Source organism: Netta rufina, assembly GCF_964035555.1.
Source record: "Netta rufina genome assembly, chromosome: 3".
Classification (NCBI taxonomy): Eukaryota; Metazoa; Chordata; class Aves; order Anseriformes; family Anatidae; genus Netta; species Netta rufina.
This window is the reverse complement of record NC_140125.1, coordinates 45,877,943-45,950,031: the sequence shown is the minus strand read 5'-3', so window position 1 is coordinate 45,950,031 and position 72,089 is coordinate 45,877,943. Positions and strand designations below refer to the sequence as shown.

The window sequence follows — 72,089 nt, the reverse complement described above, 5'->3', positions numbered from 1 at the left end:
GCCCACTGAGCCATTTTGCTTCTTCCTCTGCTGGAGATTTGTAGACCAGGCCCCAGGGAGGGAAGGGAAGGGTGCAGCCCCTGTTAGTGTCTTGGGGTGTGTGTGGGGGGGAGGAGGTGCAGAGCTTAGCCCCCACGCCTCTGTGTGCTTGGGTGAATTACCAGCCCATCGTTGGACCACTGTACCTTCTTGTCGTTAAAACCATAGTTCACATAGTTCACAGAGTTTTTTGCTGATTTATGTTACCTGTCTTCTTTTAAAAATTCCTAGAAAAAGGATGCCAGAGAGTAATAGCAAAAGGTAGTCACTTTATACATACCTTTCTCCCCTCTCTTTCTCTTTTCTGTAGATTTCTTCCATTTTTTCCAACTCTTCACTCTCTTTTCCGAGTTCACAATCAAACTCTTCCAAGCAACTTTCCTTTACTGAAACAGCTTTCTTTAGCTTTTTCTCTGGATAGAGGTTTGTATAGGATAAAATGCTACTGTGGAGAAAGGTTGATTGGGTTTCTGAAAAAGAAGGCTGGTTAAGGTATGCCTATTTTTCATTCCCTTCTCCTTCAGTCTATAATTGCCTCGTCCCCAATATGTTTGCATTTTCTCCACCTCTCAATAATGCACTTAATCAAGTTTCATCATATTATTCTCTGTATTCCCTATATCACTGGGCAGAATATGTATATGACCCTTTCCGATATATCTTTCTTTAGAGATCTTAAGTAGTTTGAGCCCTGGGTGATCATCCTTGGGAGTTGGCACGTCACATGGGCAGAAAGCCCTTTGCTATTTGAGTGGTATGCCAAGTAACCATGTATTCCTGATCAGTATGTCTACAGTCATTATTAGGCTATAAAAGTCAGCTTTCCCCACGGTGCAGTATGCCTTTGGAAACAGCCAGCCCTGCAAACCCAAGCATAGATTAGGTGCACACTTCGAGACATATGGGTGGAAAACTTGACCCTGCACTGTGTGTGTGATTATTTATGTATGTAGGAAATACATGTACATACATAAGCCAGAAGGAGAAGAAACCTGGCAAAAACACTAGGGGTCCTTCTCAGCAGCAAAGCTTTCAGAGTGTTGCAAAGAATGGAGCCAATTTCTGAGACAATTTTAGCTTTTACTGGAAATGCCTTCTCTTAGAAGGGGGAAGGAATGGAAAAAAAGGGGGGCAAAGGGATAATTTATGGCTTGCTGTTTAAAACCTTCCTGGACCAACTTCACTTTTGCACTTTTTGTCACCTTTCAGCTCTGAAATGGATCCTGGCCTAAGCAGTGTTAGGGCTCATCTATCCTCTCTTGAACTTCCCTGCTGAATTTGCAGGCATCAGCAGAAAAGAACCCAAATACAGCTTGAACCTGGACCTTAGAGGGGGGTGGGCACTTGCCAAGCCTGAACTCAGTGCTCAGGCTTCAAGAGCCCTGCAAGAATGTGGTAAAGAAAAGGGAAGGAAATTCATTCCTAATGAATGTAGCTTGAAATATATACTTCAAAACTTAAATGAATAGGTTTTTAGTTACAGTGCGGTGCAGAGAAAAGTAGATGTGGAACAACTGCTTACACAGACATAAAACAGTCTCTCATTCTCTCACTCTCTGGGTCCCTTAGGATGTGGTTGGGCAGATGGATACACACATGTGCAAAAGAATCCTCAAAAACAAAACAAAACAAAAATATCTAGGAAGACAGAGGGAAAGCTCTTATGTAACATAAATGTAATGAAGTCCTCTGTTAATGAGGCTGAGATTGTAACTGAACTTCTGCTGGGCACATCATTTACAATTACAATTTACAATTACATTTACAATTACAGGTTTGTAGTTTAAAAAAATATATATATTTTTCAGGGACTGAAAAATATATACAGGGAATCTGTATTCTTACAGCAATTAGTAGGTTTATCATTTTATACAAAACTAGCTAGGAGTAAAATGCTAAAGGCTTTTAAATTCATTTTAAATGCAGTAAATCTCATTAAGTTTGCAGCAGATTGTTTTCAAAGAAAGCATTTGGCAGCAACTATTGTGACAACTTTTTTCCAGTACTCTTACCATTACACTCTGTATGTTGTGTTTCCCATAAATGTTTGTGACAAAAGAAACAAACAGCTAAGAAATACTATACTAGATAGCAGTTTATGGTCTTCACAGAATACACAGAATCTATGCAGTGAAATGATACTGTGTTTGCAACTATAAAACATTGTATACAAGGCTATAAAAAGCTAAGATTATTGCATTTTCTCCTTGAGGTAAGTTAAATGCTTGTCATTTTCCCAGTGGTTTTAAATGGGAATCAGGAGTCTAGTTCCTTTCAGTATTTTAGGAAATTTAATCTAAGAGACATTTAGTGAGTTTAGTTATGAACTGTGCCACAGTTATGCTGCATCTGATTAGGTTTCCTAATGAGAACAAGGTACCATATATGAGTAACATATATTTTGCATAAGGTCTCTGAAATCTCAGTAAATTCCCACTAACAGGCCTGGACTACCAACTATCAGGATTGTCTCGAGTCTCCTGGCATATCCATTTTCTCTCATTTCTATGATTCTGAGGTATCAATAGATCAGGAGGGAAGCAAAGACACCTGAACCTCACTCACTGTGTGGTGGCATCAAAAACTTGCATTTATCACAGTTCTGTTTCCACCTAGAGATGCTATTGACTGGGTAAAACAAACATGAAACTCATAAATTTGGCCTTTTGCTGGGGAATAGTAGACATCTGGCTCCTTGAGACACAGCACACATGCAAAGAATCTGTGCTTATAGTACATTTCAAACCAGTCATATAAGTGTTATGTGTGGGTACATCTTACTACACCTATGCAGCTTGTGTAACAAATCTGCAAACTCTGCATCTGCTCAGCAGAAGCACATGGTCCATGTGTATCCTGGATACAACAGATGCATAATCAGTATTCATGCACACTAATTGAATGTATCGAGGCTATGCAAGACTGACTGAGCACTCTGCTCAGATCACTCTGCAGCTCCAGCAGATGTGTGGCATATCTGCTGCACTGGACACTGAGGCTACATCTATGCTAATAAATTAAATATGCTATCCTCTGGCACCACGACAACTGATATGGAGTGGCCCACATCCATATTGCTAAACTATCTTATCATCCCAAATAAAGCAGTGGCATCCAAAGTAATCAGTGGGAACAGTGCATGTCCAACTCATCGCCAGGTCCTGAACTGTGTCTGGGAGTTATTGGAAGATATGGTTAATTCCACTGAATCAAATCCATAACAAGGATTTTTCTTTTCAAACCAATATAGATGAACGAGTTCCCATGTCCTTGGTTCTTCTTAATTTATGGTACAGTCTAAATGTACTAAATGGTGTGCATGCATACATGTGTATGTTTTGGAAATCCCTCAAAATAACATGACAGTTAATAAAGATGAATTAACATAGTAATAACAAATCCCAATAATCTCCAAAATTACATGGTGGGCAGCAGCTAAACTAAGAATTAACAGCTGCAGAAATAAGGTCCAAGTTTCCCTTTTTAACCTGTAGATTACATAACCCTTTAGCTCTCCCCATCTTCTTAGATGAATGTGAAAATCAAGATTCATTTCAATCTCATGTTATTCAGAGTTACAGTAATTAAGAAAGAGGCCAGGTAATCCCCCTTAATATTGTGCCTGAACAAAATGTAGTTTCTTAAATGTTTTTTAAGTAAAAAGCGTACTGAAAATCAACAGCTACTCAGACAAATATTCCCTGTTGTCCTTCCATTTGGCCTCAAAAAATATCGCAATGGGCTACTACAAAGAGACTGACGCACAGCTGAACACCTGATTTTGGTAATCGGCCACTAAATTCACCCTTCCAAAAGTGATCCTTGGAAATGGAACTATAGGTAAATTAATGTTTTCATATTGGACTGTGGATAGATTTCAACTCCATGTGGAAAATGCTGAAATATCCTACAAGTGGATTATGCCAACTCAGACGTATGCATACAGACTGCTACCAACCAGAGCAAACATTGTGAAGTATAGAGGTGTTTACAAAACTGAGGCTTTCTGTGGAATTGTTTACAAAGAGACTTCAAATCAGTAAGATCCATACAGAAAACCTACTTTTTTATTGATTATTATCTATTTATTTAGCCTGATGATTATTCATGTGTCTGACTATGTCCATCTATCTGCAAAATTTTTGAGTTGGTGGGCCATCACTGAATACATTTGAAATACATTTCAGAAGCAATTGAATATTTCAAATATTTGATGCTGGGAAATGAAAAACTGCAAACTGTGGTTTGCATTTGTTTAGCAGCAGTTGACTGGCCAATGGTTATGCAGACTGTGGCCAACATAAGGACTACTGAGCAGCTACAGTATGTTCTGTCTCTCTTCCTTCTCTTCCTTATGATTCTGACCCAAATAATATTTTATATATATATTTATTTATTTATATTATATAACATTATACTGCCCACCCACGCTGGGGACTCATGGAGCACAACAAGGCCATAGGTGTGAAGCAGCCACTGACTTGGTGTATGGATTGTAGTCTGACAGAAATAGCCACAACCTGCCTCACGTAGGCAAGAAGCAGCACTTAGGCAGAGGCGCTCTGACTTCAAAGATGGTACACTGGCTTTTACCTGGAGGGCCAGGCAGGACCAGGCAGGACGCACCTGCGCTGCTGTCGTAGCACCTGTACCAGGAGATATAACCTTGAACAAGATGACATGCTAGAAAACACCCTTTGCCTTGCCTGAGCAGGGCCTTATTAGTTGACTGCTTCTATGCAGCATAGAGCAGGACCTAGAAGGATAGAACATAACTTCAGCTGTCAGTTTCTGGGGCTGCAGTCACCGTCATGAGATACCATTTATCAAATGAGTCAACATCCGGAGTTATCACTTAGGCCCTGAGGAGACTTTAGCATTAAAAAGATTTATGCCAGAGAACATATGATTTGGTTTACAATACACTGTTTTATCTGATAATAATAAGTGCAGAGAAGTTGCCAAGGAAAGAGCAACAAGGAGCAAAAACAATGCAACAACACTGCTTTCATTTAGCTCACCTTTCAGTCTGTTAAATATCTGGAAAGAATTCCCACATACATTTATCCCAAGCATGTAAAATCCTCCTTTGTCAACACTACAGAGCCCTTACAGGATTTACCCTGGGTTTCTTAGAGTGCTTTTCCATCCATGAAATGTCAAGACTTCAAGTTCTTCTAAACAGTTTTGAATTCCAAACAATTAACTGAACAACGAAGCCATCTCTAATCTCATTTGTTCGTGTTGTAACTCAACCAAGGAGAGTAAAATACAGTCATATTTCTAAGCCAAGCCTTCTGTGAGATATCACAGAGCAAAAGCATCAGAAGATTTTTGGGGAAAAAAAAAAAAAAAAGTTGAAAACTCCTTTACATTTAAGATCATATTTTAAGACAAAAGGACTTCCTGAATAAATTTAACATATTAAATAGAGAGAGAGTTTCAACTTCAACTATTGAAAGAATATAACTTTTCTGCTTGCATTTTGGACAAATAACCAAAAGGAGATGCAAATCTCCCTTAGGAGTTGATCAATATGAAGAGAAAAGACACCCTGCTTGCAGCAGGAAATTTCCCAGCTGAGAACAGCTGAAGTGAGCATGCCTATGTGAACCATGAATGTAGCAATTACTGACTAATACAGATTGTCAACAGCTGACAGTGATAATGCTATTCAAAGGTTTTATTTATAATTCCTGCATCTGATATTGACCAGTGTTCTCCCAACAACAATAAGGAGAGGTTTTGTAAACAGCTGCACTATTAATTAATGTTCTACTGTAATGGTTTATTTTCCTTGCTTTTTGTTTCTGATCCATTTTCTGCAGTTTTATTTCATTTCCTCTTTAAGAATACGCCCTTCTCAAAGAAAATCCTATAGAACAAGAGAAATCTCATTAACTTACCATCAGTTGCTGTTTACAGCTCACATGGACTAACATGAAAGTTAGTTTGCCTCTGGCATGTATACTGCCAATAAAAAGTAAGGCATTGGTATAGATGTAATGTGTCCATTATTCTTAAAATGTTTGGCTTAATGTAAAATATTTTTCCAGATTTGCACATCACATGGCACATGAAACTAAAACTTATGACTGCTGCATTCATTATTCTGTAGGGTTAGAACTGAGTAAAATATGAATCATTTCCCCTAACAGATGTTGTTTTGAAGTTAATTTAATAGAATTAATGATTATAAAACCTTATGTTATAATTAATGGTTATATAAGTTCCTGCATCATAAAATAGGAAAGTACAAGGGTCTGGTCCTGGTTTATCACATTGTAAAGAAGCAGTAAAGTTCAGATTTATGTTAAGTATGAATTGCTATAATAGGTTTCCAAATCTAGTTATCTATTTGAGCTTCTCCATTTGGAACACTATAAATCAGGCCTGTTTGCAGAGAACATTTCTGTTATTTTTTTTTTCTAAGGAATCAGAATCCATAAGCAGTCATTAGCATGGATTATTGCAGTGAAGTGAAAATTCATTTAATTAAATCACTGAATTGCCTGTGTTAAAATGCAGGTAATAACAATATCAGAGAGTATCAGAAAAGTATATAGGAAGCTACTGAAATTTGGATGTAAGCAAAGACCTGACATACATGAATGTATGCCTGAAAAATGAAGAGCAAAGAAATAAAGGAGTAGGATCAGAGCAATATAGTCCAGAACATTACAGACGACAAATTTTATGGTGAATATTACATTTTTGGACCATGTCAATAGAAAAATGTATTTAGGCCAGAACAGCACACAGAGATAATTATAAATTTTGGAGTAAGGGACAAATGTTGAAATTGTGCACAATAGAGACTAGTGCAGAAAATTTAACATTTATGCAAACAGTTCACCAAATAAACAAGAAAGTATTTTTATTAGGTTTGCTTTAGCTTTTTAGTCCATCACATGCCATTTAAATAGTAATTTTATCCTACCGGCATGATAATTAGAAAAGGAATAATTAATGCAATTCCATTCCAAGTTATTACATTTGGTTCTAAATGTTAATAAATCTGTCCTCTCAGTTTTTTGCTCCCTTCCCCCAATTACTATTGACCATTTTCTCTGGAGTTATCCGATCCATTCATACATGCAACACGTTGCAAATGAGCACATGGTAGCCTAGAGTGCATTCTCCCTGGCACTGCCGGGGACCATGAAGAACGTGTGCAGCCTCTTTGAAACAGATATTCCCTTTAATGTTAGAAGTATTAGTGTTAATGATAGAAGGTTCATGTCCTTCTATCATGTCCTTCATTCACAAACGTGAGCATTGTGTGAGCAAGCAGCTAAGCATTGCTTAACTGTCTACCGGAACTAACCCATGGCAGATTCTTAAAACACTCACCTCACATAATTTCAGCTATCAGTAGATACAGTTCAGATAGCAAGGCCTAAGCTTTTCTTCTCATCTCATCTCCCTCAAGGATCAGCTGAAAGGTGCAGGTAAGGATTTAGCTCACCTATTTCAGTCAGCTGCCCCAAGGGCTTGATTGGTGCCTGTGTCAGTCCTTCTCCTCTCACTGACTGCAGAGGGAACCTAGAAAATAACTCAGGCGCTAATGGTAGTTAAGCGAAGGGACCAGTGTGGAATTGGCATGGGAAAATCATTCACTACTCTTCTCACTACTTGGGCAGGCTTTGGAGTCCTAGCTTTGGATTGCCACAACAGAAATACATATGCACTTACACACAAGTATGTTGATAAAAGTGGACTGTTTCTCAGACAGCAGTATGAGTCCAGAACTTCAAGGACAATTGTCCCACCTTCCCTGTAAGCTTAGCATACCAAAGCCACCAAAAGTGTTTGCAGTCTCTAGAATGAAAAAAAGAAATCTTTTCAAAAATAAAGCACTTAAATCTACTGAGTGAAACAGATTAAAATCAAATGTTTGAAAACAAAGCCCTCCTCTAACCCAGCATATTTTCGCAGCATGATTCCTTTCCATCAGCTTTGCTATCCAGTCCAGCAACTTTCCATAGCTTCTTCCATTGCCACAACTTTTGCAGAAGCTCCCTGGGAGTTCTGGGTGGGCTCCCTCATGCAAGCTGGCATGCAGCTGCCCCAAGGAATACTGTGGGCTTTGGCGGTGCTGCAGACTTGCTGCCTGCTGTGCCCCCGCTTTGGCAGCTTGGACTCTGGATGTCTCCCTCAGCTCTCTGTTCATTGTCAGAAAAGAGGCAATTGCCCCGTTTCTCATGCCCGGTGAATTATGCATGAACCCCTCTGCATCATAAGCAGATAGACTTATATGGCAGTCCAAAGTCATGTTACTTTATCAAAATACAGTAAACTGTGAGCAGACAAATGAAGCAACCCATCCATGAGAATCAGATTTACAACACAGTTGTTTTTTTTTTCTTTGTTTTTTTTTTTTTTTTTTTTTTCTGTGCACAAGTAGTAAATCTGATGTGCACAGGAGGCATATAACTTCAGATGCATGCGCAGGCCACATGAGCATAGGATGGTCAAGGCGTTTAGCCAATGTTTCCTGGTACCTGGACAGTCGCACAGTGCTGGGCTGGCTGTGTAGGGCCACCATAGTGCATGCAGTTGCCTGAAGTCTTGGACATATGACTAATAGTACATCTAGTGTCTCCACATGAACTGATAAATGTCTCCACATGTCTGATAAAATCATCTGCCCTACATAAGCTACCAGTCAGCCTAGACATGTATTACCTTTCCTCAAACCGCACTTTTAGAAAAATCCAAGGTGAAAAATAAATGTACCTGGGAAAACCTAGAGACGTGGTAGGCATGCCCAAGCTGAGTTCTGTGGTATCACAGCTCTGTTGTGAGCAGTACCCAGGTTAGCTCACTGAAATCTTAGAGCCATGTCTACGTGAGGTTCAAACACAGGAATGACTGCAGTGTAGAGAGACATTTGATAAATGCTATGCAAGGAACAATAGAAATTGGTGTGTTCCCAAACACAGTTTTCAGTTGTAAAGGGAAATTATGGAAACATGAGGTAAAATATTGTTTTTGGATATTGGCAATGCAGAGTATGGATTTTTGGGGGTATTCATTTGTATTTTTTTGGCAGCTTGTTTAATTAGGACAGATAGCATTTGGCTTTTGCTTGTATTTTTTCTTTTCACATTTTTTGGCTTTCAAACATAAAGCAGCAAGAAAATACAATTAGCAGGGAAAAATATTTCTGTATTCTAAGTATTCTTTGCTTCTTACTTCTCTACTTTTCATCCTAAAATATTGCAGCATACCTGGATTAAAAGCTCAGCTCTATTTGTGAAAGAAAAATCTCTTTCATGTCTCTTCTGTCTGCACAGGACAGAATATCATTTGGGTATAATTTCTGTCTCTTTTTGGATAGAAATTGCATACATAGGAAGAAGATGAATGACATGATGAACTTCAAAAGAAAATCTTTGACAAAAATGACTGAACAGAAGAAAAAAAGAAATAAAGAAGAAAAAAAAAAAAAAAGAAAAACAACAACAAACAGTTTATCTGGGGCTTGCTGCTGTGCCTCTGGTGCCTGGATAACTTTCCAGGGTGATAATCATCCCATCCCTCCAGGGGACCCAAACAGGCCAGTAAAATGAGTGCTACAAATCTGTAGTACTAGCTGTATATCAGATGCTTAACTTCAAATCCAGGCTCTGAAATGGGTCATCATGGTGCATATGAACAAGGATCTCTTTCCCTGAAAAACAAAAGTCAAGCTGTATGAGTAGTTAACGTGCTCTGAAAATAAATAAATAAATAAATAAATAAATAAATAAATAAATAAATAAATAAATACTATGCTTTTCACAACACTTTTCTGCTCATTTCTCCAAGAAAGTGATGCCTGGTCTCTGCTTTGTAAAGCAGGGTAAAATTTGTACCCTCACAATTACTGTATCTGGTACTGGAGAAGAAAATAACTTGTTTTTCTCTTAGAGTATAGATTGTGACCATATGTAGTGCAGCTCTTTCTGTTGTTCCTGCTTTGATTTCTGTCCTCTAGAAAGTTCCCATACTGGAGAGCTCCTGGAAATCATTTTGGAGTCAGAAATTCTTTCTGTGTAAAAAATTTGAGACTTCCTGCAGCTGTGGGATATGAGCCAGCAGACAGGAGATTTGACCTTTCTTGCCAACTCCTGCACAGTGCATGGCAGCAGAAAGACCCATAATACCATCAAGGTTTGATGTGGAGCTTTTCCACTTGAGAAACAAGTCAGCAATGAGTGTTAACCACAAGAACAGAAAGGAATAAAAATATCATCTGGCTATTCAGAACAGCTACGTACATAGATTTTTCACACTAATTTCCATGAAGAGGAAACAGTATCAGACATGGCACCAAGCCCACTTACTCCTCAGTCTGGCACATCTCTTCTCCTTAAGCACCCCGTAGCTTGGATCTGGACCACACATAAGGGCTTCATCATACTGGTGGTACCAGATGAGCATCCCAAGCCTTTGTTCCAGACACAAGGGAGAGGTGGTCCTAGAATGGCTCCTCCCAGAACAACTTCACATAAACGTTCTCTGTTCTAGAGATGGAAAAATATGCTAACTGGGTCATAATGGGATATCACTTTTGCCAGCAAGACAGGAATAAAACAAAGTTGTTATAATGAGTGAAATTCTGGCCCTGGGAAAAGTCAAGAAGAGGTTGTCATTAGCTTTAGTACTGACAGGATTTGATTTAGTATCTTTATTGTCAATTTTAAAATCTTTTCAGGTAAATACACTTATGCATTACAGAGAGAATATGGGCCATTTGAATCCAAATAATCTCTCATACAAGTTATGAGCATTTACTCTCCAGTTTCTGAAATACTAATTTAAAGGTTGGGAAACCTGCATTTCTGTTGCTAGAACTCCCCTTAGCAGACAACCATGAACTGAAAAATTGGCACCATGCTATTCTGCTTCATCTGGAAATCTTATCTGGTCATTGTTAGTTCAGGTGTCTCTTCACTATACATTGCTTTACAGTAGGAGACACATTCTAGTTTTCCCTAAGATGTAGATTTTAAATACCATTTAAAATACAGATCCAAATTGGACAAAGCCAAGGTCAAGAGTAGTAGTATCCAAGCTGGGCATATGTGGCAAGCAAGTGTATGAGGAGAAGAGCATTTATGATTTACAAGTACAAAAAGATCCATGTACAAGGAAAACAAATCATTAGTTACTGGTTTGATCGTGGACTTCTGACTATGGACCTCAATGCAGGGCTATAGTAAGGTAAGGGAAGGTAAGGGACGACTAAACTTCAGTGTCAGGCTGGATTGGACAAGCAGCTGGACCTTTTCGTTCCTTTAATGGGACCTGCTCCAGCCACACTGCACCACAGCTTTTCCATGCTGTTGCTGTGCCACGTCCCACTCAGCCTACCAAATTCCGTGACAGCAACAAGCAGAAGCAAACATAAATATTTGTTCTTTGCCTCCTAACAAATTTACAGTGTTTAGCTAAGGTTAAAATGCTTAGCCATATGTTTGTCTTTTTTTTTTTTTTTTTTTTTTTTTTTAACTGTGGCTTTGTTTTGTCATAAATAATGTCTTTGCCCAGCTAGAAATTTAGAAGTTGATTAAGGGAAGGAAGGAGGGAAAAAAAGGCAGCTCATAAGGGACAAACTTCACATTTCTTCAAGGAAGGAGAAAATGCACTGAAATAATGAAATTCCTTGCTTTATAGTACAGAAGCTACCACAGGATGGGCCTGCTGGGTATCAGAAGTACCAGTGAGTCTTAGCTCTTAATATTTAGCCCTTACTTAAGCACTTTCCTAATATATGCTGTTCAGCGCACTGCTTTCTGAAGTGAGGTGGGTGCTAACCAAACTAGCATCCAAAGACAGCACAAGAATGTTTTAGTTAATAGCTGTCTACTGTTTGCTACATCTACTCAACATGTTCTACTTGCTGTGTTTAGATATAGTGAACAGTGGTCTAGTCAATACAATCAATAAGGTTTTCTTCTGCTGCCCACAGAAAGGCTTTTTCATTCGATATGTCCTGTGGCATCCAAGGGATCTACATGGGGTTGGCAAATACATCACAGGACCTGCAAGGACCTTACTGGAGCAGCCACTGGAAGCCAGACAGCATACCTGGGAGCATTAAATGCCCATGCATACGCAGCTGTATGGATATTGATGGAGTCTACAGATAATCAGCTGACCATTGCGAAGTACCTGCAGTAGTGCCAAATCAATGGAGCAATATTGGCCCCCTTGACTTTATTATTCAGTGTGACAGTGAGTCCTCAGACACCAGTTCATGTACAAACACCTGAACAAAGCTGGAGCTGAAGCCCACCCTCATACAGCATAGTACAGAATGATTTACTTAGATCTTTCTTGATTTTAGCCATGCTGAAGTGCCAGGAGGAAAGTGTATCCTCTCTTCTAAAAATAGAAAGAAAAGAAAAAAAAAAAAAAAAAAAAAAGCAATATTTCAGTTTTGCAGTCCTGCACTTTTGGACACTTCAATATTGAGTATATAAGTATTTGTTTGCACTTTAGAATGACTAAAAGCAGAGCTAGCCTTAATGCCAAATGCCAGATCCAACCTCTTTCATTTGGCACATGTCAGGTCTCTAAATAGCCACAACTGCTCTGCGCACGTGCCCACAGACTCCATGCCCACATGCCACAGGCTGGATTCCTCCAGCCAGGACATTTGCCCAGGCTGTGCATGCAAGCTCAGCACATCCTTGCCGAGGGAATGCTGACTGCCATGTCCAAACCTCTGCTCTAGTCCCGCTTGCTGTCTGAGCTATATCCTGACATCTTCTTGTATGTAATTAACTTTCTCAGCTACAGTGTTAGCCAGCTGCAGGATTCTTACCCAATGACACATTTACTCTCTCTCCTGCCAGAAAGGCTTTTTTTTTTCCTTTTTTTTTTTTTTTTTTTTTTTTTTTTTGTTGCTGTTGTTATTGTTGTTTTGTTTTGTTTCTGTGTAACAAAGACAGCCTTTCTTTAGCCTTTCTTTTCTTTTCTTTCGTTAGCCTTTCTTTAGGGATCCCTGTACTCCGGGTAACTGTACCATCTGCAGATCTTTCTCAGAAGGAATTCTCAAGACCCAGCTATCTCAATTACACACGTTTTTGCTTCATAGATGGGCAAGGCAAATTTTGCAGCTTTTGATGTTACTGGACCATGGCCATGGTCCACATATTTCTAAAAGTGCTCTCCTAAGCCGTGGGTCATACAGCTAGTTTAAATGGGCTCACACTTCCCCTGCCACAGGCAATTTCCCCAGCATTGTTTAAAAAGCTCCCTAGCATAGACATTAATAATGCAAACAGCTGGGAATCAAATGCATAGTTTTACAGAGAAGCATCAAGGCATATGATCCTATTGGCAGAGCTGTGCAGCACTCTTTTTATTTAGATTTCAGGCTTCAGTTGCCTCAGATGAACTAACTGCTAGTCAGTTCATCCCCCAAAGTGACATGTATGTATGAACAAAGCAGTCTAAGGTACTTCAGTGTATTGTTCTTTGAGAGATGCTGATACACACACAGGTAGGCAGAGAGGCAAGGACCTATAAGCCTGGGACCTGTGATGAAACCAGGTCTGATGAACAAGGAAGCTGTGCTCACTGTCCTCCATGGCATCTTTCATGTGGAACACACCCACAGGTAAAATTTGTCAAAAGGCTCTGACTTCAAACCTGCAAAATACTCAGTTACAAATATTTGATACAAACACCATTTTCCAAAGAACATTTTAAAATTAAATATAATATCTCATTAGAGAAGATACATGTTTACTCTTCTGTTCTTTGCCAGCTACTTGCAAGATAAACCTACACAACATGTGCAGCATTTAAAATTACCAGTTGTACTTTAGCGATTTCTGGTAGCTTGCATATGTATTGCAAACCATAAAAATAGAAAACTCCGAGAAAAAGGCATAGTGTACATGACAGAATTTTTGCAGTGTCGGGAGGATAGAACTTCTATGACCAAAGGCAATTTGTTTAGCCTGTAACAACAAGCATTTCAAAGGAAACATAATGTGTCCTAGAATGTTTCTTGCACAGGAATTAGAACCAGAAAAAGGCGCGACATAGCAGAAATGTGGTACAATTTTGAATATGGAAATTCCTGTTGTGAATCAGAAGGGTGGCAGATCCAAATGTAGGCTTCTTCAGTTCTTTCACATGGAGCAGTCTCTGTGGGTGAAATCATCAAAAGTTTTTAGCAGCTCTGAGCATTTCACACCAGGACAGAACATTTTTGAGACAGGGTATTTTTGCTGTCGTCATTGTTGGATGTTTATTTGTTTCATTGTCTTCAAGGGCCAATACAGAGATTCTGAAATGACAGAGACAGCTGCACTTTACAAGATGAAACCTGATTTATTCCTGAAGTCATTTTTTTCCCCCTACAACTCCTACAAGAGGCTATCACTGATTGGCAATTATGCGCTGTTATACAGCGCATAATTGACTGTACTGTTGGGCACTACAACATTCTTTCTGTTTTTGCAGACTTGCCAGGAAAAAGTATTTTAAAAATGTCTATCAATTCATCTTTTACTCTGAAGTTCAACCATGTAAGAAGTTTTCTACTCATTAGATCTACTCTTTCCCTCTAGAATCTGATGTCTCTACTCATTAGATGTACTCTTTCCCTCTTAGAATCTGATGTCCTAAGCTCATTGCTTAAAAAAATAAAATAAAAATACAAAAATAAAAATTAAAAAGTTTCTTTTCTCTATTCCTGCCCACACTATACATTCTCTTCAGTAGGATTTCACCTGAATTGTGATTCCAGAATCTTTACTGCTAAACCTGGAGCCTGAAAGATCCTAGTCAGTCTTTTAGATTTAGTGATGAGTTTTCCAAGGATCTTAGCTAGTTAGGAGACACCCTTCTACCCGTGATCTGAAAAGATTTCATCTGGAACTCATGAAAGACAATCAACACATCTACAATTTAGAGACACTTAAACAGAATATTCAAACAATTCTAAAGTCCTGCTGCTACAAAATTCTTAATCATTCTGGAAGGACATGTCTGGTCATTTAATGGACATGCAGAACCTTTGTCAGGATATAACACTATCTTTTCCCTGATGAATATTAAAAAAAAAAAAAAAAGTATGAAACCCGCAATACACTTAAACTTTCTTTACTTGAAATGACATTTGGTGTTACAATGTCAGAGAATGCTTATTGTATTCATGTAATCACCTCTGTGAAGTTAGCAGCAGTCCAGATCAAAAGGCATAAGATAGCTAAATGTTCCTTCAGAAAATGTATACATCTGAATAAATCTGGTCACCCAGATTATAGTCTAGTAGAGCTAATGCAATTTAATGCAATTTACCCACATATTTCCAAAGTTCCTAGTATGTCTTTATTAAGACCTCCCCAGGCTTGTCTCTCTTCTAGCCTTTCATTTTGAACTTTCAAGCCCCAGCTATTTTTAGAAGACTCTCAGTGGAATGTGGCTTTCTTTTCGTTATTTAGAAGGCCTCATTTACATGGCTTCCCTCTTACAGAATCGATAATTCTTGATCTTAATGCAGTGCAGAGATAATAACTGAGGAGATAATATTCTGTTGATAGATTTATGGTAACTGAAGAAAACCATACATTGTCCACTGCAAAGCCACCCACACAACTCCAGATGTTTAATCCTTTCTTTAGAACAACAAAGGAAAGCCAGGTGACCTGATGTTTTTCTCAAGCAGTTCATCTGCTTCTTAACATCTCTAAGGGGAAAGCCACCCTGGTAGAATGGGTTATATACATCAGGCCTATACACTACTTAGTCCAGTTTAAGTCTCATATGTGGGAACATAAGTAACTCCCTAGTCGTTGCACGTTTCTTGTGTAGTCCATGTGCACACAGAGTATAATTCCTTCCTAGTGACTAAATCAAATCCTTTTAAAGACACTCCTCTTTTTCATAACCATGCTACAGCCTATAAGACTAAGTAGGAAAATTATGACTATTATAGAGATTGCCCAAAGCCAATTAAGTCCCGGGGCCTAACCTATTTACTTATCCCTTTTGGTAATGATGAATAAATACCCTTGCACAGTGGCACAATGACTTACACCAGCTGGGCTTCCCCCAGCTTACTTTAGTACCACAAAGCAAAACTAGCACAGTCGCTTTTCCATGATGCTTCAAAGAGGCGAATTATCCCATAGTATCCTCTCCGACACACTGATCCCCACATTTTGAGACCCAGATTACTCACCTTGTTAAAAGCAGTCTGGGAGGTCCATGCAGCTCACTCTAATTTGTTAGGTAAGGCTGATGGTGCTGGCAGAGACAAGGAGCTGTGGAACAGTGCTAAGGAACAATTGTTCTGCAGTGCAGCCCTAATTTCACATTTAATTCACACTCCACTCCAAATTCAAGAAAAACTATAGTATCACAGTCATAGAATCATAGGATCATAGATTCATTAAGGTTGGAAAAGACCTCCAAGATCATCAGGTCTAACCATCCCCCTTCCACCAATGTCGCCAATAAACCATGTCCCTAAGCACCAGGTCCAACCTTTCCTTGAACACCCCCAGGGATGGTGACTCCATCACCTCCCTGGGCAACCCATTCCAATGCCTGACCACACTTTCTGCAATGAAATTTCTCCTAATTTCCAACCTAAACCTTCCCTGGCACAACTTGAGGCCATTCCCTCTAGTGTTATCACTAGCTACCTGTGAGAAGAGGCTGACCCCCAGCTTCCCACACCTTCCTTTCAGGCAGTTGTAGAGAGCCATAAGGACTCCCCTGAGCCTCCTCTTCTCCAGACTAAACAGCCCCAGTTCCCTTAGCTGCTTCTCATAGAACTTTTGTTCCAGGCCTTTCACCAACTTCGTAGTCATCAGATGTAAGGAATAATTATGGATTATAAACAAGGATATCTGCCCTAATTGAGGAAAAAATAGATCCCAGGGTAGATGCTAGTGGTTGTTTTGTTTTGTTTTTCTCGTTCTGAAATTCATGGTTCCACCCTATGCCTGATCCATTTACACCACATTATTTCAGGCTTCAGACAAGCTCTTCTTCCTCTCCTTTTTCCGTTTTACCTGGTTTAGAAATTGTGCTTATTCTATATAAAGGCATAGGAGCAGTCACTATTAGTAAAATCACTCTAGACCCTAATCATCACTGCATCACAAAGAACTGTTTAATGCCATCAAAAAGCAAAGCAATAATGCACAGAAAGAGAAGAATGAGTTTATCAGACAGAAGGACCTAGTTCTTCTATCACTATTGCATAAACTTAGTCAGACTTGAACAAATTTTTCATTTGAGTGTTCATGGCCAAGGAAACTTTGATAGATCATTTTGACCTAGACAAAACATTAACAGAATTGTCTGAACTATAAATATTCTTGTTTCTTTCTTCAGCCTTGGCTTGCATTTCTTTTTCTTCTACTTAAGCAATACCATTTCATTCTGAAGAGTTCAAAGGGAGTGAATTAAAAAATTAGTAAATAAAACAAATATAAGATAGATACATAACAGAACCCTATTATGGTTTATCTAACTCTCACTAGTCATGAGAAAAAAGTTTTCGAGTCTTACAAAGGTTATACTCCCTGGGTAGATTTCCAAAGATTATGAAAATTGAGACTAGTCAGCCTTGACATGAATTCAAGGATAGTGTTGTGCAATCCTCTTGCATTATGATGTGTTTGTATGCTTTTGAAGCAACTTGGGAGATTACTGAGTAAAAGTGCATAGTACGTTCTCCACATAATTTTAATCCCCTTGAGACAAGAAGATGATGCAAAAACGCTCTCAGCATGCCCTGGTAAATGATAGCAGAGATTTTTAAAGGAGGATAACATACTGCTCCAGGGCTCCCCAGAAACCCAGACATGCCATTCTTCTCTACCCAGTGCTGAAGATTAGTTAAGTTACAAGATGTATCTGCAGAAGGTAGACATTCCCCTCATTTCCAGAAAGTTTGTTAAAGTACTTCTGTAGTGGTTGCTCCAGCTGTCAAATCCTCAAGGGCATCTTCTTGTGATAACCCTCAGTCTAGCTATCCAAGTCTTACTGCTCTTGGAAGCAAGTCTGGTTTCATGATCAAGCTCTCCAAGAGCTAACTTCTGCTCTGGTGCAGAAGAGAATACCTCAGGCTAAACACTATAGAGTAAGCAAGGTGATTTTTCAATTGATAAGAAAATGAGACCTAGGCTAAAAAGTATGCTAAATCCAACCATAGATCTATGTCAAACAACCATTTTCCTGTCTGTGTAGTATAGAACACAGCTTAAACTGTGTATATAAACTCAAAAGTATCATTTATTTGTACTACATCTGTTGCTGTTGTGTTTTTATACACCTTTTCAGAAACTTAATTAACCTGTGGAGAATGTTGAGCAAACTACATCGATTCCAATATATATATGCATATATATATGTATATATATCCATATATACACTTCCAGTGTCCTAACTTCTATACACATTCTCTTAACTTAAATAATTTAAAATTGCATTAATTTTTATGGAATGTAATAGAATAACATGGGTACATCTATGTGTACGTGTCCCAGAAAGTTCATGAATGTATGAAATACCTGAAAATACATCTATTGGTATGGAAATTAAAACCATGTGTGGCTGTGCATCTGTAATTTTTGCAAGCATGTGTAACTGACTCCACTTTCCATTTAAACTTAATTTTATTTGAAGAAATAAAAACCATGGTCTTTTTTCCCCAATCTGTGACATTTGGGCATCTAGAAAAATATTTTAAATATTTCCTAATTACTATTATTCATATATTTCACTCCCCAGAGGAGGACCACAAAGGTGATCAGAAGGCTGGAGCACCTGTCCTATAAAGACAGGCTGAGATATTTGGGCTTGTTCAGCCTGGGGAAGAGAAGGCTCCAGGGAGACCTTACACTGGCCTTCCAGTGCTTAAAGGGGGCCAACAAGGAAGATGGAATGAGAATTTTTATCATGGATAAAGTATAGCAATAAGACAAAAGGTAATAGTTTTAAATTAAAGGAAGGTAGATTTAGATTAGACATTAGGTAGAAATTCTCAGCCATGAGGGTGGTGAGGCCCTGGAACAAGCTGCCCATAGAAGTTGCGGATGCCCCTTCCTGGAAGTGCTCAAGACCAAGTTGGATGGGGCTTTGAGCAACCTGGTCTGGTGGGAGATGTCCCTGCCCATAGCAGAGGGCTTGGAACTAGATAATATTCAAGGTCTTTTCCAGCCCAAACCATTCTGTGATTCAATGATTCTGATTTCTAAATGCTATAAAAAAACTACACATAGCAGATATTTGATGACGTTTGTCTCTAACAGGCTTCTCCTGTTATCCTTGTTAGGCTTATTCCCCTACCTAATTCTTCAGTCCCTATAACCACAACTCCACCCCAACCTGCAAAGCGCTGTAGTTACAAATTTATCATCTAAGGCCATGCTATTTGTCTGCCAATGCTCATGTTAAGCACTTTTCTTGCCATATTAAAAGGAAACTATAAGCGATGAGGTTGAAAAACCATGTTAAACTGCAAGTATCATTGATAAGTGGTGACTGGCTCACAGAGATTAGTCATGGCAAAAGTCTCCCATCCACATGCTGCAAGATCATTCACTTAATATGTATTAATTTAACAATGTAAATATATGCCTTCAAAATTAACTATATTTTGCACTGGGAAGAACCTATTACAAATATGGTGGACACCATGGTGGGAACACTGTTCCACACCTGCACCCATTTTCTGGGTAGTCCTTGTTTCACACGCAAGCCTTTGAAAGGATAAGCAGGGGTGCAGAGTGGTGCCTCCATTCATGCAAACATAGCAGAAGGAATGAGATTTTATTTCCAAACTCACACCAGTAAGCACAGAGATGACTGACATGCAAATGGGAAAACATTTTTATGACTTCATAAAAAATAAAATTGGTGTTTCTTCTTGACAGAACTGCTTACAAGGAAAGGATGAAGTCTCCACCAGAGCAGCCTGTGTCTGTCATTATCATAACATGCCTGTAAAAGCTGAAGACCATTTGTAGTGGGATATCAGCAAAGCTGAAGTTTCATTTAAAAACAGCCTGCCCCAGTTTACCCCCCAGCAAAGAAGTAGCTGAAATTCATGCAGTGGGACAATTGCTGTCCTGCTAGAAGGCAAAGCGTGGTATTGGATCAGTACAGGGAAAAAGGCAGCTCAAGAGAACAGATATAGCTTCTGGCTCTAATTCCTATGCGGGATTATGCATCTGATTCTGGTTTCTAATAAAATAAGCATGAATACATTTTTAACTGACTGCTATGGTTTACAGCATTCACAGAAATCTTCCACATGGTCTTTGCAGCTCTGAACAACCTGGTGCAATACTGTTTACATGTCACACTGGAAGACCACCAAACTCATGACCTGGTATGAACCACAGAGTATCTAAAATCTTAGGAGGGATTGAGCCCTGACAAGACCAGAGAAATCTGGCTAGCAGGAGCTGCTGCAAGGGAAGAGAAGGAAAATGCCTAACCGGGGCTACACCCCTGCCCTTGGGGATGCTGCAGCTGAGGCTTCTACCCTCGGGTCTTGGCTGAGGCCATGCCTGACCCCAGTGCCCCCCACTGGGCCGCACCAGCAGGCCCAAGCCTTGGCCCAGCCTGGTTCCCAAGGCGGTGCCTGGGCCTGGGACTGCCGTGGTGCTCCCAGCGCCCTGCTGCTGGCAAGTCCTGACTACAGGCTCTGCCCTGGGGCAACCCATGGGGAGCCTCCACTGCTTCTGGCCCCTGGAAAGCTCCCCAGCTGTGAGCACTGTACCCAGCCTACAGCTCTCTGGGATTGTAGTAGATACTGGTATGAGCTGGGTAGGTGTTGCCTGGAAGATTTTATTACCAGAAGGCATAAAGACTTATGTGGAGCAACTGAAGGCTGATTACCTAAATCCTCTGTGCTAATACACAGCGCTTCTTTTCCTGTCAAAATGCAGAACGTTCTTCAGTTCACCACACAAACACACACACAAACCAACAACATAACACCAGAAGGAAACCAACCCCCCACCTTCACAATTTAAAAAAAAAAAAAAATAAAATAAAAATAAAATTAAATTAAAAAAAAAAAAAAAAAAAAAAGGAAAAGGGCAGTGGTCAATTGCAAGTAATCTCTAGGTTTGCTGGAGATTAAAAGGAGAACCAGGAAAATCTGCTCTTTTTTAATGATGTGTCTTTTGAGTGTTTCACATGTAAATTTTGTTTGCTTAACGTCATAATAACCTTCAAAATCACCATACAGTCAAAGAGAAGTTGAATATCTCAACCAAAATCATTAGGACTGCAAGACAATTATGAATTTTATAGTGCAGGACTTAGCTTTCAAATAGTGTCACTTTTCTGAATAAATCTAGTTCAGCAGATTTTGAGGAGAGTATCATTAAAAACAAACAAACAAACAAACAAAAAATCCCTTTCATCAGGTTGCACAACAGCTTAGCTAATAGTAAAAATGAAAGTAATGCATTGCATTCAGTGGCATTGTTTATGGGATGTAGGACACTGAAAGTAATTCCATTATCATAATTATGGTCTTAGTAAAGGTTTGCTGTGTACTGGAAAAACAAAAACAGTCAATCAAACCACCACCAACAGCAAAAACCACAAAACACAACAAAGCATTCAATATCAACATACATCCAGAAAGAACACTCATCTTAAAGCATTGTTTACTATAGGTAAATTTGACGCATAATTTGTTTTTTCAGACTGCTGGGCCAGGATTTCTGAAGCTACTTTTTGTCTGCTTTTAAAGTGAGATTTAAGAATATGGCCCATCCTTTCTGCTAGGCTCCCCTATTTCTCAAGACCTCATCACCTTACACTTGTACATAGTACAGCTGTTTAGCTGTGGCAGTAGGTGGTCTAATGAAATATTACCACACTATTTCTTCAAGGACTCCTTTGGCTTCTTGTGTCATTTATCCCTCTCAAAATCACGGTGTTTACCTTGGACTGTTTTGCTGGAATTGCTCCTTGGTGCCTGATTGATTTGATGAAAAGAAGGACAGGCCGCCAGTGCCCCTTGGCCCCCTTTAATAACAGAAATGCTTCTCAGAGGGCTGGCAGCATGCACTCGCTCTAGGCATTGCTCCAGGTTTCCTCTGAGGAGCTGCTCTTTGATGACACATTGCCTGCTTGGAGGAGCCCTGTTGACATCACCAGAGTTGGCTTCCCCTGCATGCTGGAGGTAGGAGATGCAATTCAAGGAGACATGAAAGGCACGGGAGGATGGGGAAAGGAGTCATCTTCCACGAGTTGCAGATCAAATGCCTGGTTTGTCCTCCAGAGTCAGAAACAGATTTTGCTGATGCCGAGCTTGGAAATTGAAGCTGTCGGCCCAAGCACAGCTGGAATGCCAGCTGAGCTGCTATTGTTTGTTTAGTGACAACAGTTCTCAATGAGAACCTCCAGAAAACAGCACGGGTCTGGAGAGGAAGGATGTTGCTGCTGCTGTGAAGTACCAACTATCAGCATCTCCCTGCTCTGACTGAAGCAGTTGCTGAGAGCTCTCAGCACTTTGTAGGCAGTGATCATCACCTCATGATTAGGCCAGTGAGCAATTAAGGCTTTCAGATATTCCCACACAGAACTGATGAAGGTTTACAAACATGAGGTTCTGATTCTCACTACTGCTATGAAGTATGACTACTGAAACATTTATTTTCACTTCAAGTATTCATTCATATGTGTACTCCACTGTTGGTATGCATACACAGTATGGGGCTGAAATCTAAACTCTTTGGCTAGCAGTCCACTGGGGACATTCCTGCTTTTTGCACTTTCACCTGCTTTGATGCTGTAAGTGTAAAGGGCTGTTTAGGTATAATAGCGCAATTTCTGCTCAGCATTCACGTTCTCCCACTAGAATCACATATGGCATAGTCAGTATATGCAGTAGTGTTAGCTTAACAGTGTTGATTAGGTAGTTGTTTCCTTGATTTTATTTTTTTTAATCAGTTTATAGGTAGATAGTGAATGAGCTTCCTTCTTTGTGATAAACTGTCCCACACTGGGATTGCTGGATTGAAACACAGCTCATCTTTTAAGACAGCACTACTGTACTGCATTTACTACTTAAATAAAGTACTTCTTTAGAAAGAAGGATGTCATAAACTAGAACAAGTATCTAAAGATGTCATTTTACTATTTATTTTCCTACACTCTCTCTATTCAGTATCATTTGAAACTCCATTTGAAAACCCATAGTTCAGAGTTCTTCTGAGCTGTGTATTCTCAGTCCTCAGCCTCACTACTCCTGCTTCAGCAAGCTCTAGTCACACTAATTCTTTTTATCCTGCAGAGAATATTGCTTTTGAAGGGTGTGTTTTTTAGCACAGCAGTAGTTACACGTGCAGCATATGTGAAACATCTCTTTAGGCAACTTTTGTTAAAGAGATATAATTAGTTTATTCACTCTTGAAGCAAAGGGACTCTGCAAGCAGAAGCACGGACTTCAGGAAGTGGAGACCCAGTCAGCATCTGTAGTCATGTCCTTACCTAATTATCCCTGTGGAGACTGGAATAACCTCTATCATTGTTTTCAGAGACCAGTGGCTTTGTTTAGTTCAGTAATAGAGAGGGTATCAGCACTGTGCACATTTCCATCATTAACTGAATCCATGCTTGTCCAAAATGAAATTCACAGCACTGAGTAACTGAAAAGGAAGTATAATGGTTTAGGCCAGGTGTAATCTACATTTCAGATGGGTAAATTTAATTTCTGTTCCCTCCTCCACTCCCCCCGTTTATTTACCAGAATATCATCTGTCTCACACATCTGGAAACACAGCATTTCTTACAGCTACAGTTGCAATTGGGACATTGTGATATACAGACCAAATACTCAATCTTTTATGACTAGTTTTCCTTTGGAAACTCTGATTTAACCATTGCCCTCAGCTAACCATTATAGCTAACCATTAACAATATCAAATCATTTCTGTTTCCATCTTTAAGAGGCCTTGGTATTTCTCAGGTAAGAACATAGATCAGTGGTCTTGTTCTGTTCTGACAGGATGAAGAAAACAGAAAAGAGAAAAATCCCCAAACAAAAAATATGCTACCTCTGTAAGCTTATTCTGAGGAACCTAACTTCTATATTTTATGCATATGTCTAGTTCTTGAGCCTGCCTTTGCACAACTGAAGCAGGAATTTGGCTCCCTGGTTTTATCATCTATTTAAGAACAAGTACACTACAATGAAGTCTAGCAGCTGGCTTCTGATGTAGACAGCACAGCAGCTCCCCAAGGGTGCCTGCCAGGCATCTTAAGTGGTTCAGATACTGGCTGATGATCTCTGCAGACTAAATCCCACATTTCTGCAAACACCAATTATAACTCTGAGTTGAGTATTTTTCTCCTGCTGCCCACCTCTTTTGTGTGGTTTGTAAATTGCTATAAAATTTTGTGCAATTTTACTGCTGTTGCTCTCCCTCTACTCATTCCTCTAAGCCACATCTGGTATGTTACATGTCTCCATCTGAGAGATTCCTGCTGGCTTTCCAATAGCTCCAGCAAAGCAATATTGCCATAGGTTGTTTAAAGAAGTGGAGGCCCCTTTGCAGCACAAATCATCACAATGTGTCTTTATCTGCCACTGAGCCAATAAATTTAGAACCGATATTTTTGTCTACGACTGTTTCAAATCAGCAGATATACTTTTGTTAACAGGAATTGTGCAATTGTTTTTATTTGTTTGTTTGTTTCCTCTCCCCATTTTGATTTGCACGCAAGCACCTGTGAGTATGAGCATTTACTTTTTATCTATCTATACACAGATTTGTCTACATGCAAATGTATTTGAAAAGGTATATGGGCACAAATGCTTTGTGATTGACCCTGGGTGAGAAAATTTAATATTGTTGACCCAGTTATCACAGAAAACCTATATTAATATATTTTGTTAATAGAATTCCCCAGGCATTTGTGCCTCACAGCTGAGCCACAAATTTAGATATGTCCACACTTCCTACCTCCCCAGTATTTCTATCTCATCACAGAATCACAGAATTTTCTAGGTTGGAAGAGACCTCAAGATCATCGAGTCCAACCTCTGACCTAACGCTAACAGTCCCCACTAAACCATTTCCCTAAGCTCTACATCTAAACGTCTTTTGAAGACTTCCAGGGATGGTGACTCCACCACTTCCCTGGGCAGCCTGTTCCAGTGCCTCACAACCCTTTCAGTGAAGAAGTTCTTCCTAACATCTAACCTAAAACTCCCCTGGCTCAACTTAAGCCCATTCCCCCTCGTCCTGTCACCAGGCACGTGGGAGAACAGGCCAACCCCCACCTCGCTACAGCCTCCCTTGAGGTACCCATAGAGAGCGATAAGGTCGCCCCTGAGCCTCCTCTTCTCCAGGCTGAACAAGCCCAGCTCCCTCAGCCGCTCCTCATAGGACTTGTTTTCCAGGCCCTTCACCAGCTTCGTTGCCCTTCTCTGTACCCGCTCAAGCACCTCCATGTCCTTCTTGTAGCGAGGGGCCCAAAACTGAACACAGTACTCGAGGTGCGGCCTCACCAGAGCTGAGTACAGGGGGACAATCACCTCCCTAGCCCTGCTGGTCACACTGTTCCTGATACAAGCCAGGATGCCGTTGGCCTTCTTGGCCACCTGAGCACACTGCTGCCTCATATTCAGCCGACTATCCACCATCACTCCCAGGTCCTTCTCTGCCTGGCAGCTCTCCAACCATTCCTCTCCCAGCCTGTAGCTCTGCTTGGGGTTATTGTGCCCCAGGTGCAGGACCCGGCACTTGGCCTTGTTGAACTTCATGCAGTTGACCTCAGCCCATCGGTGCAGCCTATCCAGATCCTCCTGCAGAGCTTTCCTACCCTCAAGCAGATCGACACACGCACCTAACTTGGTGTCATCTGCGAACTTACTGAGGGTGCACTCGATGCCCTCGTCCAGATCATCGATGAAGATATTAAAGAGGACCGGCCCCAGCACCGAGCCCTGGGGGACGCCACTAGTGACTGGCCTCCAACTGGACTTGGCTCCATTCACCACGACTCTTTGGGCCCGGCTATCCAGCCAGTTTCTAACCCAACGAAGCGTGCGCCAGTCCAAGCCAAGAGCAGCCAGTTTCTTGAGGAGAATGCTGTGGGAGACGGTGTCAAAAGCCTTGCTGAAGTCAAGGTAGACCACATCCACAGCCTTTCCCTCATCCACCCAGCGCGTCACTCTGTCATAGAAGGAGATCAGGTTCGTCAGGCATGACCTGCCTTTCATAAAGCCATGCTGACTGGGCCTGATCGCTTGCTTCCCCTGCAAGTGCTGCATGATGACTCTCAGGAGGATCTGCTCCATGAGCTTTCCTGGCACTGAGGTCAAACTGACAGGCCTGTAGTTTCCCGGGTCTGCCCTCCGGCCCTTCTTGTAGATGGGCATCATGTTTGCTAGCCGCCAGTCGATTGGGACCTCCCCCGATAGCCAGGACTGCTGATAAATGATGGACAGTGGCTTGGCCAGCTCCTCTGCCAATTCCCTCAGTACCCTTGGGTGGATCCCATCCAGCCCCATCGACTTGTGCACATCTAAGCATCCAATTTCCCCTTCCTCCTATGGCAGCATCTCCAGCACTTGCAAGGCTTCTTGCCTGCAGCTGGCAAGGAGGCAGGGCACAGTGCACCTGGCCAGGGTGAGAAGCATGGCCTCCAGCCCATTCACAGTGGCTGAGCACTGCTGACTGCTACAGAGCTGCCCAATGAGGCTGATGGAAGAGAAAGAAAACAAACAAACCTTAGATAGATGAGGTGACAAATGCATCTGGCATTCATAGCTACTTATTAGACAAGTTTAAAAAAATCCCTTTGGCTTAATACATTTCAGAAAATTAATACTGAGTTTGAAGAAAAAGTCACTCTTCAAGAGTTGCCTTTTTGGTATTGTGTCCAAGCAAATAGCTGTACAGATTCCTCCTATTGTCCTTTTTGTCTCCATTCTTCCATTTCCTTCTCAGCAGCTGCTCTTCTGTGATGCTGGGAGACTCTGCTTCACACCACCTTGGCATTGTTGTGCATGGCTGAGTGCTATGGGGAGTAAAAATGCGAAGATTTTCTATCCTTCCTATAGGTTATTCCTGGAAGAGGTAGAACAACTTTTCACATGATAAGGACACCACAGTGCAGAGCATAAACACATGTCAAAGCCCCAGCTGATGAGGAACAAAAGTATGGATATAGCAGGAAATTAAAATGTTCTGTGATCGTTTCCTTTCGAACAAACAAATCTTTCCACAGCATTTTTTTTTTTTTTTTCCTAACGCAAAACACTTGCAGCATAACAAGTGTCAGGCTTTTTGCTAAAAGATTGTCTACCAAAATTAGGAATGTGTGTATGAAAAAATGGTAGTCCTTAATAAGGCAAGCTGACAACATCGGCTTATCACATCTATGCAGAGTAATGATTGAGCAATAGAAGAGGAAAAGATGTCTCAGATAACTTGCCATTTCTTATTTTACTTAATAATCACTTCACACTGAAGTGTTTACAGTTTCTTATAAAAAATAATCTTTCTTCTTGAAAAATATCAGTTCTGTATCTTGAGTTATTTAGACATCACAGGTTTCATTTTCACATTACCTTTTAGTGTTAAAACCTGCCTAGAACATTACAGGAAAGGGTACAAAAAGTGTAAAATCTTTTCCATTGACATTTGTGAGTGTCAATTTAAAATTCATACTGAATCTTGAATCAAAACTGGACAGAAAAGGAAACATCCTATTTATAAGAAGTCCATATGTGTACAGGGAGCATTAATTTCATTTGAAGCTGTAGCAATTAATACATATAGTTTTCCAAGCAATCCTTCGTTTTTGAAAATATAGTACTGCAAAAACTAGTGTCTTAACTCTGTTTTGGGAATTGGACAGGACCTAATCAGGGATATGAAGTAGTAGGTGATATGAAATAGCCTGTGATTTACCAGTAACATTGTTAAATCACAATATTTCATTCTGTATTAGGAGAAATGGTACAGAGAAGAAGGTATGTATATAAAACATGGAGCTAAACAGTGAGTCCATTTTGAGAAACAGCAGCCACCACACTGTGAATATGTTCTGGACAAGAATGAAGAGACAGAAACACCAGTCCTTTGCAGTATTACTACACCATGGTGCTTGCATGGAACATTTTTAAAGAATCCTTTGAAAACATTATTTCATTTTCTGGGGCATTATTAATCTCTAGTCCATAGAGGAAAACAAAGCAAGCAAACAAACAAACAAAAACACTGACACTAATATTCCATAAACAAGTACGTAAAACTGATTATTTTTTGTCTACATGCTTCACTAAGGAAAGGAAAACAACACAAAACAAAACAAACAAACAAAAAAACCAAACAATCTTAAGCACAACATTTAGGTGCTAAGTCTGGAACTATGCTGTAGACATATATATGTGAAGAGGGGAAAGCATTCAAAGTACAGGCAGAATAGCAGCCATAGAGCTGATCTGCAAACCTCAGTGTTTTAAGTAACTCTGTGGGCTGAACACATTTTCCCTTTCTCCTCTGTAGGGGACTAAGCTTGAGGATAGCTGCTTGTGGAATTTCTTACCTTGACCATTTCTTTGGCTGTTGAGAGGGTCAAGCAGAATCATACCACAGGTGCCAGCTCCTGCTTTATGCAACTTAGATGTAATTTTCTCTCATCAGAAGGCTGTCAATCAATGCCTGCTGGTGGAGAACAATTTTTCCTCTCTGCAGAGGAGAAAAATAGTTCTGGTAGAACTTTCTTTCCCAAGACACAGGTTTTCAGAAAAAATGTAACAAGGCATCAGGATTTTCTGCAAGGTTAAGCACGATTGCAACTGTTAATAACAAAAATCAGCTTCTCATTTTTATTCACAAAAAGTTACCAAAATGAAAAAAAAAAAAAAAGCTGAAAACATTTTACAAGGAATCACTGGAGAAAAGTGGAAATTATCCACCCATCTTCAAGTATAATATAGTAAATACTTCCTCTCTTTTGAAAATATTCCTACATATTTTTTTCAATTAATAATCCCCAATTATTTATTAAAGATGTGGGTCATTTGTTAAAATAACCATTAGTTTTCCTGCGCTGAAAACTGGAGATATGTTTGAAAGTCTGGACCTTCCAGTGGCCAAATATAAAGGTTTAGAAGACTGTTTCATCTGCCTCTCCTGTGTAGTATCCCATGGTTGAATGAATAATCAGATTTTTCAGATGATAATAAGAGAACCAAGAAGCATTTAAATAAGATGAATTTTGTGATTGTCTGTCATCAATTCACTTAAAGAGAGATGAACTAATTGTTACAGGAAGGCCTGAACATGAAACAACAGGAGCTGAATTTCTCATGTTATTGCATTAGTGACTTGTGCCTGTTTATTTTGAAAAGGACGGTTTTGTGGTAAAGACAGAGTGAGTGCTCAGGAGCCTTCTGCTCCGTTTTTGTTCAGCCACAGCTTCCCTCTGCCTCATGTCTCAGAAGGAGAGGATAATATCTTCTCTCATCACAGAGAAGGCTGATACTAGGCATGGGAGCAATAGTTTCTTGATTTTGCAGTGATGGAAGACACAGTTCCTGTCTTTTTTCTGCACTTAAAGCTAAGAATTTCCCTTCTGTTTTGATGTGGCTTCTGCCGATTCACTGCCTCTGGATGTTCAATTTTTCTGAAAATTGTGCAAATCTTAAAAACTTGAACAAGTAACAATGTTCTGTTTTTCTCCCTGCCCCTGGTCTCCTTTGTAAAGGCATAGGCACTTCAGTCTTTAAATGGAGAGGTGCTGTGGTCTAGAACAGAGATCACCAATGCCTTTGTAATTGAATCACTCTTGAGAAAGCAAGAGATCTGCCATGTATCACTGTGTTCAGCTCTAGACATTTCCCCACTTCCTCAGCATCAAAGCTGAGCTACTGAGTATAGTTAAACCCACTGGATTAGATCCACCACCAGCTGGGTGGTCCATTACTTCTGACTGCAAAATCACGGAGCAGATACTGCAGCTGAATCTTCAGTACTCAGGAAACGTTAATTTGCTTGGTCTCCATGCTTCAGCTCTACTGTACTTACATCTCACCAGCAAGAAATGTCTTAATAACTGATAGCCACTGTTCTTGAATATTGTTTTCCTGAATATTGTTATTGGTTTTGCCATAACTTGAATCATTGTTCATTTATCATAGGCAGATCCTTCCCTAAACGTCGTTTCTATTTTCAAGTGGGCAGCAGCAGAGACTCTAGGAAGAGAACTAGACTGAATGATTAGAAGACAATATCTGAGAAAATCACACCTTGCATGAAACTGAAAATTCTGGCTTTCATTTTCTTCATATATATAAAAAGGCATTTACTGAAAATTTTCCAGTGCAGCAGCTGACAGTGCTTGTAGCTTCCCACCCTCTCTTCTTTTCATCAACATGATTTAAAGACAGGAAATCAGATCACAAAGACAGTGTCAGCACTATATCTTATAAAAGTTACTGAATGACTACATAATCTCAATGACTAAAAACAATTTCCAAGTTATCTTATTACAGATGTTGCTAAGATTTAAAGAGTGATTTGCAATGCATGCCTCCAGCAGCTAGAGGTTGGTGTATTCAGCAGTGCTGAAAGGAGTCCAGAAATGCTCAGCTGTCTTCTGAAAAGGAATTCACTTCCTTCTAAAGGAAGTACATGTTCATGTCTAGCTCTACAAATATCAAGATGACTGAATGATTACCAACGATCATTGACAGGTTAAAAGGTTTTAAAATGTCAGATCAAAGATCCAACTCACTCATTTGCCTGATTCCAGTGGTGGCCAGCAGCAGATGGCTAGGAAAAGCACTAAAACAAGGCAAGCACAGAATGACACTTACCCTTTGCAAATATTTATATATATATATATATAAATATATATATATACATATAACTTGTCTACACAAGAGCTAGACAAGAGAGACATGAAGGAGGTCACCTGAACAGAATTACAACATGGCAGCTCACATTTTCAGCAAGCAGAAGAAATTTTACCTTTGATGAACTGCATAATCCCATTACAAACACATGCACACAGACAGAGCAAAGCAGAATATTGTGTTGCTTTTTTCCTGACATCCAGATTTTTAATGAAAAGTATGCTTTTCACTCTTTCCCAAAGTCTGTGAGAATAGACTGGCAATGAAATTAAACAGTAACAGACCTGAAAGTGGTAAAAGGAAACTTACGTGTATATCTTGTGTAATCAGCCTTGGGAACTCACAATAGATTTTACTAAGGTTAAGAAGTGGGATTAAAAAAAAAAAGAAAAAAATATGAATAACAAGAACATTTACAGTTATAATATTATAAAATAAACCATACAGGCATGAGGGCAGAAACCACTTATTAACTGCCTGCGGGTAGGAACAATGTTTTCACTCTAGGCATGTTGATGTCTAATTTTTAATGATAAGGATTTTACACCTTCCTCTGGCACGTTTGTTACTGACTCCTTTCAAAAAGCATGACAAGGGGTTAGACAGACCTTTGGTTTAATCAGTCCCAGGTTTCTTTTGCTTCAAAGTCCCCCTTCCTGATCTACAAGGGTGGTCTTCTCCACATTGGGAACAAGGCTGTGCCAAGTTATTACATAGTTATTTATTTTTCAAATCGCTTTAGAGAGCAGATGTTCCCATGCAACCATTAGACCTCTCTCTATGGAAGTCTGCAGCACAAGCCGAACCCTGAATCTCATCCAGATACTACTCAAGTCTAGTTTCTGTAGGAAAACTCCCGTATCCCAAGATGAGGATTTGGCCCACTGTCTGCAACAGTCTGTTCGACTTCTGCCTCCACTGCACAGCGAGCAAGCAGTAGACACAGATGTTAGCATTCATGATGTTAATATTTAGGCTGCCTGACATGAGAAATCACAGGTATAATCATTAGGTGGATTTTTCTCTTCCTTTCTGGAAGAAACCGTTGTGTTATTATTATTATTATTATTATTATTACAATGGAGTATTAATAGTTTAGCTTTACTTTTCAGAATTCAGAGGCTTATCCAAAGCTTATCTGAAAAACTCATGTTTTAAAAGTGGACAAGAAGTCTCGTCAGAAGTGTATCTGAGGGGAGTTTCAGGATTTCAGTATTTCCTGTTCTTTTGGCTGACCCAGAAACAATGAGATACATAAAACTTATCAAAAGGATCTTAAAGGGGAGGAAATTTGATCATTGACTTTTAGTAGATGGAAGCCTGATGCTCAGGGAAATGAATAAAAAAATCTGCCTAGTATCACACAGAAGTCAGTAACAGAACTGGAGTCCAGGTCTCTCAGTGTCTCTCATTGCAAGAAACCCAGCCTCCCTCCTGTGATTCCAGGCCTTCTTTCATACGAGTCACTCTGGGAACAAGAAGAGCAGAGGCTGCCAACATTTTTAAATATGTATGTTTCACAAATTAGCCAAATGTTTTTGAACATTCTCAAAACCTTTTAGTTAGATCCATGGAGAGAGGTCAGAGGACATACTGTTTTATGTGAACTCGCCCATTCACAGTAGTATCTGGTTTTTCGTCCTTCCTTCTCTGTTTTTCTTAAAGACCCTTTACTACTATGGCAGCACTGTTTGTTATGGTTCCACTTGTTTCTAACAGGGTTTTATTTCCCTGCATCCGTTTTGCAGGGTTTTGTTTGGTTGCCACAAAGGGTTTCTTTTTTTTTTTTTTTTTTTTCCCTTTATTCTTTTCAAATAATTATGAAGTGCTCAAAACTGTCCTGATGACAGCCTTTTCTCACAGATCCACACCAGACATTTAAAAGTTACTCTTGGAAACATGGATAACAAGATCTTGATCACTCTATTACCTGAACAATGTCAATCATTTCCATCCCTACAGAATAAATAAGACCCATCTCTCAATAAGCCTGGATATTTGTATTGGTTTAAAGGATTCATCAAGAGTTGACGCTGAGGAGTATACAGCTTTCTGGTACAGTAGTCTGAGTACTCTGGCTCTGTCACACTGGAACCACCAAAGCCAAAGAAAGCAAGTAACTGGGGTGCAGGTCAAGCCAAGGAAAGTGAATAGTTGGGATATTTACAAGTGAGTATGACTTGAGTTCATACCTCAAAATCAGCATTTTGGCATGCTGGAAATTCTGACTTCAGTAATCCAATTCAAATTCCCCTGCCTGGGAACAGTTCATATTGGTGGCAAAGATCTCTCATGCTAATACTTTTTTCTTGTATCTTAATCCATTTGAATCAACACTAATCACTCATTCCTGAAACTCTCCAGCAGGAAGGCAATCCTTGCACACACAAACATATACCAACAACTGAATCGGGACTCACAGCAGAAGTGGTTGCAGAACACGATCATGTATGTGTTGAAAAACGTTGGCCAAGATCCAATACAGAGTATGTTTATACATGTCCAGGAAAAAAGAGAGAAGCAGGACCAACATTTCTCAGTCAGAATACCATAAATAAAACTTGGGATAGTTTGCCCAGTAGTAAAGCTTTATGTGGAATGATGGCTTGTATAAGTCTCAATAAGGCTAGAAAACCTGTCATTTACAACCTTAGAAGAAAGGCTGTGATTTGTAGCCCGGCAACAAATTTGTTGGTTTGTTTGAAATGCAAGGCAAGAAGTTTTTTAATTGAGGGCTTTCGGGAATGGAATATTACCTTCAAGAAACATTTAACTATAAAAAAGGTAAAGAGATTTTTTTTTTTTATAAAACCTTTTTACAGTTTATTTCCTATCAATAATTTCTTAAAATATATATATATATAAATGAGGATCTGACTAAATGAATGAGGACGTTAAATGATAAAGTTCCGTCCATGTAAACAAATAAATAATTATTTACAATTTTTGGCAAAACAATGTGAAATTTCATTCATCTCACTCTCTCACACACACATTTGCAAGGAAAAAAAAATGAGAAAAATAAAAAAAAAAAACCATCATAAATAATTTACATAGAATAGGAAAATTATGATACAGTTCAAATATTAACATCTTCATCCCTACACTGATGTCTCTCTTCAACAAAACAAAAAACCCTACACAGCCATTACAATCATTACATTTAATGAAGTAACCCTCCCTTCTGCTTGGGACTTGGGGATACAATTTGAAACACCAAAAGAAAGAAACTGAAACACACTTAAAAACCTCATGAAGAGGATTTGGAAAAAAAAAAAAAAAAAAAAAAACAATAAAAAAAGAATTGATAATATGACCAATATAAAATGTGCAATAAAGCCAGCAAATGTGGATTTCTTTCTAATGAATATAGCAATGAAATCTATTTCAAGGGAGAAAAAGTTGATTCAACATTTATCTCACTGCGCCCTGTAAGAAGGCAGAAATACTGTATTATTCCATTAGTAAACCCATCTATGAGTAAAATTACACCAGCAAGTGTTCTTTTCGTGAACAAAGCTCATACAACTTAAAGAAAACAAAAACGAAATGTTAAACATGTTTATACTATTGTATATCTGAATAACTGTTGTATCTGTTTAGAATAAACACTGGTATCCCTTCAGCATTATTTTAAGAAGTTCTATATACAGCAGACATAGGTAAAATACAAAATATTAAAGATAGGGTAACTGGATATATATTAAGGTTCCATTTATAAATTCCTTATTATTATTTATTTAACTTTAAAGCATACTTGAATATAACCCTTACTTAAGTGTACACAATGGTTTGACAATATCTACATACTGTGATATGCTTTAAAAATCACTTTAAAATATCATCCTTTGTAAATGTATTACTGAAGCATTATATGACATGCTTTAAAATAAATAATCAGAGAAGGTAGCTTGGTGTGATAATCATAATAAATATTAACAAAATATTTATAAGTGGAACCTTAAGCTCTTACATTACCAAATTAAGTAATAGTGGCGTTGCCACCTTTTCAAAAACCCAGATCAGGATTCAAGATGTCAAAGTGCTTTTTGCAGCAGAGGTGGGAAAGTGGTTCAGGTTCATTTTGCTCCACATGTTCATGGAATATTTTTTAATATGAGGGAATGCAAAACATTAATATGAGGAAATGGAAAAACTAGCAATCATTTTATAAAAGTCAGATAATGGTGATAGTTTTGGACTTTTAAATTAATCACTCTTCCCTTTCCCATGGGAGTTTCTAGTTCAATTCTGTTTGGCCTGAATTAACTCTCTGATGCTAGTCAATGCTTTAGGTTGCAAATTTGACATTTCTACCAACTTTATTTCTAATGGGCGTTATTAAGAGCATCCTCATCAGCAAAAGGACATCTTTTTGGATCAAAAAATCTTCATAACTGACCTTCATTTTATTCTCCAAAAGCTTTTCCATTGTTAGTATAAACACTGTTGGTGTGGCCCTCTGTTACTTTGCTATGGTTGGACCCAGAGGTTTTGTCACTGAAATCCAGCCCTGATCAGAGCGAAGCATCAACCATACACCTAAAAAGTTATTTAAGCACTTTTTCCTCATTTAAAGATAATGACTAATAGTCATTATCTCCCCCCTTTTTCCATATATATATATAAATACATTAAGTAATTACATTTTTGTATGTAAACGTCATTCCTTAAGAAAAGGCAAATAAACAAACAAATGTGGTTTGCTAAGTTTTCACTCTACAAAAGTGTTCTAATGTATCAATCTGCTTTTGCTTCAGTGGTGGGTCAGACGCTTGTGTTTAGGTTTCGTTAGTGCTGGCTGTGAGAAGGCACTTTGGTGGAGGGATGGCTGAGCCACTCCTGGCAGCAGGGAGGTACCTGGTCAGTGGAGCCCATGGACAGAGAAGGAGGTACACAAAAACAGAAAATGGGAGTACCAGGATGTACTGAGGTGTCTAGGTTGCATAGCATTTACAGTACTTTGCTGGTAATGCAGCAACCATTGCTCAAGCATCTGAAAGAAATGGGGAAAAAATACGTTAATTGTTGTGGTTGATTTATTGGTTTAGAATTCAATCAAAATTGAATGATACACACACAAGGTTGCAGTGCTTCCCATTCTGCATTTTCCTACATGTGTAAACATTTACATAAAAATACATCTACCTATATGTGCACATGCATAAGCACTTATGCTTATACGAATATAAAAAAATCACATATAGGAAAACCTGGGAAAGCATTCTCTATATTTCAAAACATTTTGGAGGTAGTACAATACACAGTCATGCTCATTAAGAATGTCTACTCTCTCCTTCATGTCTCCTGGAAAGAGGGGTGATCCTGAAGTAGCTCTCTGCCCGCAGGACACACTGAAATAGCCTACAAAGGAAAGTGGATATGCAGAGAGAATTCTAAGTGCATATCTCACTCAGATTTCTATCTCATTTTTTCCAGGTGGGTAATATTGAACATCTGGGTTTTATTATTCAAATTGAGATTACTATAGGGGCAAAGAGCATTCATGGTATTTCAACAAATCAAGGTTCACAACATGCTATGAGATTACAGATTGTTTTCAGTAACAAGAGTTACTCTGCAGTAAACTCTGCATTTCCATATTTCGTGCTTGCTCCATAGGTTACATCAAAGGCATCAGCATTTTCCAGACATTTTCTGTAACTAACCTCTGCATTCATATTTGAGATCAGAGAAATAAACCATCTCTTGAGAGAAGACAAAAAGACCCAATCGTCCACCAGCAAAAGTTGTATCATAGATTGGTCCAGAATCCACCATGACTTGCTTCCCTTCATAAACTAAAACTCTGTAAAGAACATAATATAAATTAGAAAAGGAGGATGATGGAGTGTCCAGTGCTAAGGGCTAGTAACAGCTTCCAAGAAGTGAATCAGAATTCATTTTAACAAGTCACCAGATAACACAGCTTCATTGTAAGGATCACTCCTCAACTCTCTCTCACACCCACATGGCTGGCAGCCATAATGCATTAATCAAAAGTAGTGGAGCTGTTCTATAAGTAATTTTATGCACACCATCTGCAAAAGATTTCCCAATACTTTATTTAGAACAGTCAAGTCTCCTGGAATGAACTATGTCATGTACTATCATTCATTGATAAGACTCTGTCCCTGTGAACTCAGAGGTTAACACAAGACCTAGCCACATAGCTTTGCAAAGTCTTCTGTATAGCCGTGTGAATGGCTGATTTACTTATCTCTAGGTGCAAGGGCCAAAATCAGAAACTGGAAAAACTTTCCCTTTAGATTCTAACAAAACATTAATTGGAAACATGCTAAATTTCAGTTTCAGACGGCTTAAGCTCCTAATGAAAGCTGGAAGGATTTGGACACAAACAGCTAGATTTATAAACTAGAAAAGAAAGAGTTGGTTCTTTTTTTTTTTTTTTTTTTTTTTTTTTTTCCCTTGAGTGTCTCATGCGCCCACCCTGGAGCCAACAGACCTCTTCATTTTTCTTTTCTACCAGACAAGTTGCAGTTCCTTGCTCATAGATTCTCCACTTCTCATGGGAGACCTTACGACAGGAACTTTAAGAACCTAAGGTTCTTAGGCTCTCAGACTAAAAATAGCCAAATGTGAAGTGAGTCAACAGCCTTTTGATTACAGCAGAGACAAAATAACATAGTTCCGTAACTATACTATGAAAATAATTGCTTTTGTTTCTTTATTTCCTTTTAAAACACCCTAAAGAATGAAGGAATCTAATGTCCCAGACCACAGAATTTGTCACAGTAGACTAATCTAACATGTTACCATATGAAATATGTTTTGTCTGATACTAAGTACCTTCTGCAAAGAAAAAGTTACAGGCAACAGCAACATGAATGAAAAACTCAAGTTTCTTTTTGACCTGTATCAGCCAGTGCCTTGCAATGCAATCCTTTGATGCATAAAGACTTAAAACATAGAAACTTTTTTATTCCCCAAAAGACAGACCAAGTAGTTTAACCAAATTTGTCCCTTTGAACAGCCAAACTCCCCTGCTCTTACTAAACACTTACTAAACACAAACTAGCAAGACCTTAAGATGTCAGACTGCCCCATGAAAAACATACTTACCATACTTACAGTAGTTAGTACAAGATAAAATTGACATAAACAGTTAATGCTTATTCTTTTGAATATCAGATAAACAGCTGGGCTTTAAGGAAAATAATATGCCATAGCTCCTCCCTATGTGCATTGCAGATGTGCTTATGGCTACTTCTGCAATATCTTGTATAAGCCACTATTGAAGACAGGATGCTGAAGCAGACAGGAGGCTGGCCTACTTCCCTGTGGCAATTTTGATGTTTCTAATTAATTTCATTCATTCATTCAAATTCCAGAGGCTATGGAAGAATCTCATGTTCTAATCTTGCTTTGAGTTTTGCTTAGGAATTTTTGGTCCCTTTACAGAAGAACTATTGAGAAAGATTTTTTTTTAATTTAAGAATATTTAACTGATGTAAATACTGAACCATCCCTACTAAATTAAATACACCTGAGTCATTCTAAATATAAAAAAATGATTCCCTAAATATTGAAACAAACTGTAATGTAAGTATGACCATTATGAAAACTAACAAAGAAACTGATGAAATAGCTGTTATATCAACAGTAACTGAAGTTATACTAATTCTAATATAGAGGCACAGAAATATTTCTTACTTTATTAGTCCTGTTTTAGGCCTATGAACCAAATGCCACCTGTATGCAGTATAATCTTTCCAGCCAATGTTCTTGGGATCATGCCACAAAGTACGCACCTACGGTAGGAATACAAATGCTGTATTAGAGACACTGCTTCAGAAGTGTACATCCACTACAGTAACTGTACATGCAGCCGCAGATCATTTGCTGCAGAGCAGGAAACCAAAACCAGTGTTTAACAAATGATGAAACCAAAACAAGTGTTTAACATATGATCAGCATACTATTTCTTCACTCTGTTCCTTTCTAGGGAGAGTAATGAAAATTCCTGTCTGTAACTATAGATCAGTTACGTATTTGTCACTGAAGGCCATTACAGCACTGAATCTGACTTCCCTTATGCAGTCCTGCCCCTATTTGCATGTAGACACCCACGCTGAAAGATCTGATGCTGCTTTTCCTATCTGTATGAGTGGCTTCATTGAGTGAAAGGGACTGCAGCTTGCACAGATGTTACTACCTCTGGCTTATTCTTTGAAAACTCTTGCACTCAGTTGAGGCCTCACTCCTGCAAGAACTCCAAAGTGTGAAATTCCTATTTACGCACAAAGCCTCAATAACTTATTTTCCAAAAGGCACAAGATTCTTCTGTGGCTGGGCCCTACTTGGAACAGAAGTGATTTTTTCTCTTTGTTTTCATTTCTTTTCTCTTTGGCTGTCACTGGTTGCTGAGGTCTAAACCAAGCATAATTCAAACAAGCTGGAATGCTGAAGGAATAAGTGCCAGTACAGAGGTCACAAAGGATTTGTGCAGAACTGAGATCTCTTACTCTTTTTTGGACCACACCACACCTTCCCTTTTATACATGTAATTTTTTCCATTCATGATTTTTATATGTGTAATGTTTTCTTTGAAATACAAGGCAACACTAATAATATGTGAACTGAAGAAAAGCTTGTAGTCTTCTGCAACAATTAAGGTGTGAAAGAAAACTCATTTCCAGACACCTCACTTCTTGTTAAAAGATTAATCAGGCATCATCATGGCCCTGAAGTTTTAAATTTCTCACCTGTCCAGGAGTGTTTCCTGTATGCCAGAGAGCATTTCTCAAGTGTTCACCAGTACCAGTTGTTGAATTCACTACCTTGAGTGACACACCAGAATAGCCATAAGCCCTGGTGGGTTTGTCCTCCCAGTAGGTCTGCGTGACCTGCTTCCACATCAGAACATAAAACCGACTGCTGGACTGGTAGCCAAACACAAAGCCGGCATAGTCATCATCACGGTCTGTGTTAACATAAAATGTGCCACTGAAGTCAACGGAGCTGAACTCATCATAACCTGGGAGAGGACAAAAGACATAAACCACTGAATTACAGTGCTGGATCCAGCCACCAACACCCAAAAGTCCCAACTTTAATCCTAAGCTTTGCTTTTTCAATTTCTTCACCTATAAGAACAGAGGTAATTACACTTGCCTACCTAACCTATCCTATGGAGGTTTCTAGGGAGAAACATGTTATTTACAACTGGTAAAAGACAGCAGGCACTACACCTATGTAAGGTTCTTCTACAGAATATTTCACGTGTGTTACAGCCAGTGACAAACTGAATGGTCAACAAAGGCAAACAGCATTGAGCTATTTTTTGGGCATATAAAACCAATGTTTCAGTCCCAACCTTGGAGCACCAAAAAGACATGTTTATCTACTTTTTTTTTTTCCCTCTATCACTAGATCACAGGTTGTTTATGTAAAGATGCAGGCTAACATTTGATATTTACCTACGGCTATTCCAGGATCAGAGTTGGCAGTCTGCACCAGTTCCTTGCCTTGGTGGCGAATAACCCAGTTGGGATCAATCTGAGCAGTTCCCTTAGGGTCCAGAGGGACCATCTGGAATTTTCTGAAATCAGTTTCACTGATGGCATTGTTTTCAGGGCATACATCATAAATATCCGGGACACTGTCATTGTCAAAGTCATCTTTGCAAATATCACCTCTGCCATCACCTATAAGCAATAGGAATAAGTGAATACAACTGTTAGCAAATTATCCATGCTACCTAATGGCTCTTGCACTAGTGGAAGAAATTTATGATGCATATGAGTACGTTATTTCTTGTTCCTCAAAGAATGCTCCAAATAAAGCTTCATTCTCTGAAAGTTCATTTGAAACAAACATTTGAAATGTTGTTAGTAATGACTGGAAGAAACCATCAACTTAGATCAGGGCCAAAATTAATGCTAATAAAACTAACCAGTCAGTGGTTTATGACAGTCATCAATCTGACCCTTAGTCTATATGCTTCTTTAGAAGCAGTGCTGGGGGACTTGGAAGTTTCCTATGCCGATGTAATTCACTAATGTTTGTATTAAATTTTCAGTATGATTTGTCCCAGATGTGGATATAAGGCCACATTTTAATACGTGCAGTGTAAATGAATTCAAGAAGTGTTAAAATCTTTACTCTACTGCAAATGACCAAATCCCTATATACTATTGAAGATACTCAATGTTTGGTGGTTGTTTTGTTGGTGGTTGGTTTTTTTTAAGACCCTATCTGTGTCTCAAGATTCCTTCAGCAACAATCCATGCAGGATGCTTTGGATTGCAGAAATGTCACCACTATGTCAAAAGAAAGTGGGGACAATATTATTGTAAAATATGTATACATGCTTGGTTATTCTTTCACTTGTGGGTAAAACAATTTGTCTTAAGATAAAACACAGCACTTCAAAACATGTAAGAAAATGGAAGAAAGGCTCTGACTTTTACAACAGAAGCCACTGGATGCTATACTGGGTACTAATAATGTAAAACCAGACCCACCAGTTAATTTGTTTCTAACTTCACGTAACTAAGCATCTCCTTTTTAAAACGTGTTTGTGACTGTTCTAAGAACATGGGAATTAACAAAACGGGAAATAGCAATGATCCAACTAATTAATTACTGAGCTACTACTAGATGTTTCAGACAAATGCAAAGCTACGTTACCATGTCTAACTGGCACAGAATTTTTCAGGAATAAAGCTTTCATAAATGGAGCATAAAAAGCAGAATGAGTCTTAGGCAACAACCAAAAAGGACAGTTAGAGTAAGCTAATGCACCTAATAACTCAAAGACTTTAAAACATTCAGCTATAGGTTGCCCAGAGAAGTTGTGGAGTCTCCTTCTGCGGAGATATTCAAAACCTGCCTGGAGATGATCCTGTGCAACGTGCTCTAGGTGAACCTGCCCAACCAGAGAGGTTGGACTAGAAGATCTCTAGAGGTCTCTTCCACTCTGAACCACTCTGACTGTGACTGTTAAGTAGTCCTATTTTGCAATCTGGCAATTGGCCACGGAAAACTCCAAATCCTGATCAGCTCTGTGTGCTCCTGCAACTGTTTATCTTAGCACTTAGAAGAAGAAAGTGAATTTCCAATTTTATTCCCCTTGCCAACATTGAAGAGGCAATATTCAAGTCATAGGAGAACTTAAGTTATCCACTGAAAGTCTTGATGACGTTCACTTGGTACTGAGCTGTTGCTGACAATGTTGACTCTGTGTCAAGGAAAGTTAGAAAGCATTTGTTTACCCAGCCATGTCCAACAGCTCTCTCAAGGGCCTCATCATTAAATGCTATAGCTCACATCTTTAAGAGCGTGGGAGCATCTTTTGGCTTTATTTATCATTTTTCCATGATTTCTCTTGGGCCTGCCGCTGATGACAGTGATGAGCTGGCTAATTTTTTTTTAAATTTATTCTTTCTGTGAATGCTTTCTCCATACATAATGGTACTCTCACTCACAAAATCCAGGTTACAGATGACTATACCACACTTTGGGGGCACCCTTATTTTGGAGTATTTCTGAAATTAAGAGGCTATTCTAGAGATTGACAAGTACAAAGATATTACCATTATATCATTGGACTGAAAGGTAAAGTACTACTACCAATCAGAAACTTCCTACAGCGGTTGTTTTACCAGGAAACAAGTCAGGTCTCTGGATTTTGTCTTTCTAAAAGTACATAAAACCATATTATGTAGGTATTAAATTCTGCTTTCAATTTCACCAACATAACCATGGAATGACTCCAGCAAGTTGTATAACTCGTAACAGAAATTGCTCACGTATTTATTGCAAGGGCCATTATTGTAGACATATTGTGTTGGTTTTCAAAGGATCAAATGTTTCTAAATTACATTTATGACTGTGAAACTATCACTATTTCACTACTGAAATACAGCCAAACACAAAGAAGGATTGTTTGAGAGTGCCCAGCAGTATTTCAGGACAGGAACTGGAAAAAATAAGAATTACGTATCCATTTCTTAAAACGTGACAGGTGCATCATCAAAATATATTTAAAGTTAATAACCTATAAAACAAATTTGAGAAAAGATGCTCAAAAATACTTTTTAGAAAAATAATTTAAAATCAAAAATGATTTTAGACTTAAGAGCTACATAGTCTCACTTTCAAAAGGAATCAGAGCAGTAAGCTATATTTTCTCCATTTTAATTTTCAGAAGACATCTTGCCTGAAAACAAAAGCAAATCATTTTTTCATTTAAGACATGAAATTAAATCTGAAATATTTTCCCAGTTTTTTTATATTTCAAAATTAAAACCAGAAATATATGTATTTTTAATTTCTGAAAGGTGTTTCTCTATAAATAATCATGTGTTTGTTTGAGCCCCTCTCAGAGGGGTTTCTTAATGCTCTAATTGTGGTCCAAATAGGCTAGCGCACTTCCACTGAAGTCCATGCTGCCTCAAATATAATACACAGCTCAGTTTGATTTTGAGAATATTTCTCTTCATCATATGCTCCTATTCCAAGATCAGAATTGGATACTAAGAACTAAGTTAAATTCATGTCACATTGCTCTTACCATCGGAATCCTCCTGGTCAGGGTTGTATCTGAGGCGACAATTATCCCTGTCATCTGGAATACCATCATTGTCATCATCAGGATCACAGGCATCCCCTTTACCATCTTTATCATGGTCAGCTTGGTTAGCATTGGGGATGTAAGGGCAGTTATCTTGGTTGTTCTGGTGGCCATCTTCATCTATGTCTTCATTGTTGTCACACTGATCACCAACAAGGTCATTATCTGCATCAGTCTACAAAAAAAAATAAATAATAATTTACTGAGCACAAAAATACTGATAGCCTGGTACTTAAATTTCTCAATATTTTTCCTCAGGAACTCCTCTGCAGGCAAGTGATATTGTGATGAAAAAACATCCTTAATGCAGGAACATGATTTCAAAATAGGATAGCTACTTATGCAGTTGTCAGTGCATCAGACCTGGTCAGAATTTGTTTGGCAACAAAATGTGTCAGGTTATCCAAGAGCACAGCTACAAACTCTTTTAAGTGATGTCATCCATTATGGTAGGAGCACACACATGAGATATTGGGTGCACATATGCAGTGCAGTTCCTCAGTCTACCTGTATTATGTAATTGCAAGAGAAATAATAACAGCTTCCTCATATGTTTTCCTACTTTTCTCTTCCTTTGTCATTAATGAAACTGTGCCTAACATTTACCTGGTCTGGATTATGCATCAATGGACAATTATCACACTGATCACCAACTCCATCACCATCTGTATCGCTCTGGTCTGTGTTATAGACGTAAGGACAATTATCTCGTTCATTAAAAATGTCTAGAAGGAAAGAAGAAAAAAAGACTGAAGAAATCAAAATGATATGTCATTCAGCACAGACGATCATAGACTGTAAGAGTCACCAGTAAAGAAGCAGCACTCCTAAGGTGTTCATAGGCTGATTGATATATCATGAAGCAGTGGCTAGTATTAGAAAAAAAATAATAATGCAGTATCAATCCCACTTTTCTTGCTATGATAGACACTTCTATATGTACTTTCCTAAGAGATTTTCCTAAAGTAAGGGTTGATTAAGTCTTGTGTTTCTACTCTTTCTGCACAGATACTACATTTCTTTAAAAAAATAGATGAAGAGGTGGGGTATTTTTAAATAATTTGATTTGTACTTTCTTCACAAATGCTATATGGAATGGCATAGAATGCACAGATATATCATGGTGGAATGTCTGAATTGTTTTGTATAGAAATAACTGTATTAATGTTCAGCTGCCTCAGCAGTAAATGGTTTTACCAGAACATATGTCATTTATTCTACAGCATGCCAAATTTTAAACAGAAATTGCTCCCCCTCTCAGGAAAGTTCATTATGCAATGGACAGCCTCCTTCAAAAAATATAATATGTAGAAAAGAAACAATCAATACATGTTAGCATAGCTGTCTGGAAAGGACAAAAGGACCCTTTCCTACATCATACGGTCCCTGGATATTTGTGCAATTTTTAAGCCAATACATTTTATTTTTTTCCAAACATATATGCAGACTCCCATGAGTACTACTAAGAACCTGATGATTTGAAGGACAAAAGGACTCAAAACATTTAGAAGTTTAATTCAGATAAGCATCCTGAAGTTTCTACATTTACTGAAGGAAATCCAAAATCAGATTTCTTCAACTAATAATACTTCTGGATTCACATAAATTTGAAATACTACAGAAGTAAGATTTTTGAGAGACATGTAACTGATTTTTCCCTCCTCATTCAGATCAAATCTGGGTCATATAGACATGTACAAGTAGATAAAATAAGCACCTTTAATAAAATTGTAAGACAAAAAAAAATGTGTATTTGGGTTATTATGGGCATTGCAGTACTTTCATTAAAAAAAAAAAAAAAAAAGCACATTAATTTACTGCAGATATTGTCTTAATTACATGGATGTTCTGATGTTCTTTTCCCTCCCTAAACTTTAAAAAGGAGAAAAAAAGTCAACAAAATTGTTACATTAGACACTGATTACTTTGGAACACAGAGGAATGAAAGAATTTTTTCTAAGATTACACTAACAAAAGATCTGCTGTGATTTATTCTCCAACAGTATCCATTGTATTTACTTAGGGACATTATGGACAAGTTTACTACACAGGACAGATGGACCTCAGTCTTCTCTTTCTTCTGTTGCATTTTTGAGCAGATAAACTTGATTTTATTCCATGTATAAAAGCAGGTATTCCATCTTACTGGCCATAACTCATAGTGTAATTAAACCACAGCACCTAATACTCAAGACTGAAAACATACCGTCTCCATCAATATCCACAGCACACGAGTCACCCTCCCCATTATTATCTGTGTCAATCTGAGCAGGGTTGTGCACATAGGGGCAATTATCACAGCGGTCACCAACTTCATCCTTGTCATAATCAAACTGACGAGGGTTGAACAAAAGAGGGCAATTGTCCTAGTGAGAAGAAATAGAGATTTAAGAATATAAATCACAACTTGAGCTGAGGTCATGAGACCATACTATGAAGTGGTCACTCTTCCTATTCATCTTGGATAGAGGCCAAAATCAAGACATGAATACATTATTTTTCCAGTGGACAAACTGTGCCTAAACTAAAGATCTTGGTTGTAACAGCATTGCCTGGCTCACTGTGTATTTTACGTTTTTGTACAAGGTATGTAAAGCATATAGTATATCTCACTATGAGAGCAATAGACATTTTAAATTGGATCTGTACTCGGAAATATCAACAGAAGTGCAACCCACTGGTACCTGTGTTTTGTTAAAACCAGAATATGTTGTAAAATCTGTCCAATCTCAGCACATATTATTTTTTTTGGAACAAGCTGGAATCAATACTCTGATTTCTTTGGAACAAACTAGTATCAGTATTCTCACTTTTAAATCAAATATTTTCATTTTTCATTTTAAACAAGGACTGACTTTTTATGGGTTGTGTTATATTGCACATGATAATAAAGCACAAAAGATTTTAAAAATCAAAATTAATATGAAATACTCTCATTGACCCAACATATTTTTGCCCAAAACTGTTCCCTTTACTGGAACTTTTAGAAATTCATCTAATTCAATCCCTAGTCTGAAAGACTGTCAAAATAAAATTTCTTACACTTTATGCATCCCCAAATTACACAGGGACTTTTGTACAGGCATGAGAAAATACTCTGTGTGGAAAGCAAAGAACCACCAAACCAAATCAAAGCAGTGGGAGTGAGGGGCAGATCAGCTTTGTGGAATCTGAAGGGCATAATTTGAAAATATTTTTAAATTACTTTTCCTCTGCAAAAGCGAAAAAACATTCTTTACTAGGAAATCATTTTTAGCTTCACATTTTAGATTCCTCACATATACATTTTAAAGACATGATATAGGGGCAAGTTAAAATTTTATACTGTACATAAAACTGAACAACTAGCTACAATTTTTCCATATATATGTAGTAAGCCATATTATGTTATCAAGTGATTCTTTGACTTTTTAAATATGCCATAAAGAAGCTTCATGAATACATTTCTAACTCAGTTTTAACCAACTAAAGCTCTAGAGAATCTAGGCTCCCTGTGAAGGGAACAAAGAGGAACAGTAATCTTAAACTCATGCATCCTAAATATGTTCAGAAAAGGCAGAATGAATTCCACTCTTGATATATTTCTGACCTTTTGCTGATTGCAAAGGAATAACGTATTTAGACTAACTGCCTATCTTAAGTTCTTCCAGTTTATGAATCTCATTCTTGCAGGCAAATCTAAAAGAGCAAAGTATGAAACAGGCTAGTAACTTTCCTCCTGTCATTTCCCCTTGATGCTGTCTACATTTATAGTTACTATCACAATTTGCTTCTACCATACCTCAGATATAATGTCTATCAGATTTTAAAATACAATGGAACAATCATTCTCCCATTGCAAAATACAAAACTCAATCGAACTGTTTCCATGCACGCAACAGAACCCAGAACTGATATGGAGAACTTAGTTTAGCCCTGGACTCCCCAGGCTGTTTTGCCCTTCCCAGCGCTACTCTCATTTGATCCAACACAGCTTTACTCTGCAGCAGGCATCGTTCATGGAAAGCAATGCAGAGTAACTCAGCTGAAGTTTTGAACAATAAAGCTCTCATCTGTTGTAATGGTCTTCCTTAAAAAACAAATGTTTAGGTCAAATGTACTGGTAACAGAGAAATGCGTCTTACTTTGTCATCTTCAACACCGTCATTGTCATCATCCTCATCACAGGCATCTCCTTTGCCATCTTTATCAAAGTCCTCTTGGCCAGAGTTAGGCAAAAGGGGGCAGTTATCCTGGTGAAAAGCAAGAATTGAGGCGTTAGGTTTACATTACATGTCAGAATGACTTGCCTGGGTAGAAGAGCAGATATGTTACACTGGAGGCTATAAAACAAGAAAATCATCCACAAATACTTTTTAAAGAGTCTGTGTTTGTTTGTTGCCAAAGATAGTAGTTCATTTGCTGCTTTCATATTGTACAGTAAGTGAAATGCATCTGCAAATCATTCTATTTCTCAGCTTTTATTCTGGTAAAGGGATGTTTCCAGTAAATTTAAATGAAACTATATAGCAAAGAACAAACACACCACACGCACACACGCTTGCTTACATCAACTTCTTATAGACACCTCATGAAGTATGTTTGAAGATTACATATAAAATGTCCAAGTTTTGTTGCCAAAAACATATACAGCCAGGAGATATCTTCAGAAACAGTTGTTCATATGGAAAGTTACTGCAATGAGGTAGTAGTACACAGCAGTAAGGGGAACCCTGTATGCAAGGGTTTTGAAAAATGGGCCTTTACACTGTTCTGCTGCACCTTTGCTCTCTCACAGCTCTGAAAATGAAAGGTGAATCTTATCTCTTTATTATGTTAACAAAGCTTTGTAAAGAAGCTTAGATTAGACTGAAAAAGTAAAAAAAAGTTCAAAGCTTTAACATGTATTCCCTTTTAAAGAAAGTACTAAAATCAGTTGAAAAAATGGATTGCAATTCTACCACTCGCTAAGAATAAATACACCTACAAAAGAACACTTCTTTATTCTCACTTTTCCTCCCATGCCATATCTACCTCAGACCAAAACTGAATCTGCCAATGGACTGCAGAATTTTTTTATTTTTTTTTTAGCATCTACCCTAAAAAAATAATACTCCAGTAATATTCCCAGCCCCGTTTTTAACCTCAGCAGTTCTAATAGTATTGACATTTTAAGAAAGAGAGAACTAGAAAACTTGTGATAAGTATCAAAACCATAATGTAACTGCAAAATCTTTACAGCACATTTTTACAAAATACTTGTGAACAGCCTTTATTCTCCAATTCTGTATTGCCTACCAATGTTACAAAATAATTTTGTGGTTGTTTTTTTTTGTTGTTGTTGTTTTGTTTTTGTTTTTGTTTTTTGTTTTTTTTTACAATTAAAAAGAAATAGTCAAATCATTTTGTGTGTTTGCAACTGTATGTTTGTCTGTATTCTCTATAGATTTTAGTCCAATTTCATACAAACCCAGTAGCGAGGCAGCCGTTTCGTATAAGCTCCCTCAAGGGCAGCCAGTTCCCATAAGCTTTACAAAAAGTAAAGAATGAAGACAAGATAGATCTAACCAGTGTACTCAAACTTTTTATTAGGTATTAGAAAATAGACTTAGACATAGAGTCATAGAACAATTTAGGATGGAAAATAACTTTAAGATCATGAACTACAAACACTAACCTAGCACTGCCAAGTCTACCATTCAGCCACGTCCCTGAGCACCATCTACACGTCTTTTAAATATATCCATGGATGATGACTCAACCACTTCCCTGAGCAGCCAGTTCCAACACCGAAATTCCAGAAATCTTTCCTGATATCCAACTTAACACACACCCCCGGGGTTTGGTTTGCTTCTGGTATTGTTAAGGTGTTTTTCTTTCTTTCCTCTTAAATGAAATACTTGTGTCTGTTAGACCAACACATATCTTATAGAAAGTATGAATCAATCCTCGGAAACAGTTCTTTTTTTGAATGGGTACAGCATGTTAGGATTTTAGTGAAAACTAATCATTTGTCTTACATCTTGGGTCAACATGTTGCAGATCCTGATGATGGGAACTAAAAATGAATATATGAACTGCAACTGTTGAACTGCCTGGAACCACAATGAACACACATCAGATAGGGTGAAGAAATCGGTATCTGAGAGGCTCTGAAACTCTCTTGTGCTGATAAAGCCTAGATTCACAACTTCAAATGGATTACACCTGGGTAGCTTCTGATTCTCTCAAACTGCCTTATTTGAAGCTTTCCTAGCTTCTTGATCTGTATTCCTTTTTTTAACAACATAGAAACAGGTCCCAGGGAACATACCATGGGAAGCAATCACTGGTAAACCAATATACAACCACTTTTAGGCTCCCTGATGCTTACTTCCCTCCTTTGTGTAGTGATCTTTCATTATTCACTACGATGGCTCAGCCACAGCAGCAAGGGTGAACAGTCCCATGCCAGGTCTACAGCCAATGTGGCAGGCAGGTCATTCCATCTGGTAGAGGCGGTAAGAGCTGTGACTCCACATTCCGAAAGGTAAGAGAGGCTGCACTTCCCATCTTCTCCCACCAAGTGTTATAATGACAACTCTGTCTGATTACTCATATTCATCTCTGTTTCCCATTGCTAAAAATTTTCCCAGGCTCTGAATCCAGTTTCACAGTGTAACTCTTTAAAAGGAAAGGATAGTCCACAAAAGATTCAGAACTACAGACCTTACTTAACCATTATGGTCTGGTTACAGGCCTTACGGGTGAGATTTCCAACTCAGCTGCACCCAGAGATGCTGTTTAGTTCTAACTAGCTGTGCGCTCTACACATGCTTTAGGTAGCTCCTATTCAGTATGCTACCTCTGCCTTCAACATATGTCGAGCAGAAAGAAATCCAAAGCAGAGGGCTCTGGATTTCATTTTGAGAATCCTTACTGAATCTAGTGTTAAGTGAATACACATTCAATGGAATCTCCCAGAAAATAAGAATGCTACAAACATTCAAAGCTTAAATGAAAGCAAACACCAGCTTGATGTTGAAAAAAATTACTTCCAACTGTTTGCGAAAAAAAAAAAGGAGAGAAAATCTGGTTATGGTGTAACTTTTTATCAACAGTATTTTACCTACCTTCACACAGTGGTATGTAGCATTAGCAGCACAGACCAAGTTGTTATTTGGCCAGCCATCCAAATCAGAATCCTCACCACAAATGCGTCCATCACCAGCATAACCTGTCCTGCATTCACATTTGTACATAGGATCACTGAAATGGCCTAGATAGATGCACTCTGCAGACTTATGGCAGCTGTGTGTCTTGTCCTTGCATGGATTCTCAGGTTCACAGACCTGTAACAAATAAAGTATACTCACTGAAGCATGGCAATCATCACAGCCAGATGTGTGTGCCTTAACTTGGTCAAAAGCAGGCCAGTTATTTAGATGCCTAAAGACAGGAACTTTGTTTTAATTGTGGTTAGTAAGCCACATTGCTCTGTCAGTTCACATCTCTAGAAAATGTGTACAATGAAAACAATTAAAACAAGCCACAAGAAAAAATGTGTATTATTCAAAAGAAATTAAAGTGGTTAATGTTTTCAGGACTCTATCCGATTTCTTACATGTCATTAATGCCCAGAAATTTATTTCAATGGAAAGTAGACTGTACTCACCTGTATGCTTCAGTGTTCCCCCTGTCAGTATGCAAAGACTACCTTTATATTCTTAAAACAAAGACAGCCTAATGTATTTTCACATTCCCCTCAAGTAATCTTTTGTTACCTCTTTGTATCACTGTGCTTAATTTCTTTGACAGTATCTGAGAATCTTATGCTTTATGTTTAGACTTCACGTGTTGAACCAATCAGAGGTTGACTCAACAGCAACAGAGAAGGCATTCCAAGGCATCTGTTTTAATAATTTTGTCCTGTCTCTCAAACCGTAGGCTTCAATATCACTTTCACTTCCTTATATCCTTCCCCACTGACAGTTGTCAGCCCAACAGAATTTAAGGAGAACTTTAGACATATGTCTGATGATATCCACATTCAGCAATATACTTATATGGATAACTGTACTAATCCTTCAGTTCCCAATCCTCTGAGTTGGTATATACACCCAAAAGAAGTAATTGCAAACTAAGGGAATGCCTACTTCTTGCATTTTACATTCATTTGGTCCTAGGCAGATGCCTAGAGAAAATAAAAACCTTTAAAAGAAACCAATAAATTCATTTTTTTGTCATTCAAACCAAAAACCACCCTGGAGCAGCAGTTATCCATTTCAAGTTATCTTTGTTTTGCACCCAAGTTTATCATGTTTTCATCCACAGACACTTTCACTGAGAATTACTCACTTTGAGACATCAAATTCTCTTCAACATCACTTACTTGTTTCTCTGTTTTGGCAACTTCCAGTCCTACCCCATAGGGCTGACTTCCTTTATAGCGTGGAGGACATGGTAAGCAGTGGAAACCTGGGTTTGTGTTCACACAACGATGAACCTGATTCACCTTAAAGCAAACATCTGACACAGCTATACACTGTAGGAAAGGAAAGAAAGAAAGCAATTAGATGGCCACATAATTCCCAAATAATGAAAACTTCACAGTAATTTCCTGATGTTAATGAAAATGAAGTCAATACCTCATCAAGATCTTCACAGACTGTACCATTGCCAAGGAAACCTGCTGGACATGGCCCGCATGACCAAGACCCATCTGGGTAGCTGTTGCATTCTGCTCCAGGAAAGCAGGGATTTGATAAACACCCATCTGGAAAAGACACATAAAAGCATCTATTAAGTTATGAGCATGAATGGCACATAAGACCATTTAAAAAACAGCTATTCTCTGTTCATAAGCATAGGTCACATCTGATACAACCAAGTCTCAAAAAAACCTTCAAAATTAGGGTTATTAAGTGTATTTAACATTGATTAACTATTGTTTTAATATGAAACTATTACAGGTTGCTAAATCCAGTTGAATACCTTACAGTATTTTAGGCCCTGATTGAAAAGGGCATCCCTCTTCAGGAAGAGTCAGTATCAAGAAAATATATAAAATCCCAGTGATCTAATCAGCAACCAAAAAAAAAAGTTAAAAGTGCTTTCCTGTAACCAAGGTGTCATTAGCAGATTTCTGTAGTGTCAATTCCAATTTTTTTCCACTAAGGAAACAAAAGCAAAAACAACTACACAAACAGAATAATGAATGATTAAATACCAACCAATCGGGCAATCCTTCTTATTGCACATATCATGTTGTTTGGTATCTCCCACACACGGCTTTCCTCCGTACTGTGGCTCTGGACTGTTACAGAGGCGAGACCTCTCACGGATTCCTCCTCCACAGGTAACAGTACAAGCAGACCATGGAGACCAAGGACCCCACTGGCCATTCACTAAAATATGCAGGAAAGAAGGGAAAAGAAACGTACCGGGGACAACATTTCGTGCCAGTTACAACAATCATTTGCTCAGATCCCTGACAGTTTTTCATTACACACGCAGAGGAAGAAAGACGCTGGCAAAGCCTTCTACTGAGATAGCAGTATTTCAGAAACAAACAAGCAAATAAAAAATACCCAACTGCTTTATGGGCCTTTTTGGCCAATAATTCAAAATAACATGCAGTGCCCACTGGCTTGGTGTGTTTCCACTTAAGCTGACCAGAGCAAGTAGGGCAGCTTCAAAGCTCCCTGCTCAGATTCCATTTCATACAGACTGCAGCAGGTAACTACAGGATACAAAATTCTGCTGAGCCAGACCTGTGCTCAGACCTGTGGACTTTATGGTTAACAGTGTGTTCAGCATTTATATTTTGTTGAAGCTATTTCTTGTTTGTTAATCTATTCACCAATTTATCTTCAATGGCATTGCTTAACTCAGAATAAATGACTTATTTGAATGATTCTTCAGCATAATTTATATTGGTACAATCCCACCAATTCTGGTGTCATCATTCCTGATTTTTCATGAAATATAAACATCTGTGAACCAAACTGTTTGTTCTTAGTGCTGTAAAAAACAAAGGGGCAATAGTGTGTGTCCATAAATAAATCATCTTTGTCAATGTTGCTAACTTTGTGTGCACAAGCAGGTAAAAAAAATAGCTCTTTAAGTAATATTGGGTTAATATTAGCACGAAATTCAAGCTCATATCCCATAAGTAGAATGGAAAGCATGGAAAGAGGAGGGAGTGAAGAAATACATTCAAAGTGGAAAAAAGGAGGAAAAATCATATGAAAAGAAAGAAAAAGATAGGCATGAAAAGCAATCTCTAAAGAGGTTAGAACATGTAGATGAGGAACAAAGAATTGTAATATGAAATAAATCTGTTGCATACATATAAAAATGCATTTGAATGCATGCATTCAAAGAAACCTGGCTACTGGGTATTATATGTCTATTCCTAATATGTACAGTATGAGCTTCCTTTGAGATAGAAAACATTTATACTTTTTTTATGCATCAATAAATTAATAAACTATTAAAAGAACTCAAACTGTTACTGTTTAAAGCCAAATAATAACTTGGGAGGCTTATAAAACCTCAGACTGCATTGCTGTGTTCACTCTAAAAACATTGTGAGGCAGATTCGTAAAATGGTAACTACAGCCGTGGAGAACTGTTGTGAGTATCAAGACGTTAAACAGCAAGTCAGTGGCAAGTCTGTAACAGGAATCTCCACTTCTTGACTCCTGATTCCTCCAGAACCTCTGTGACCACTGCCTCCTGAAAATGATGCTAAAACTCAAAACTCAGAGCAAATAAAAGTTATTTCACCACTAAACTACATATTGTATTATCTGTCATAGAAATTCACTATAATCTAGAACTGTATTAAGAGAAGAATTCCAACTTCTTGAACAACACTATTGAGTCATCTTTGATTTAAGGCCACAGACTTACCTGGGCATGGAACCTTCTCACATTTCTCTGTTTCACGCCCATTACCCACACAGTTTTTCCCACCCATCTGAGGAATAGGGGAATTGCAGAGGCGGATGCGGGTGATATTTCCTACTCCACAGGTAACTGAACAGGAAGACCAGGGTGACCAGTGACTCCAGCCACCATCTTGACGTACTGCCAGAGAAAAGATCAAAATTCAAGGATATAGCCCACCTGCAGCAGTAATACAAACTCACTTGTAAACTTAACCTCCTAACAAGCCCCTTACCACATCTGATGCTCCTGTCTCTTTCCTACCACTGTCACTTACAAAGTCCAGTATTTCAGATTGGTCATTCGTGTACAGCTTTCTTAAGAGTCCCAATGACCAGCCAGTATAGCATTAAAGAGAATGCTAAACAGTTTACTTAAAAATAAACTTGTTCTAATGGAACAAATATTTAAAATGCATATTTGAACAATTAGCTGCTTCAGAAACAGCCTCAGGTACTCCAGTAGCTTGGATAAACTACAGTTCTGGGGAAAGAGTATGATCCTTTTAATACTGAATTCCTAAACACTGCAAAGATACTTGAATGGGCCAATAATCGTGAATGAATAGCAGATCAAACCTAGGACTCCAGCTATTGCAAATATGAACCGAGTGCTATCTCCACTTCAAAAAAGAGACTCCAGTTTATAATGTGTAAGAAAAGATGATGTACTATCTTTTTAATTAATAGAGTGCCCAGAATGCACATAGATACTACATTGATAGTAAAAGAAGGAATATTTGAAAGGGGAGAGATAAAGAATCTAACGATAGCTACTTTAATTATGCATATGAGTGTTCATATGCCAACTGTGAATAAGTGTTCACAGAAAATCCAAGCTAAGCTTATTTTTCCTTAGAGAAGTCAAAAGAAGCTTTAAAAAAAAGAGAGAAATTTTATTACTTACTGCGATGGTCACATTTCTTGAAGCTACACATCCTTGTTTGGATGTGTGGGCCTGTACAAGCACTCCTGGTGACATCACACGATCTTCCTCGCATCTGAGTCCCAGAGCCACAGGTAACTGAGCACTTTGTCCAGTCTGACCAGGGTGACCAGCCTTCCTCACTGTCATCAGCTGGCAAGCAAAAGATACAAAAAAGTACTTAGCATGAAATGTTGCTTCTATTACCTTACTGGGAAGATTTTCACTTCCCTTTCACTGTATAATATATGCCTTCTCCTTTAGATCTCTCTTTCTAATTTGAGCTACCATTGAAGTTAGGGAAATGTGGTTTAGGAAAATGAGTGGTTAGCCCAGATTAGATCCTGAACCTCCCTGTGTGCGGTGCGCTTGCACAAGGCACTGACCCCTGAAGGAAGAAGGAAATCTTACCTCTAGAATGCACTGAGACACTCAATTCCCATATACCTTTGAGCATATATGTCAGTATGATGACACATGGCCCCACCTCTGAACACAACATTACCATGAACATTATCAAGAGCACATTGCAAGAATGTGCTCTGTGCTCTGAACAGGTAAAAATACTGAGTTTATTCCAATGCATTTTTATTTAGAACATCTAAGCAACTGAAGTAGAGCTGTTTCCTTCTGTAATAGATCTGATCCGTACAGAGTGAAGAGTACTTAACTCACACTGAAGTCCTTAGCAAAAGACTTAGTAAAGATATAGTAAGTAAAGAAGACTTAGTAAAATTACTAGAACTATCACTCCAAAGCCTAGGCCACAGCCTGCAATTCTGTCTTAAATTAACATGCCATCCTGTTCAAAGCAGGCAAAAAGATGTCCTAACTTATGCTAGTCTGTTTTAATTAGGCAGAATGGAATAGGAACTACAGTGTATACTGTTGCAAACAACTAAGAAGCAGAATGTCTAGCCTTTGAAAATATGACTGGGGAGGGGTATGCATCTTACCTTTAGCATCCAACTTAGCTATGCAAGTTACCAGCTTACTTCTAAGCAACCAATTTAATTAATGAAGAAAGCACAACTCCTCCAGAAGGTAACTTTGAGCTGCAAAGTTATTTCATGTGATCCTTTCACACAAATATTTATTTTTTTTAATTTATTCTTACTTGTTTTACTTCTTGTTTTGATCTCTCCAACCAGTACTAGTGGCTTTGAAAACCACTCTTTCTTTTTCTTTGGCTAAATACTTACAGTTTGAGCAGACCGGACAGCATTCACCTTCAATAAAAGATGGATCAGCACATGAGACTGCTGGGCAGGTTATTTGATGGCATACAATTTTGGAATCCTACAGGCGAAGAAAACAACATACTGACTTACATTCACATAGAGAAGCAAATAAAGTTGTTGTTTTTTTTTCTTCTGGAGAAGGTTTTGTGTATAGAAATTCTTTGATTTGTTCTAAATGCCACAAACATTGGGACTTTTTTTCTTTAAAAAGTTTCATAAGTCTAGGTCAAGCTCTCTGTAAATGTGACTAGACCTGGACAGTCGAGATGGATTAAACCTGCTGTTTGTTTCTGCAGAACAGAATATCTCCAAAACCATACCTGGCAGGTGCACTTCGTGCAACTATCTACAATCCAGCTTTCATTATCTGCAAAGACACGGCCATCCTGCCAGCAAACAGACTGGTTCTTGAGTGTTTTGTTAGGCCCAATCAATTCCCACATAATTTGGTTCTCTTCAGACTAGAAGGTGAAGCAAATGAAAAAGTTAGTGCATTTTCAAGCAAATAATTTTAAACAAGGCAAAACTGAGAATCACTACTGGATTTAAATTTTCCAGTAAAAAATCTACACTTTTACATATGTACATGAAGATGATGACCTCGTGTACTGCAATACTGTGTATTAATTCTTCACTAATAGCACAACTACACTCATCCAGTACCAAGGGAAAGCGGTTCTTAGGAGTTTTTCTTCCTTTACGTGGGAAGATTTTACTCTTGAGACATACAGAATATTAATAAACTTCCTTCAGAAAAGATCAATTTATAATGAAAAAGATTTGAACACTTCAGTAAAACATTACCAGCCCACTTACTACATATATCTCATATACTTACAGGTTTTGTACCTTGTGCATACTTGCTGATGCATTCAGAAATGTATAAGCATGGTAACATTGCTTTAACGGTATACAGGTAAAGTATAGTTTGCTAGCTTTCAATTTCCAAACTTGCAGTATCTTTTAAAGGTTTGATTTCTTCTGTGTGTGAGTGCATGTGCATGTGTTCTTTTAAACCCAGTCAGTGAAAACCAAGCCTTCATTAAAGAGCCATACTCAAGAACTACCTTACCAGTCACTTTGAAAATGTGGGTCATAGAAACCTCTATTAGCCTTGTCATCTATCAACCAAAGCACCACGGGGAAGAGAAAGGAAAGAGCCCCAAACAACAGACCTCTTCCAGTTCTTCAGCCTTGGAGGTACTTACCACTTTTTGGAGGTTATCAGCTAAGTTATTCACCACAATGCGCAGGCCAGTGAGCTCAGTGAACATTGTTCCCAGCTCTTCACAGGAGCGGTCACAGAACTCAGCCTTCTTCTCTGGTTTTTCACCTACATACTCGGTTGTGACAGCAGGGCTTAAGTGAAGTATTTCAGTGCTCTCGTTGATGGTGTTCACTTCAGCTGGTAGCAAGAGAGGGAAAAAGAAGAGTTGTATATAACAAGTTCTTCCACAGATTACAGATTCCTGCTGAAATCACAGATTGGCACCCATGGGTAGAGTTTAAACACAGCTCTTTTGGAACAGCTTCATGTTATATTATACCCTGAATAAGAGAAGGGTGGGATGTCAGCTGGTTCCAATAATAGTCTTTCCCTTTTCAAAATTAAGAGCCAGGCTCTGTCTCACACAGTGCTCACTTTAAAACACTGTGGGCACTGCACCACATTTATTTATGAAGAAATCAAAAAGGACATAGTAACAGAAAATCAAACCTATTTCATCCACTCAGAGCCATGAAAGATTTCTTTTTTTTTTTTTTTCATGACCTATTGTATTTTCTCAATGATGGAAAAAGACACAAGAAAAGACTCCTCACAGAAGCTCGTTGGCATTGTTCTGCCCACATATCCCATGTTTACTTGAACCAATATGCAATATATAACCAACCTCTGGGGTGCTCTATGTTGCACTGCCTGGTGTCAAACTCAGAGGAGCTGTTATATTGTCAGTTTAATTCTGAACTGAAATGGAGATGAACCTAAGATCAGGTTGATTTGTCACTCCAGCCATTCCTCCATCAGGCAAACCTTAATTAAAACGGAACTTCTCATGCATTAGAGAGGGAGAACTGAACATGTTCTAATATCAGACTTTAAAAGACCTCCCTGTCTATAGCAAACTCTTGAAAATGAATGTAACAGAAAGCATCAGCAGTAATTAAAAAATAAAAGAAATAAAACACTCATAACTAAATAAAACAATCTGTCTTCTATTAAGCATTTAAATCTTCACCAGGTAAATATTCTATGGCTTCCATGTATAGGCCTTCCGTCAGGACTCAACAGCATGTTCAACTTTACTATCAGTTATATAGAAATCCATACTGTCCCATCATTCACTAAAGATTCGTTTACCAGATAAAGAAATGCTGTAATAACTCGAGGTTACCAAACAAAAGAGAGAAGTAAAGGATATAGCAATTTAAAAAGAAGAAATTAGCAGAGGATTGTGAGTTGTAAAACATATCCTTCTGAACACCCCAATACCATTCACTGTCGACAAGCCACGGAAGGTGGCAATGCTAAAAAAAAAAGTTATGGCTTGATTTCATGCTTGATCGTATATGAACTGCTAGATGTAAATGCACAGGCAATGAAAATGGGAGCAGCATTATTCTCTATTCATTTAGAAGCCAAAAAAAAAAAAAAAGAAAAGAACAAAGAACCAACCCAAAAGATGACATTAAATAATTGCTTCTCAACTGTATTTAAGATGTTTGGTTTGATGTGATTTTCTATTACTAGCTATGGAGTATCTGTTGCTAGCCACTGTCTACAATAAATTATTTGCAGTGTTCCAGCATTTATATAATTGTCTATCTTCACTTACAGGATGGAAGAAAACCGATATACCACATAACGGATCAGACTTCTCTGTGTCATAACTGTTTACTTCAACTGCTTTTTGATTCCCTGGAAAGAATGCAATTTTCCTACCACACTGAAACACCAGGTTTCTCAGATTCCCCCATAGCACTTCTCAGGTCATTAATTTCATATTTTTCAAGCCAACATGGAGTGTGCCTTGACCGGAACATTCTAAGGACATTAATAAAGCTGCAATCTCAGCAGGAAACATAAACCAAAACTATGTTAGAAGAGCTAAATCCACACTTCCTACTGGTACTTGGCAGCGACTGAAAGAAGATGCCTGGGGATCACTGCAAAATCAGTTCTCTGCTGCTGGCTTCCTGCTAATTTCCTAAGGAGCACATGATTATCTTAAAATGAGAAACCAGAACAGCAGAATGTGCATCCCTTCACATATGCAAATCTCATTCTGTTGATCTAGCTGGAGAAAGGATTTTACTGATGTGTCTATTTAGGCATGTTTTTGTCATCTCTCCTACTCAGCACTGTGTGTAAGAACTGCTTAAAATATTTGCAGCCACCATACTACAGAGATACTTTCCTACCCTCAATTCAACTGCAGTCTCAAGCTACCCTTTCATTATATCTCACCTTCTCATACTGCAGTAAGATACATAAGGGAAACACAGTCCTGGTTCTGAAAAAAGCAGCAGGATTTTTGTGCCCTCATTGCTGAGGGCAATTCACTGATAATGTCTGCCATGTGGGATACTCTCATTGGCATCTTAGCACCTGTACCTCAGCTCAATAGGTGGGTGAGGAAAATGGGAAAATATTTATATATTCTGTGCTCAGTAGCATATCACCCATGGCTTTTCATCTGTGGTAATTAAGCTGGATAGGCAATGTCAGAAAATCTCGGTCATGCATGTAAGAAACTTCTCAAGTCATTCTGATGGCCTCGAACCACAGCATGCCATTAGAGCTCTTCTGCCATTAGACAAGTAATTTCCATCTTGCAGTGTTCTCTTGGTATTGTAAAATAAAAGTAAAAATACTGTGTGTGAAATTATTTGCTAAGTATTTCTCAGGAAGGATAAAACCAATACCTGTATAATTTATCAGACCTGAGAATTTGGAAGGTCACAAACATGATAAAATATGCATTAAAAAATGCTGCTGGATATGGTGGCTAAGGTAGGTACATAACAGTATGCAAAACTCAGTTATCCCTTTAGGCTCCCATTGGCTTTCTCTTTATAGTAGAAATACTGTACTAAAATATTCCATTTTTACTTGGTGATATTTCAAAACATTTGGTCCAACTATTTTCCTTTTTGGTAATCAACCAATAGTAATATAAATGATTTGAAGACACCCTCTTTCATTTGTTTTGCTGGTTAAATATATTTACACCTAGGGAGCCCAGCATCTTGAATAATGACACAGTTCTGCCTCTGACCGCTGAATATGCCTTCTGCATTCTACCTCAGTTACTAGGAATATTGCTTCCCCTGGCAAATGAAGCAGGGTAGCTGAACTGAATCCTTCCTGAAACCATCTCTTATTTAGATTACAGTTGGACCTAAATAAATATTCTATTCTCCCACAACAGATCAGATCTCAAGCATTTTCTTCCACCAACAAGGCTGAAAACCCATAATCAGTAGTTCTGTGCAGTTTGTAGTTTCTGAGTACAGAAAACAGTGTGGCTGGGATAGATGATAACCAACAAATGAGGGCTTGTTTTCTTACTTGTGCCATCCAAGGCCACTTCCATTGTAGCCCACAAGACACATTTCTAACACATCATCACACTTGTGCCTGAGGTCCCACAGCAAGGCGCCTGAGGTCCCACAGAAAGGCACAGCTCTGGAATGTACGGAATAACCAAACAATATGTTTTATCAAGATTTAAAAAACAACTAGCAAGCTCAGGTAATTTTTGAACACATACATACATATATACATGCATATTTATACATCTTAGAGACTTCTCATTGCAAAATCTCAGAACTCTGTCTCCCTTTGAAGAAGTTAAGACCTGCTACTGCTTAACTTTCAGGGCATGTACAAGCAAGGAAAAAAGTAGAGCATAGTCTCCTTAACTGACTTGCTCAGTGTCGTATGTCTTGGCAAAATGACAGAAATAATGGCATTTCAGATAATAAGAGTTTCAAATAAAATCCCAAAGTCCTGACTGCCTTGTGCAAACACCGTGTTCTTATGGAATCAATTGTCTTTGAGTCTTGACTGAGCTCCTGCCAGTTACAAATGCTGGAAAGTAAAATAGCACCTCCCATGAGTTCTACTGCAAAACCTTAGTGCATACTTGACAAATTTTCATTACTCTGTCATGAGGAATCCAATCTACTCCCACGCACAGAGGGCTCCCCTCCTGGTGAGGTCAGCACGTACAGGACTAACAAGAATACATGGCAGCCTGTCACACACATGCCTTCCATAGTTTCTTATTTTGCTTTTGTTGTTTTGGTTAACACCCTTCTGGGATTCAAACCCAAAGCCTATTTCATTTGAGAAACTCATTGTTGAATAACTCAGTGTCTTAAAAACGGATGCTTGAGACTTGCTCATGGACCCATTGAGAATCAGGAGCAGAATTCAGAAAATGTTCTTAGTCTTGTGCTCAAGGCATCAGAGAGGTATCTATCTTCTCATGGAAGAAGATAGATACTTTCATACATATGCATTTTTCCTTCTATTTCTATTTTTTTTTCTTTACAGCTTTTCTCCCAACTTCAAAACAGAGACTCAGAGTTATAAACCAATGCAGAATGAACTAAAGATGTAGGCTGGAGAGAAGGAAGATAACTAACAAGCATGTTCCTTTCACCACCAAAAAGCAACTTGCTTTCTTTTTCATCATCAAATAAGAATTAAATAAGAATCCTCTAAAATTTCAAAGAGATCTGTTGTACAGTTTTAATATAATAAGTCAGTATTGGCGATTCTCATTTTCAAAGTCAACTGAATATAAATGGGGAAAAAAAAAAGCCTTACTTGACTGGCTCCTCTGGCATCCTTTTTTACGTAGAACATCCTCTACTGAAGTATCAAAGATTAACTGAATATTTTGCAAAAGACCCTGTAGTAATAATAAAGAAAATTAAAAAAAAAAAATAAAATCAGATCGACTTGGGATTAACCAATAACTAATCTGTCTCAACCATTTGCTACTGACTGATGTAGCTGACTGGTTAATATGAAAATAAAACAATCTACAAGGCATTAAAAAAAATATTGATGGTTCTTTTATATATAATTTCAATACTTTAAGCAACAAAATTAGCCATTTTCTGAAATAGGTCATAATAAAACAGTAATAAGTTGTAGTTCTATGATGCATTGGCCATGAGGTCAAAGCCAGCTTTGAAAGCTCCTGTCCCGTCACACCTCCGTCCTTAGACAGCCATTCCGATGCACTCTCTTCAATTGTGCTTACACTACCCTGAGACGACACTATAAAAATAGACCAGTATATTTCATTTAATCTATTTTTAAACTAATTCCTTTCTTTTTTGAGACTATTTGTTATTTCAGTGGTCCACTGAACTGTACAGTTCCAGAACTAGTTCCATCAGCACAACTTAGTCATGGAGGCAGGAATGGAGAGGCTGTGAGCAACAATTTCTGACCCTCCTGCCAAAACTACTCAACACATGGAACCACTCTCCAGCATGTCATGCTCTGACTGACTACTAGATGGCATAATAGGATGGGAAAATAAAGGGCTTTACAAATTTTTGAAGCCACAAGTTCAAGTTTGATTTCAACTGTAAGTGAAAAGAAGCTATCCTTACAGTACATGGACCAAATCACATCATTTTATGGACAGGAAGTCATTTTCATTTCATAGGAAATTGTAATTGCTTTGTTTTAAAACAAAAGAGAAGCAAAATGCTTTCCGCAAGAAAGAAAAAAACAAATCTTTAACAGGACTAATCAAAACATTTTGTTCTGATTTTTTTTTTAATTGAAATGAAAGGTTACTTATTCAAATTGGCAAATCAAGATATTCTGTTAGGGTATGGTCCAACACCACACCTTTCAACTCCATTAAAAATTCTTTTCTTCCTCTATCTTTTTCAAATAAAATTGAACAAATATCAACAGGTTCTATGAACTGAACAGAAATACTTCAACTAAAAAATAGGTCTTCAAGCTATTTCCAAAGAGTTCTGCAAAATCAACAAAAAAAAAAAAAAAAGTGACATTCAGAAGTCTTACATTTGGAAAACAAAGAGGATTTGTGTGCTCATCTCCTGGCCTTAGACTTTATCAGTCCTTTTCAATAACTCCCAAATTCATGCAATATGGATCCACCAATGCAGTTACGTAACTGCAATTGCAGTTACGATACCTCACCAGAGACCTCCAGGTTACCTACCCTGAAGTGATTCTCCCGAATGGACCCTTTTGCCACATACATTTTGCTGTTCTCTGCTTTCAGCTGTTCATAGAAAGGCTCCTCCAGAATGAAGCTGTCAATAAGGTCACAGCCAACATAGAGGTTGTAGTTCTCCCCTGTTATTTGCACAGTGAGGTTCTTCCACTGCGAGTCAGCAAGGTCCACGTCTTCCAGGGAAATCACGTTCTGGAAGCCATCCACCCAATAGATGAGGTCCAGGGTGTTGGCTCGGCCATTGGAAATTATCTCAAACTGCCTCTCACTGATGCCAGGACCCTCTAAGGCAAGGATGGTGCCTCTAGATTGCCTGTCCTGTCTCAGGGTGGCTGAAAGGATAAAGCCCTCATTTTGCCGTATGAGTTTGACAATCTTTTTTAGCTTCTCTGGTTTAAATGGAGGTATATGGTCAAACCGAATGAAACGGTATGCTGGGATAGTGGGATCTGGACCCCGAAACAATTTTGCTCCAACTGTCTTTCGGTTTATGTTACTGATTTGAAGTAAATCAAAGGTATTCTCCTCTTCCTTGTCACCATCTGAAAAAGTGTGTGACAATGTTACTACAAAAAGTGTCTTAAGAAACAATTCTGCACACTATACTTAGTAACTGCAATTACAGGATGCACATGAAGAACAGCAGAGCAAATTTGGTACTCTCCTACCTCCACAAACATAGTTGCTTTACTACTCTGCAGGTGAATAGTATTTTCTATCTGTCAGTTTCATTTACATGACACCTCTCTTCTTTTATGTCTGTAGGTATCAGTATTCCATCATATAACTAAACATATGACTATACAATTTATATCACTATATAATACACAATTGTACATAATGTTCATGAACTGTATGTTCATGTATGTGTCTATGCATAGATGCATGTAATGATGTAATCAGTAGATATTTTTACATATATGAATGGATAAGGAAGCTGAGCCAATTTCTATATTTTGACTATGAGCTAACAAAAATCAAATGATGAGAAGTCATGTGGCCATGTGACAACAGGAAGCAAGAGATGTGCATTTTAAAGTTTCAGGACAAGAAATCAGATGTAAATGATGGCCTGGCGCTGTGCCAAATTACATTCTAGTTATACTTGGTCTGTAGAGGTTTATTTCTTTAATTCCATCTTTTTAAAAAGTTCATCCCAAGTGATTCTGTTTATTGCACAATACATTTATACTGCAGAGAAGAGTATAATAACAATTACTTCTGAGATTATATACATTTCAATCAATGATTTCTAAAGAGAAAATTTAAAGTATTTATTAGGAAATCTTCATTTAGCACTAACTAGATACATCTAAAAAAAAAAAAAAAGCCTCAGTAACTACAATTCCAGACACTTAAAAGTCATATATGTTTACTGTGCCTAATGTATGTCAGATAGGACTATTTCTACACCAAGTTTTAGCTTTGTGAGTTAACTATATCTCGCTAAGAACTTACCCTGAGCATCTGAGGAAACCCACAGGGTTATCAAGACAGCAAGCCACAACAGCCCACTCCTCTGCACCATAACTCCTATGAATAAACCAAAAAGAAGTATTAGGGAAATAACCTTTATCAAGTACAAATATTTTAATTTGCCTTAGGAACGTAAGCAGAATTGTCATTATATACCCCAACTACACATAGGAAATCAAATTCCTATCTTTTTTGATTATTGTTGTGCTTATTCATTACTGATGCCAGAAGGAAAGTGGCATCAGTTGAAAGGAGAAGAACTCTTGACAGTAAGGCTCCTTTTCATGTAAATGACCCTACCAGAAAATAAATAAATAAAAGAAAAGAAAAACAAGAAAAAGAAGAAAGCCACACAGAAACTACATTTTTTTCTGCACAATCTTTTTATCAGGTGGCATAGGGACCACATGATACTGTTTGATATACAGCATATTAGTAGCTGCAACTTTACGTTGGATCACAAGGCTGAAATTTCTCATTCAGATGAAAACCCTTGCAGGACAATGGGACCTCACTAAACGCTAGTTTTAATCACTAGGGATAGTTTTCATTCAGTGCCTTTTCCAGTGTCTTCACACAAACGCCTCTCCCCTTCTCACACACATATCATTTACCCATTCCTACCACCCTCTGTACGCAATCATAGCTGGAGAAAGTGACTTCCAACGCGATGCTATTTTCGCCCCGCGGCGCTGTACGGCGCAAAGCCATGTAACTGCATCTCCACACGCGTGTGCTCTCACTCGCTTGGACAGGCAGACACTCACTTCGCACACACCTCCGGCTCCAACACTCCCAGCGCTCCACACGTTTTTGGAAGCACTCGGGGATACCACCTTTAGCTGTCAGCGATTTCTTTTTTTTTTTTTTTCCCGCAGCTCCTCTGATTTCTCGCGTCTGTTGATACGGACGGGGCTGCGCTCACCGGGGATGCGCGTTACCTGCAGCACCCCGCACACCCAGCACCTCCCCGTGGGGCAATGCCCAGAACAAATACCCCTGTCCCTGTCCCAGGTCGGGTCGCCTCATCCCCAACCTCCAGGCTCCGTAGCCCAGGGCGAAGCCCACCGGAGCAGCCCCCCGGGGGTGCACCTCGGAGGGGCACGGCTCCCAGCGCCTCACCTGGCATGGGGGGGAGCCGCCGGGGCGAGGAGGCTCTGCCTGCTCCGGGGGCGACGCGGGCGGAGCGGGGTGCGGAGCGGGGCGCGCAGCGGAGCGGATCGCGGTTCCCAGCCGCCGTCGCACGTCCCTCCGCGGCCCCGCGCCCCGCGCCGCCGCCTTTATGGGCTGCGGGCCGGGCCCCGCTGTCAATCAGCGGCGCCGGGGCGCGCCCCCGGCTCGCTGCTCGGCGGCGGTGACACGGCCCCCCCTCGCCCCATATCCGCCCCCCGCCGCCCCCTCCCCGCCGGGCAGCCCGCTCTCGCCTACCTGCGAGGCGGCGGCGAGCCCGGCCCCCTGCCCCGCACCGCCCCGCGACCGCCCTGCGGAGGGGCGGTGCGGGAGGCGGGACGGGCCCCCCGGGGCGACAGGGGAGAGGGAGAGGCGGAGGGGCCGCTGCGGAGCCCCCGGGAGCCGCCGTCGGGCCCCGAGAGCGGCCGGGAGCCCCGTCCCCTCGGGCGGCGGGCGGGGAGAGCGACTGCGGACCCTCCGGCCCGGCCCGGCCCGGCCGGCGCTCCCCGGCACCTCAGTGGCTCAGGGCTCGGCTAAGCCGTCCCCAGCACCGAATCCTCTCGTTTTCATCCCATTTTTTTAAATATTTTTACGTTACGGCGGCAGCACAAAGGCTGCCTTGGGCGCTGTCCCCCTGCCTGTCAGGCAATGGTTTCTCAAGTGAGCCCAAGCACCCCGGCCCCTCTTGGCTCCCTGTGGAGCACTGGTCCCTGCTGACCCCAAGGAATTGGGGCTGTCTTCATGTTTCTTATGGAGGGAGCCATCCCTCAGGCTAACGTGAGCACATGAGAAATCTCACTCAGGTGTTGCGCCCAGTGTGGAAAACTGGAAAGTGCCTCCACAACAAGGTCTCACACACCAGCAGGTCACCCTGCTGAGGAGCAGCCATCGTGCTGCAGGCATCAGTGGAGCAGGAGAAGGAATCCCTGCAGTGTGTCCACAGAACCTGCCCTGAAACATGGAAAAGTTTCAGAAGTCAAACGAGAAGACCAGGACCCCCACTGCAGAGGCCTGATCTGGGCTTGCACAATATCTGTGGAAGGATCTTGTAGCTGATGAGAAGAGGCATGGATTTGGGCTCTGAGAGGTGTGACGAATCCGGAGAGTGGAGCCCCATCAAATGTATACGTGGATAAACACCACAAATACTTTAGAAAAAAAAAAAATACAGAGAAAGAATAGAAAGCCATCAACGTTTTAAACACAATTTGAAATTCCAGTAGAAAAACATGTTGCTCTTTCAAAACTCAGAAGACTTCAAAAGGCTCAGTCTGTCACTAGAGCAGAAAACGCCAACGCAAGCATCACTGTCTTGCTTTCTGCCATGGAAGCTCCTTCCAACTTGGCTGGCCTGGGCCTTGCAGGGTAGTGGGAGCCAAGGAACTTTCCCCTTTCTCACAGGGTCCAGGGGACTGAGCCAAGCTAGGAGGGAGAGGGCTTTTTTGTCTTCCTAAGACATTTGGTTTTCAGTTTTGCGAAACCTCAAGAATTTAAAAAACTAGCTAATGAAGTTCACAAAACCTCAAATTCTACTGCGTTTACTCATTCCCCCCCCCCCCATACTAAGAGTTACTCTTTATATATGTAGCTGTGCAATGCGTTTTCCACAGAACTTTGAACAGCACTGGCACAACTGTAGTCTGGGTTCACAGTTGGAGAAGAGATGGCAGCAAAGAGTTTAAGAGACTAGAAGATATCTGAGATAATTCAGTTTACTATTGGTACATTCATATAAGAACACTTTTTACAGTGGAAATTTTCAAGTCAGTAAAAAAGTGCAAACTTAAGAGATAAATTTTATCCTGATTGCTTTTAACCAGCTACCACATAATAAAACTCTTCTTTCCATCTCTGTGGGCGTTGAAGGAATGAAAGATTGATAGCATATTGTTTCAAGCTGAGTGATTTATATATAGGATGATGACCTTTGAGACGACAGATTTGCTTCTGTTCTTTCCACGACTGTGAAAATGCTCACTGCTTACTTTTCCCTGGCCACCTTTAAAGAGGTAAACATCATCTTCAGTCCAGGATTCCTGACAGAAAGGCTCACAGCAATGAATGCACATGCTTCTTTCCCCTGCTAGACAATATATACATGCAAACGGAGTTGTGTTCATGTTTCTCAATCTACCTGCTCTTTAAGTAGAGTCTGAAAATGAGCAGTGATAATTACAGAGATCATAAAGTCAGATTTGCTTACAGTTAGGAACACTAGTGAAGTAACATTCTCATATGAATGGTTTCATTCAGTGTTTTACCTTTCTTGTGTTTTGCTTCAGACTGGCCCATCATACATAAGCACAGGCACTTAAATTCTCATTTCTTTGACACCTCTTTCTGTCTTCTGGTTTTTTGTTTGTTTGTTTGTGTTGTTTGTTGTTGTTTTGTTCTCTTTGTTTTTTTTTTTTTTTTCTTATTTTCTTTTTTATTATTATTGTTTTTTCCTTCTGCAACAGTCTTAAGGACTGCCATTTTGGATCATGTGAGCATCATGTAAGCATGCATTACTGAAAATCACTGGGGAATGTCAGGACCCCAGTCAGTCTGGTTCCGCACTGTCTCAGAAAGAACTGTGATGGATCTCTATCAAATAGTTCTAGTTTTTGCCAAAAAGTTTATTGCTGACATTCTGTCTTAGCTTACAGTAGGGCAAGACTTGTGCTCTCCTGCATTAGAAGAAATCCCACTGAAGAAAGTGGAATATGCTATACATACTAGAAATTTTTGGACTACTTTTCTGACAACATTGAAGATGTTGTGGAACTGTGCCAGAAGACGAATTCCATGACTTTTGCTGGGTGAAGTCCTGATCAACATTTCACCCCACACACAAAAGCAATCCCACTCATTGAAATGAAGCTAATTGCACAAATATGTTGTAAGAGTCCTTCAAGTCTTATCCTGCAGTCCTGGATTTTCATCTGATGCTGATAAAAATTCTGGAACGCTGTCTGACTGGCATGATGAATTTTTCCCAGTAGCTTCAGCAGAGTCAAACATCTGAAGAGAGAGATTACTTTGATGAATGCCACAAGAGCTTCTTAATTACATCACTGATTGTGTAAAAACTTTAACTTCTTTTTACTGTAGACTACACATATGCAAAATAATGGATCAATGCTTTTTTTTTTAAATGTTTATAAATGAAGATAAATGAATGATTCCTATTTTTAATTTCTGAAAGCATTAGATAGAGGTTTCATGTTTCACAGGAAGTACTTGAGGTTAGTTAGTTGCACTCTATTTCCATCATCCTGCTTAATTCATAGAAATAACAAAAATTAATAAGATCAAGCAAAGATAAATTGTCATCATTATCATGAGTAATGGCATGGATTAGCTCTTCTAGAGCCTTTTTAAATCTATCTGTGCATATTTACATAAGCCAGAGAAGCAGAAAGGAAGAAGGTTGCAAGGCTCATCCAACAAACTAATGATAAACTTAGGACTGTCACTTCTGTGTCTGCACATAGTCTTTTGTTCATTAAGGCAGTGTCTGCCCATGTCTTACAGTCTCCAACATCAGTGAATATCAGATGCCATATGATACACTAATAAGTTCTAATAAGTATGATAGCTACATTATTCCCACAAAGGTAATTTCAAAGACCCTATAAATGTGTAAGATCATCATTTTGTTGAAAACCACTTATTACTGCAGTTCCGTTGAGAATAGCAATACTACTGGCTGTTGGTTTAGGCTGTACAGAATGCTTCTTCACGACTATATTTAGTGTCATATAGACATACCAGAATGAGAAGACAGCAATATGAGCACTCAGATAGATGTTTGTCAGCACTGGTTCACCAGTGTTGATTGTACAGGAAATGAGCTTCCTTTTATAGAAAACATCAACTTCTTTCTGTACTCCAGATTAAAAATTATAGCAATAATTGCAGCATAATTTGTTGATTGCTTGTGTCATTTCTACACAAGTGAATTAATCTCATAAATGTAATCATTTTCACACGCTCAAAGGTGAAGTATTGCCCCTGGAACTGCTGACCATTTCTGAGCAGCTTGTTAGTGATAGCAATACAAGAGCAGTGGGGTAAGACTCCATGCCTCTGCTATGTAGGTTAGATTGAATGCATCAGCAACCCCTGAACTCTATGAATCCCTGGGCTTTCTTTGCAAGTGCTGCTGGAGCTGCTGTGGTTTAAAGTTCTGTATTTCTATTAATGTAAGATCCTTGAAATTCAGCGTTAAAATGGAGATTACACCTTTTTTTTTCCCCAAATACATGAGATACAGCAATAAGTTTTTTTTTTTTTTTTTTTTTTTTTGTGGCAAGGCTTGATTTTCATAATTCACTTATAACAGGGTTACAAAATGAAAACAGATGACTTCAGATTAGCATGTGACTCAGACATTCAGTTTTCTGAATGAGCTTTTACTGATAGGGAGAAAGACCTGAGTGGTTCCTCAGACCAGGGTGTTGCTGGAAGTACTCCAGATAAACGAAGATTTTTAACACCAGAATAAATTACATGGGGGAGAGTGAATTCATCTAGGATGAGGAAGAAATTTATTCTTGATAAACCATTACATATGGTTTAATTTAAGTTCTGGTGCAAAAGTGGTCGGAATAAGTGGACATCATCACCAGATACTTAGTTTTCCATTTTTTTAAGTATTATTATTTTATTATTATTATTATTCAGATAGAGAAGTATTCCATTTCCAACCTTATTTAAATAATTTCCAGGTATAAAATGTATCCAGATAAAAGTGCTGACACCTTCTGTCAGAGGAAATGGCCTTGGGCTTTACAAGTACCAGCTAGTATACTTTTGCAACAATCTTGTCAAAGAGGTAAATCTTACTACCACCCATTTACAAACCTAGTCTCTACTCAATGAAGGGCTTATACATAAAAGCATGCTCAGTGCTGTTAGCCAGACAACTTTGAGTTTAAAACTAAGCACACGTATGAGCTTTTTGCTAAATTGGTTCCTATATTACTTAACTAATATCCCACAATAACTTATGGAATGAGCAGGAAGTGGAGTCCTAGACTTCTAACTCACAGTCAGAAATTTAAAACAGGAAACCTTTTTTTTCCCCTATCCTTACAGTGCATAAGACAAAACGAGTGTTCTTCTACAAAGAGTTAAATGTGTCCTTAACCTTTTTTACAGAATGTTGGTATTCTTTCCCCTAATATGAGCTGCTGAACATGGTAGGGTTGCCAAATATTTCAGTGTCCAAAAAAGAACATTCCCCTACCAAGTGCAATGCAAATGAGCACTGAAAATGCTCAGTAAATCCCACTCTGCTGCTCTGGGTTCTAAATAAATAAATACATATTTTTACCTGTTTCAGAACAGATTTGTTACCCAAAGATTTTTCTTTACTATAACTTTGTTATAGAGCAAATGTATTGCTATTTTCAGTTATAACAGGAATAGGATACATCACTGAAGCATTGACTTTTAAACAACTATGACTGACTAGCCTTATTATCTGGGCTGTAATATTATCATTCTTATTTTATTTGCTGTCTTTTGCTTTCTGTATATCAAATGGAATTCATTCTGATATATTTACTTATGTTTAAAGATAGCCCAAATCTCAAAGCTTTTAGCCAATGTGATTTAATCCATATTTAGAAGTAAAA

At 38.8% G+C, this 72,089-nt stretch overlaps 1 protein-coding gene across 1 annotated transcript; it reads right to left on the bottom strand.

Annotated features, from left to right (window-relative positions):
* Positions 1–36,571: 36,571 nt before the first annotated feature.
* Positions 36,572–65,347, bottom strand: THBS2 (thrombospondin 2; the record flags this gene model as incomplete). The annotated part of the gene is made up of 20 exons (XM_084285057.1): positions 36,572–36,716; positions 38,582–38,679; positions 39,634–39,905; positions 40,348–40,575; positions 43,446–43,680; positions 44,112–44,230; positions 45,712–45,871; positions 47,630–47,737; positions 50,597–50,815; positions 51,856–52,008; positions 52,112–52,239; positions 52,697–52,870; positions 54,381–54,557; positions 55,323–55,493; positions 56,543–56,639; positions 56,902–57,042; positions 57,790–57,986; positions 62,418–62,502; positions 63,805–64,361; positions 65,278–65,347. 20 exons carry the CDS (start codon positions 65,345–65,347, stop codon positions 36,572–36,574), a joined length of 3,534 nt encoding a protein of 1,177 aa, XP_084141183.1.
* Between the last annotated feature and the right edge of the window lie 6,742 nt (positions 65,348–72,089).